Genomic DNA, 72089 nt, shown 5'->3' with positions numbered 1-72089 from the left:
CTCAACACTGTCCCATGCTCTAGGATTATCCCATCCAGGAGATGCAGGGATTTCCAATATTTTGTCCAGTCCTCTCAAAATCAGCATCAGCTCACACTTGTTCCCAACCCAGCTCTCATCTTGCAGTCCAGCTCTAGAAAATAACTTTCAGTCTTATTTCTGAAGCCAAGTTCCCACACTGTGTTCCTGCCCAGCCAGCTTCCAGAGCTGGGGCGTACCCAGTGGATGTACTTGCCCAGGAGACTTGGCTGAGTTTGGGTGCTTCACAGCCCACCATACACCAAGAAGGGAACGGAGATTTTCTCTGGTCAGCAAGATTTAGTATGGGTGAAGAGGGATGTGAATATTGGTAAGGAAGGGGACAGAGTATGGAGATGCAGGAACAAAGATCATGGGAACAGGTGTGCGGGCTGGCACAGTAGGGCTTGGGGCATGAGCCCAGAAGGGAGGCTGGGGACAGAGAAAGGATGCCACTTGTGGGTGGGGCCAGCCTTGCGGTGGACAGGTGCACTTGGAGGAGTAAAGGGAATCCAGTTCCAGTTACTGAAGCCTCACCTGGCCCTTGTGCCAACTCCCTGTCCTGGTGAGCTGCATGGCTGTGTTTCCTGCTAGAGCTTGGGTTTACTCCTTCCCATCAGTCACCTGTTTTGGTCCTTGGGTCCAGCTCAGGAACCCACCCTAACATCTGAAGCCTGTTTTCTGAAACACACTTCCTAGATAGCAAGTGGTACAGCAAGTGCAAAAGCCTAAGGGTAAGCATGCACTTGGCATATTCAAGGAAAAGCTGGACTAGAATGATCCAGGGCACTGGATGAGAAATGGCATAGAAGAGGTAGTCAAGGTAACCACTGCATGGAGTCTGCTGTGGTTTAGATATAGTTTGTGTCCACCAAAACTCACGTTGAAATTTGATTCCCAATGTCGTGTTGGGTGGTAAGGCCTAATAGGAAGTGTTTGGGCTACAGGGGATGGGTCCCACGTGAATGTCTTGGTGCTATTTTTTCTGTGGTGAGTTCTTGCTCTTATAAGGCTGTATTAATTTTCAGGGAAATAGATTTATTCCCATAATAGTGGATTGTTAGAAGGCCAGGATGACATTGTCTTCTCTTTGCACACATCCACTTCTCCTTTGACCGTCTCCTACCATGTCGTGATGCTGCACAAAAGCGGTCACCAGAACCAGGGGCATGCCCTTAAACTTCTTAGCCTGTGGAACCATGAGCTCAGTCAACCTCTTTTCTTTAAAAACATTCCGTCTTAGGTATACTTCTATAGCAACACAATATGGACGAAGATTAGGAATCTGGGTTTTACTTTGAGCAAAATGAAGAAGATAATCGCTATTTTTAAAAGCTCACAACACTTGCAATCTAAACAGCTAAGGTAATGAGGGGTGAGCACAAAGAAACTGGCCAGAAAAACTAGGATGTGGTCCTGGTTCTCTCCATATTTGTAACAAAGCATGATGCAAAGTTTTATTCCCCTACATCTGCCTCAGAGTCCTTCTACCTAGAAGCATCCAACCCCTGAAAGAATGCCCTGGTCCTTCCCCTCTGTCTGTTTTGCCCATGTGCAGTTAGGTTCTGCCTTAAGTCATCAAGCATAAAAAATATGTCCCTCTTCTCCTTAGCCTAGAGAAAGGGAAAAGAAAGAACCAACAATAGCCCTCGTTAGTAAAGCCTCTTAGGATATGCACTTTGTGTGGAGAAGGGGAGGGGAAGACAGGATACCAAGAAGGGGAAGGCACTGCTACCTTTAGATGAAGAGGAACCAAGAAACTAGCCTGGAATGACCATTTTCTCTCCATTCTCTCCATCTGTCATCTCTCCCTCTACCCACCACATGTTCTATGTGTTGACAGCTTGGTTCATGGCCTATTCAAGTGCAGTGGCTCTGACTTTGTTCATATGAATATGCACTGGCTGTGTCTGTACATCCTTCCCAGCTACCCATTCTCTGCCCTGTGTGATGACTTGACCTTAGACCTCATCTGGCCCAGAAGCAGGTGATGTAGGTATGGTCAAGATTCTAAAAGGTATTCTATGGTCTATGGTCAAGATTCTAAAAGGTATTCCAGTTATAACTAATGTAGTCCTAAGAGTAATCTTCTGTATAACAAACTTCTGTACAACATATCCAAAATCAGTACATTTAAAAGACACCTTGGAAAGTGTGTGTGTGCGTGTGTGTGTGTGTGAGTGTGTGTGTGTGTATTGACACATATATATCAAAGTCCTCAATTAAAAAAATGGGTAAAGGACACAAAAGACAGGTAACAAAAGAAATACAAATGATTGAAACCCTTAAAAACCTCAACATCTTCAGAATTTAAAGAAATGTAGGTTCAAATATCGTCGAGAGTAGCCAGTGAACACGGACAGCAGCCAGTGTTATTTAGAAAGTGGAAACAGACTATCTCAAACATTGTTAATGGGAATGTAAATTGCTAGGACCTTTCCGCAGGGGAATCTAGCAATAGGTAACAAAATTTTAAAAAGCCATTCCCGAGCACAACTTCACTTCCAGAAACTTATTCTTAAGAAATCATTGGACAACTCAGCAAGGACATATGTACAAGAATTTACAGGAAAAACAAGCCAAACCTCCACTACAGAAAATTGGCTAAATAATTATGCTACACGCATATTGTGGGAGATTCTTTAGCCACTCAAAATAACGTAAAGCAGTATTTGTTGACATGCAAATGAGTGTACAATACAACAAGTTATGAAAGCTAGATTACAAAAGCATGCAACGTATGATACAATTTTTTGGATACTCTGTGTTTCTGGAAAAAAGATGTATACCAAAACTAAGTCATTATTTGTTTCCTATGGATTATAGGATTTTGTACAGGATTTGTTTCCTATGGATTTAATTTTTACTTTTTAATATTTTTCTGTATTTCTTTGAATTTTAAATAATTAACATTAGTGACTTTTAAAATCAGATAAAACCAATAATGCTGAAATGCTCTGGAAAGCAAAATGACATACTCATCAGCAGATCTCAGTAGAAAGGAAATCTCCTTTCTCTTTCACTCCCACCCCGGAGCCAATCCATCATGCCACACTTCAGATAGGATTACACTTCAACTCTCTCAGGCAGATGAGCATCTATCCTATTTTTAAAAGCTTCCAGAGAAAGAAGCTTCAAAATTTCCCTGGGCAATCCATTCCAGGGCTTATCAAATCCATCTGAAAGAGAAATTTCTTCTTATGCCTAATCTGAAACACCTGTGCTGTAATTTAAGCCATTGCTTTTCTCCTATAACTTGCAGTGAAAGTAGGAAATGGTGACTGCCATTTGTCCTAATCAGGAGCAATTATTTTCCAGAATATCTGAAATGATATACATCCTGCAAGTTCAACATACATGCACGCATGCATACACACACTCTCAGGACACTCTAAACAGGCAAGATTATACAAGCAAACATTAAATTCTGGGCTAACAGAAGTCACCATGTAGAAAGCCCACCTATCCTAGGCCGTTCTGAAGCACAGAATTGCAGCCGGAGGTTGTTTGTCTCACTTGTTTTAGTGATGGAACGCAACATCAGGAATGCACCCTTGAGCAGGAATGAGAGCTAGAAGGAAAATATCTCAGACTGTTCTAGTTGATAAAGCGGTGTAACACTCCCAAGCCTTGAAAAGATGGACGAGAACAATGGTTTGCTGATGCTGTTGGCCATTGTGAAGGACGCATTGTGACAGAAGCCTTTTTATCTTAATGTTCTACAGCTGCTCCTCTGTCCCTCTCTCCCCTTCTCTTCCTGTTGTTCCCTCCCTCCACTCTTCAGACTTCTTCCCTTCATCCTTCCCTGCTCAATGTATTGTCCACAATGCCATCTCAGCTAATGTTTATTGTCTGTTTGCTACGTGCCAGACATTGTTCTAAGAATGCCACATGTCCTCATCTACTTTTCCAATCCACCCTGTGAGGCGGGCACCATCATCTCCATTTAAAGTGGTCTCATCCAAGACCTCACCTCTCCACTTACTGGGCACCAGATGGTCTCCAGATATACTCTCTGGAACCATAGGAAGGTTTCCCTGCCCCTAGTGGGGTGGGTGGGGAAATGTGCCCAGGAGCCTGCCATGACTAGGTACCGAGGGAGCTAAGCAGAGTGGAGTGGTAGAGAGATCACACAGGCTTCAGAGCTTGGAGCAAATGCTGTCATAACTCCGCCCACATCCCTTGGACATTCATGCATAAGAGGTGACCTCCAGTCACCCATGTCTACAGCTCTGAGTCTGAGGGCTTTTGATCCCCAAGCCAGGAAGCCACTGTGACCCTGGGGGAGCCCTCCATCAGTGACTCTCAGGTGTTGGCATATAAATACCCCAGCTACCTCACAACTTAAGTGGAATAATTCTGGGATGTGAGTTTTATACTGTTTCGCTTGGGACTCTAGCACAGTTGTACGTAGCTGATACAAGCAGCTGATATAACAATGCACCCTTTCCTGGCTGCCTTCCTTCCCTGAGTCGCTTTCCACTGCTCAGGAAACTGCCTCCACCTGAATTATTATCTCAGGTGTCCTCCTGGGAAAACCTAAGAGTCTATGACAGACTTAGTTTGAATTTTGGCTCCCATGCTTTGACACACTTTAACTCTCAGAACATTGGGGTGAAGTGTTACCAGGGTTAAATTTCTTTGCATTTGAAGTTCTGGTAAACAGGCAGTCAAGAAATGGCCATTCTTAGTGTTGCTGGGAAGGTGATGCTGTTGCTATATGGTAGCTGTTCCTATTCCTAAATAAGAATGAATTAGATCCCATTTGTCTATTTTGGCTTTTGTTGCCATTGCTTTTGGTGTTTTGGTCATGAAGTCCTTGCCTGTGCCTATGTCCTGAATGGTGTTGCCTATGTTTTCTTCTAGGGTTTTTATGGTGTTAGTTCTTATGTTTAAATCCTTAATATATCTGGAGTTAATTTTTGTATAAGGTGTAAGGAAGGGGTCTAGTTTCAGCTTCCTGAATATGGCTAGCCAGTTTTCCCAACATCATTTATTAAACAGGGAATCCTTTCCCCATTGCTTGTTTTTGTCAGGTGTGTCGAAGATCAGATTGTTGTAGATGTGTGGCATTGCTTCCGAGGCCTCTGTTCTGTTCCATTGGTCTATATCTCTGTTTTACTACCAGTACCATGCTGTTTTGGTTACTGTGGCCTTGTAGTATAGTTTGAAGTTAGGTAGCGTGATAGCTCCAGCATTGTTCTTTTTGCTTAGGAATGTTTTGGCTATGCCAGCTCTCTTTTGGTTCCACATGAAGTTTAAGGTGGTTTTTTCCAGTTCTGTGAAGAAGGTCAATGGTAGCTTGATGGGGATAGCATTGAATCTATAAATTACTTTGAGCAGTTTGGCCATTTTCACCATATTGATTCTTCCTAACCATGAGCATGGAATGTTTTTCCATTTGCTTGTGTCCTCTCTTATTTTCTTGATCAGTGGTTTGTAGTTCTCTTTGAAGAGATCTTCTACATCCTTTGTTAGTTGTATTCCTAGGTATTTTATTCTCTTTGTAGCAATTGTAAATGGGAGTTTGCTCATGATTTGGCTCTCTGTTTGTCTGTTATTGGTGTATGGGAATGCTTGTGATTTCTGCACATTGATTTTGTATCCTGAGACTTTGCGAAGTTGCTTATCAGCTTAAGGAGGTTTTGGGCTGAGATGATGGGGTCTTCTAAATATATGATCATGTCGTCTGCAAATAGGGACAATTTGACTTCTTCTTTTTCTAACTGAATGCCCTTTATTTCTTTTTCTTGCCTAATTGCTCTGGCTAGAACTTCCAATACTGTATCAAACAGGAGTGGTGAGAGAGGGCATTCTTGTCTAGGGCCAGTTTTTAAAAGGAATGCTTCCAGTTTCTGCCAACTCAATATGATATTGGCTGTGGGTTTCTTATAAATAGCTTTTATTGTTTTGAGATACGTTCCATTGATACCTAGTTTATTGAGAGTTTTAACATAAAGGGCTGTTGAATTTTGTCGAAGGCCTTCTCTGCATCTGTTGAGATAATCATGTGGTTTTTGTCTTTGGTTCTGTTTATGTGGTGAATTATGTTTATAGGTTTGTGTATGTTGAACCAGCCTTGCAACCCTGGGAGGAAGCCTACTTAATCGTGGTGGATAAGCTTTTTGATGTGCTATTGGATTTGGTTTGCCAGTATTTTATTGAAGATTTTTGCATCAATGTTCATCATGGATATTGGCCTGTAGTTTTTGGCGTTTTTTTTGTTGTGTCTCTGCCAGATTTTGGTATCAGGATGATGTTGGTCTCATAGAGTTAGGGAGGATTCCCTCTTTTTGTATTGTTTGGGATAGTTTCAATAGGAATGGTACCAACTCCTCTTTGTATGTCTGGTAGAATTCGGCTGTGAGCCCGTCTGGTCCTGGCCTTTTTATGGTTGGTAGGCTATTAATTGCTGCCTTGACTTCAGACCTTGTTATTGGTCTATTCAGGGTTTCAATTTCTCCTTGGCTTAGTCTTGGGAGTGTGCAAGTGCCCAGGAATTTATCCATTTTTTTCTAGATTTACTGGTTTATGTGCATAGAGCTGTTTGTAGCAATCTCTGATCGTTGTTTGCATTTCTGAAGAATCGGTGGTGATCTCCCCTTTATCTTTTTTTATTGAATCTATTCTTCTCTCTTTTCTTTTTTCTTAGTTTAGCTAGCAGTCTGTCTATTTTGTTGATCTTTTCAAAAAACCACCTCCTGGATTTACTGATTTTCTGAAGGGGTTTTTTATGTTTGTGTCTCCTTCAGTTCTGCTCTGATCTTAGTTATTCCTTGTCTTCTCCTTGCTTTTGAGTTTTTTTGATCTTGCTTCTCTAGCTCTTTCAATTTTGATGATAGGGTGTCAATTTTAGAGCTTTCCTTGTTTCTCATGCGGGCATTTATTCCTATAAATTTCCCTCTATACATTGCTTTAAATGTGTCCCATAGGGTCTGGTACATTGTGTCTTCACTCTCGTTGGTTTTGAAGAACACTTTTATTTCTGCCTTCACTTCATTGTTTATCCATTCATCATTCAGGAGCAAGTTGTTCAGTTTCCATGGGATTGTGTGGTTTTGAGTGCTTTTCTTAATCCTGAGTTCTAATATGTGCTGTGGTCTGAGAGATTCTTTGTTGTCATTTCCATTCTTTTGCATTTGCTGAGGAGTGATTTACTTCCAATTATGTGGTCAGTTTTGGAGTAAGTGCAATGTGGTGCTGAGAAGAATGTATTCTGTGGATTTGGGGTAGAATGTCCTGTAAATGTCTATTAGGTCCACTTGGTCCAAATCTGCGTTCAAGTCCTGGATATCCTTGTTGACTTTCTGTCTCGTTGATCTGTCCAATACAGTCAGTGGAGTGTTAAAGTCTCTCCACTTATTATTGTGTGGGAGTCTAAGTCTCTTTGTAGGTCTTTAAGAACTTGCTTTACAAATCTGGGTGCTCCTGCATTGGGTGCACATATATTTAGGACAGTTAGCTCTTCTTGTTGCATTGATCCTTTTACCATTATGTAATGCCCTTCGTCTCTTTTGATCTTTGTTGGTTTAAAGTCTGTTTTATCAGAGACTAGGATTGCTACCCCTGGATTTCAATGTTGGCATGCCTTGTTAGGTTGGGAAAGTTCTCTTGGATAATATCTTGAAGAGTGTTTTCCAACTTGGATTCATTCTCCCTGTCACATTCAGGTATGCCGATCAAACGTAGATTAGGTCTTTTCACATAATCCCATAGCTCTTGGAGGCTTTGCTCATTTTTTTTTTCACTTTTTTCTCTAATCTTGCCTTCTTATTTCATTGATCTGATCTTCTATCTCTGATATCCTTTCTTCTGCTTGATCAATTTGGCTGTTGAAACTTGTGTATGCTTCGTGAAGTTCTCGTGCTATGTTTTTCAGCTCCATCAAGTCATTTATGTTCTTCTCTAAGCTGGTTATTCTCATTAGCATTTTGTCTAACCTTTTTTCAAGGTTCTTAGTTTCTTTGCATTGCTTTAAAACATGGTCTTCTAACTCAGAGAAGTTTGTTATTATCCACTTTCTGAAGCCTGCTTCTGTCAATTCATCGGATTCATTCTCTGACTTTTTTCGTTCCCTGGATGGTGAGGAGTTGTGATCCCTGAGAGGAGAAGAGGTTTCTGTTCTTTGATGGTTTCATCCTTTTTGTGCTGTTTTTTTCCCATCTTCGTGGATTTATCTCCCTTTAATCTTTGAAGTTGGCGATTTCAGGAGGAGTCTCTGAGTGGACATTTTTTCTATTGAGGTTGGAGCTGTGTCTTTTTTGGCCTGTAGAGGGCGTTGCTGGGCTCTCTCGGATTCAGTCAGGTTGTTGGGTGGGTGGTCCTTCCTGGGGTTTGTTTGCAGGTGAGATTGGCCCCGCCTTCCCAATGGCCTCTCTCCCAGAGCTCAATCTTCCTGGTTGGGGTCAAACTGGTGTATTTGCTGCCAAGCTCTCTAACAAGGGCTTCAGTTTGAATTCTGTGGAGGTGGGGCCTGCCACCAGGCCTTATGGCATGTTTCCTTGCTTTCAACTCTGCCTCCCTTTGTGGGACGTCCCAGCCCGCTGGCGTTAGTACAAACTCCTGCCCAGGTCAGTTCGACAACTTGTTGCGACCAGTGGTAGCCGCAGCTCAGATTTGCATTGATACCCCACAGCGCCCCACAGTCTGGTAGGGCTCTCGTAGACCGTTGGTTGCAGGAGGGATGAGGTAAGCACAGGATCCGAATCGGCCCCGCCGATGGGATGAAGTCCCCCGACCCTCTGAGCCGGCTGCACGTTTCAGGTGGGGACGGCCCCCCCTCCCATCTTGATTTGCCCCCCTGGGTGGCTCTCGCCCTGCGGCTTCTTCCCTGGGCTATTTTCAGTGCCTTATCAGTCCCACAGAAACGAACCTGGCACTTTATTTAGAATTGTGGAGTCCTCTAGCCCTCTGCATCTCATTTGCTGGGAGCTGCATTCTGGCCTTGCCTTCTCATGGCCATCTTGGCGCCCTCTATTCATCCAGCTCTTTACAAACACATTTGATTATCGTGTCTGATCCACATGTTGGGATAGGCTAGGTTAGGCTCCATGCAACCCCTGCAATCTCAGTAGATTAGAACAACACATATGGACTTTTTGTTTGCTCTTTCACGAGTCTGCTGGGGGATCCACTCCATGTCATATCCCCTGCAGGATCCACATTGACAAAGCAGCCATCACCTGCAGTATGGCTGTTCATTGAGGCAGAGTGAAAGGGCACTGGGCAGTGTTCTGGGCAAGCAATCCAATGCTGTGCTCTAAAGCCTCATTCTCATTTCCTCTCACGTCACTGGAAGGATCTGCTCACAAGGTCACAAAGTTGATTCTACCACCTACCTACCATGTACCAAGGCAGACAGCAAGACAGAGTTGATGTATGGAAGTAGTGACTATCACTATGTTACTGCATCCATTTTATTAGTGAAAACATGAAAAATGGCAAGTATACGTGCTTTTCTAAAGTCACCAGGGAGTTAGGGAAAAGGCCTAGAATTCTAGGGTGGTTTTTCTCCCTGAGATGCCTAAAGAAGACTACACTGGGAGGCAATGAGGGTCCCACCCCATTCCTATCTCTCTCTCAAACACAAAAACATAAAATGGTCTTCATAATTGTTCTATTGACCAGCGAGCTCAAGGGCAAGGATTGACTGATCAATGATGGTGACTCACGGGCTGAACTTGCTAATTGGGTAATAAAAAGGTCTTTCAAGCAATAGGCACAGTAAAAGAAAGTACATAAAAGTGGCTTCTCCCTGTGGCCTACTATCTTGTCCCCAGGACCAGGTAGCATCCTCCTGAGAGTATAAAGCACTCAGCCCATATCCTCAACACATGGTCTTCTCCCTTGGATTGTTGACGTTTCTGCCCAGTGGTATCCCGCAGCCTACTCAGATCAGCCTATAAGAACCAATTGTGTGCATCTTTTCTCAGCTTCACATTCAGGGAAGCCACAGGGGTGGCTTGAAGCCAGCTGTGGCAGGAGTATTTACACCATAGCAACTGGTGAAGCTACAAATCCGGCTTTGTTCTCCCAAAGAGCTGGTTGTTAAACATGTCTCAGCATATCATGGCTTCTGCTCTTAGTTCTTCAAATACGATTGCTTTTTCCTTCATACTCTCACATGGCTCGTGGGCATACCTGAATCCCTGAGGACTTGAGAGCTTTTCTGAGAAGGAGGGCTCTGCCTCAACCTTTTTTAAAGTTCTCCTCTTCCCTGGCACATACTTACATGGCATTTGCTATTTGCCTGGTGTAGTCTAATCACATACATGTATAAACTCTCTAATCCTTCAAACAAGCTTGTGAAGAAGGCACTTTTATCTTACAGGTGAAGAAACTGAGGCACAGAGAGAACAGGGAAATTATCCCAGACCCCATAGCAAACAAGAAGCAGAGCCAGGCTTTGCACCTGTGTAGTCTGGCTCTGCCATCTGTACTTGTAACAACCACACTCTACTGCCTCTCTCTGAGGGCACATACTAGAAGAATAGGAAGGTTTTAATTAATTTAAAAAACAATGTGAAATGTCACTTTTCTGACTATCCAATATCAGTTACGTCTGGTGAGCACATTGTTAAAAGTGGATTCTTTCACTTGTTTCATATTCATCTATTGAACACTGGCTGCATGCCAGGCTCTGTGCTAAGTGATGAAAAGGATACAAGGATGACAGTAATATGACGGAACATTTATTGTGCTTTTATGAAACAGGCACTGCAGCAGGTGCTGAAAGGACTATAAAGACAATGGTAATGACAGATGATGACGATGATGGCAATGTCACCATTATTTGAAGGCTTAATATGTGCCACACATCGTGCTGAGCTCCATTGTGTTTCAACTTTGCCATACCTTGTGGGACAAATATTTGTCCTTCTGTGCCCATTTTGCAGTTAAGGAAACTGAGTCATGGGGCGGTATCAGAAGCCACACAGCATGTCAAAGAGTTCACAATGGAAGCTGCTTCATCTGTACTTTGTCTACAAGGCGGTAGAGTTAGGCTCTTTGGGGTTATTCCCTGTTGCCTGCAGGCACAGCTAAGCAGTTCCATGGATGTTCTAGCTCAGTTCTGAATATTTACTTTTTGGTCTCAAGGAGAGCTTTTATCAATCCAACAACCCTTTTGAATACAGATATAATGAGGGGAAACCCAGAAAATCAAAAGTAAAAAGATTTTTCTAAACATTTTTGTAAGAAACATGAATCATTAGCATTCAGAAGAAGGCTACAATCAGCATAGATATCCTTCGTATTAATTGAGTTTAGTACATGGTGCCAATGAGACCAGAAACTCATTAGGACTCAGTAAGGAGCTTAAAACCAAGGTGAGGACCTCTTCTTTCAAGGTATACCTGACTTTGTTACTAGAACCTCCCATGGGAAAATCTGCAGTATGGATAGAACTTTGAATTTAGAATTATCAAAATGAACTTTGAAATTAAATGTCACTTTCAAAAAGCTGGATACACTTTTAAACAAATATGGTAGAGCTTGTATATCTCATTTGAATGTTTTTATCTTTAAAGATGTTACTATAAAAGATTATTCTCTTATTCAACTGTGTTACCACTTAAAAATATTGATAGCTCTAATTTTAGAGTTGTTTTCTGGTTTAATCTAGAAAGTGCACAGAAAAAGCAGCCTAATGTGTGTGTGTGCACGTGCACACACATGCATGTGCCTGTGAATGTATGTGTGTGGCTGTTACTGTGGAGTCCGTATTTCTGGTTCAGTTCAATCAACCACCTTACTAAGTATGCTTAGTTGCCCATGACTTTGTGCTGTTTCTAAAAGTAAAATTTGCCTGCTACAAGCATTGTAACCACAAAGGAGAGCGAAAATAACATGCTATAGGCTCTGCAGGGCAATTCTAAAAGAATAGTTTCCCAAATGGCTTGTGGCTTGAGCTTCTCTAGAATATGCAAGGTGAATCCTTTCAGGATAAACATGCTTATTTATATGTGTAATTTTTTTTTTTTTTTAAGTTTCACTCTTGTTGCCCAGGCTGGAGTGCAATGCTGTGATCTTGGCTCATTGTAACCTCTGCCTTTGGGTTCAATTGATTCTCCTGCCTCAGCCTTCTAAGTAGCTGGGATTACAGGTGCCCACCAACATGCCTGGCTAATTTTTTGTATTTTTAGTAGAGACCGGGTTCACCATGTTGGCCAGGCTGGTCTCAATCTCTTGACCTCAGGTGATCCATCCACCTTGGCCTCCTAAATATTTGTGTAACTTTTTAAAGGGGATTTTTATCCCTTATTTCAAAAAGATTTGAATCAGTCACTGACAGTTTAAATCAGTCACATTAGTTTATCCTACCATTTCATATGACAAAATCTCTAGGAAATGCTTATTTTGGTTCAGATAAGAAGAAAAAAGCCTTACAGTGAAGGATGTGGAGATATTTGATCATAAAAAATTTCATTTAAATATGAATTTAATACAATAAAAAGACATCACAAACAAATGGGATAAGGGGAAATTAATTTAAATCCTTGCCTGACAATACAGAACAAAATAAAACAGACAAGTGAAGGAACTCAGTGTGAAAATTACAATGACAATGATAAGTACTGGCAAGGATATAGAGAAACTGGAACGTTGCTGATGAGAATGTAAAATGGAGCAGCCACTTTGGAAGATAATTGACTGTTTCTTAAAATGTTAAGCATAAATTTACCATATGTTTCAGCAATTCTACTCCTAGGTATCTACTTAAGAGAACTAAAAATGTATGTCCACACAAAATCTTGAACATGAATGTTCATAGTAGCCTTATTCATAATATCAAAAGGTGCAAACAAACCAAATGCCCGCCAATGAATGAATGAATACCCATGGTATATCTGTCAATGGACTATTATTTACAATAAAAAGAAATGGCATACTGATACCTGCTACAACATGTTTAAACCTTAAAAACATTGTACTATGTAAAAGGACTCAGTCACAAAAGACCCTATCTTGTGGGATTCCATTTATATGAAATGTCCAGGAATAGGGAAGTCCATGGAGACAGAAAGTTGATGCTTGCCTAAGACTGGGGTTAGGAATGCAGGGTAGTTACTCAATTGGGCATGAGGTTTTTTTGGAAAGGGGTGAAAAAATTTTCTAAAGTTAGATTGTGGTGGAGTTTACACAACTGTGTAAGTTTGTTAAAAAAATCACTGAATTGTATATTTAAAATAGGCTAGGTGCAGTGTTTCAAACCTATAATCCCAGCACTTTGGGAGGCCAAGGTGGGCAAGTTGCTTAAGTCCAGGAGTTCGGGACCAGCCTGGGGAACATAGGGAGACCCTGTCTGTACAAAAAATACAAAAATTAGCTGGGTGTGGTGGCACACACCTGTAGTCCCAGCTAAATAGGAGACTGAGGTGGGAAGATCACTTGAGCCCAGGAGGTCAATGCTGCAGTGAGCCATGATTATGTGACTGCACTGTAGCCTGGGAAACAGAGACCTTGTCTCTAAAAAATGAAAAAAATAAAATAAAATAAGCAGATTTATGGTATGTAAGTTATATCTAAATAACACTTTAAAAATAACTGCTAATAACTTGACTATCTTCTATCCCTTTCTGGTTCCCAAACTTACATTTAATGTGAAAAATAAAAAAGGGATGATATATAGAGATTTAATACATTGTAACACAAAATGAAATAAAATACAAAGAAGAAATTGATAATAACATTTACCATATGTAAGACAAAAAGTTAATTTACTTAGTTTATAAAGATTTCATACAAATCTATAATAAAAACATAGTGAGATCTCAACATGTAAATAACAAAGGGCATGAACAAAATAGTTCACCACCGCTTTGAAAAATTACTAATAAACCAATGAAAATAGATTCAACCCTAAGAATAATCAGAAAATGTAAATTTAAAGAGCTATAATTTTCACCAATTAAAATAGAAAATATATTTTAAGAACATTATTGTGCACTCATCTGGGCATGGTGGGGCAAATCTACTTGTATGCTTTTGGATGAAATATAAAGAAGGACAATATTTGAGAAATAGCATTTGGCAGTTTGTCCCAGATACCTGAAAAATATCTATTACCTGGCTAAATAATTTGACTAGCTTAAGAAAATAATTTAGGATGTGGAAAAAACAACGTACAGAGATGTTCAATTGAAGAGCGTTTATAATAATAATAGGAAACTACCTAACTGTCTCATTATCAGAGAATGTTTAAGTAAACTACATTTATACCAAAGAATACTATTAAAAATGTTTGTGAAGAGTTAATAATAATATGAGGAAATACTTGAGTTATCATATTCAGTAAAGAAAAAAATCAACAGAGTACAAATTGTTAAGTGAAAAACATTACATCAGGATACAGGATCATTTCAATTAGTAAAAAATATGCAGAAAAATGCTGGAAGGAAGTAGATTAAAGCAGGAAGGAAATAAAGTGTTAACTGTCACCACCTCTGGGTAGGTGAGATTTTTAAATATTCATTATAATAATATTTTTACAGTCATAAACATAATTTAACACTCTTTCAAAAAAGGAACTCTTCAAAGCAAAAGACCAAAGGTGGGTATTCCAGAATAGCTCATTGCATGTGTCTCCAAGGTCATCATAACCTTACCCATCAAAAATCTGTCCTGGGTAAAGGGTCACAATGATTTGTTATGAATACACTGAAAAGAATGTACAGAGCTGTACTCTATATTGTTCAGATGCTTTTTAAAACAACTAACTGCTAGATTGGCAGCAGTAAGTTATTTTGCAAGAAAAAGTTAGCAAGCCATCCACCAACTGGGGCAGTCCAGTATTACCCATGGCCTATATTTGTTGCATTTGATCACAGCCCAACAGAACAATTGCTGTCTACCATATATCAAAAGCAACTCTGCAATGATTCAGGCCCAAAGTCAGTCAATGCAATAAGACAAATAAAGTTCATAAAAAAAAAAAACCAGTCAGTTGGCATCATATGAAGCAAAACTGATTGATTGACCGAACTTGAGTTTCCAACTGATTTGCATAGTGTTCTGAACACTCTAACTGGCAGCCATTTTGCTTAAAGTACAGACTGTTTCCTGTTACACGATCTCACCAGAGCCAATAATAATTTTTTAAAACTTTGTATAATTATCAAGGTACCAATGTTTATATTCCAACTGACAACCACCCAAGGCTCAGCCTAAATGAGCTGCAGGAATTGGAGGGAAATGACCTCCCGCCTTAGACCCAGCAGAAATCTTTAAGAAAATAAGCCTTTCAGATCTGACTTCTAGAAAAATAGCAAAGGAGTAGATTCTGACAAAAGCTACCCTGCTGAAATCAGCTATGGTTCCTAGAGCTACTTCCCATTACATATTTACAAATGGCTGTTACAGCCCTCAGTGGCTACAAAAGCTTCCTTGGAACCCTGGAAACTGTTATGGTGTTACGGTTGTTTTTCTTCTTTTTTGTCCTTTCTGCCTAGAGATACTTATTAGACTAGGAACATCTGTTTCATTAGACTCTCTAACGGAAATGGGGCAGCCACCAACCAAATGTGGCTGTCAAATACTGCCCTGGAGATGAGAAATCCTAGGGTCTGGTCTTAGCAATTTTATTTACAGTGAGACTTTGGTTAAGTCAGTCCTTTTGGGCTCCTGGGCACTGCATAAGAAATGGAAAATTTGAAGAGTTTCATATTCAGAAATCTGGCAAACCAGATCATCTGAAATTCTTCCACAGAATACAAAACAAAATAAAGTAATAATTGATTGAAATGCATAATTAATATCACAAGAAAGTAAAGGAAATCCTCAAAGGATAAAAGAAAATGAAGTAAAAGCATGAATTCAGAATTTTTTTTAAATGTTAAAGGCAAAATAGCCCTGGGCACACTTGAGGATATTCACTCAGCAGGAAGACAGAAGATGAGGCCTTGGGCCCTTGAACGGTAGAAAATCAAAAGGCAGACACTCCCTTTCTCCACCCCAACTTCATAAGTTAGCTCTTCAAAAAAACTACCTACACCTTCAGGGAAAAGATAAGCAACAACAAAAATTAGAACAAAACTGTCACATGGAGGCAGTGGCACTGGGTAAAAGGGGAAGTAGTCCCCCAGAGGATTAGTAACTTCAAGCCAATACTCATGCATTTATTCGTCAAGTATTTGTTGAACACCTATTAGTGCCAGTCTGTGACATTGGACAAAGAGCAGTGAACACAGCAAGTAAGCCCTGCCTTGAAAGAGCTTATATTCCAACAGTGGAAGACAGACAAGAAGCAAACAAAAAAGATATGTCAGGCAATGATGAATGCTAAGAAACATGAATAAGGGTAAGCCTGTTAATAAGTGACTGGCTGGGCAGGGGTGAAATTTTATACAGTTTGGTGAAGGAAGGACTGTTGGATAATAACGTAACATCTGAGCAAGACTTGAAGGAAGTGAGGAAGTGATCCATGCAGGTGTTTAGAGAACGTCAAGTGTAAAAACCCCTACACAAGACCTGTCTGAGGAATAGAGAGGTGTCTGGAGCAGAGTGAACCAAAGAAAAGAGAAGACAGGGTGGCAGAGACAGCAGAGGCCCTGGCTACAGAGGACCCTGTGGGCCATGCAGTGACCTGGAATTTATTCTAAGGAGATGAATAGAAATTGAAGGATGAGTGAATACGTAGAAGGCTCCCTCTGAGTGCTGTGTGGAAAACCAGCCGAAGGGGAGCAGAAGAGGAAACAGAACAGCAGTTACGGACAAGTGGCCAAGCAAGAGGCAATGATTGATGGCTTAGACAAGTTGATGTCATGGAGATGACAACCATGGCCAAACTCTGGAAAGGCCAAAAGGACATCCTGACTGATTGGAAGTGGGTTTCAAGAGAAGAAGAGGATCAAAGGTGATTTTAGGATCATGGCCTGGCTAACTGGAATAGAGCTGGTTTCTCTGAGAAGGGGAAGGGTGGGAAAGAATAGGCAGCTGAATTGGTGGAGGTCGCTAGTTTAGGTGTGGACATATTCACTTGGACAACATCATGGAGCTATACTTGGAGATATAGTTGTTAAAAGAAAACCTGAAGCCTTAAAAGGCTCATATTAGCATAAGAGAAAGGCTGAGAAACAGATGAACTAAACATCCAACCTAAGAGATTAGAAGTAGATAAGCAAATTAATGTAAGCAAATAGAAGGCAGGAAAAGTTTACAAAAGGAATGAAGTGAGAAATAAACGTACCGTTGAGAGGTTCAATCCAACCAGTGTTGAATCTTTGAAAAGAAACTGGTAAAATTAACAAACCTCCAGCAAGACCACCAAGGTAATGAGAAAAAGGTGCAAGTAGACAAATAGTAGAAATCAAAGAACACAACAAATGATTTGAAAGAAAGCCATGGATGTTATTACAAATCTGGTTCTAAGGGAGACAAATTCTGACACTTTTAGGTTTCTGTGCTGGAGAGCCTGAACTGGGGAACAGCTGCAACACTGACCTCAGCCCATCCTATAAGGAGCTTCTGTAGGAATGGGGTGGGCTGACAGAATTGTCCAGAATTGAGGCAAGGACTGGGTCTTTATACCCATGCACTGGCCAGACATTGGATGTAGTCTGCCCTGAGAAGTGATCCTGAACTTAGCACAGCATCCAAGGGCAATTCTGAGAGGGGTTCACCAAGAGCTGTCAGCCACCAATACCCCGGAATCAGAAGGAATGGGTGCTTGTGTCCTGGAGGTGCTGGGATAGTGTCTGGGGAGGACAACCCATTATCAAGTACAAGTACATTATCAAGTACAAGGCTTATGCCAATAAGCTTTGATAAAATAGACAAGTAACCTAAAAGTATAACTTTCCGAAACTGATTTGAGAATAAAAAAACTTGGCCGTTCTTATTACCTTAAAATGAATTCAATAAATGGCTGTGAATTTTGTCTTCTCACAAAAGCATCAGTAAGTTCTAACAAACATTCTTAGATCATGCAAGCTCTTAAGAGAAGAAAAAGGACAGAAAGAGGGAGGGGAAAATGAGGGAGAGAAAGAGGAAGGAGGAAAGGTAGAATGGCCCAACTAACTTCGTAAGCCTAATGTACCAAATGAAGACAAGAAAAATTACATAACATTTTCATTCATGAACACAAATGCAATAATTCTAAATAAAATATTAGCAAAGCAAATCTACCAATATTTAAAAAATAAAATACATATGACTAAGGTGAGTTTAATACTAGAAAATCTTTTAATGTAATTTACCTCAAAAAAAGGTATGAATAGGCCTTTCACCACAAAGAAATCATAAATGGTGAACATATGTAAGATGTTCAAATTCATTAGTCAATCAGAGAAATATCATTTTGAACCTACTGGATTGACCCCAAAAACTTTTGCGATCTGACAGTATCAAGGGTAAGTAAGACTGTGGTGTAATAGAAAACCTTATACACTGCTTCTGGGAGTATAAGTGTTCACCATCACTTTGGTACACAACTCATCATTATCCAGGGCACTGTAGGTGCATATATCCTACAACCCTGGCCCTCCACTCATAGGTTTATACCCTGGAGAAACTCTTGCCTGTGGGCACTAAAGGACAAATGCAGGAGTATATATAGAAACAAAGTTTTTAAGAGCAAGACCTCTATCCAAATATCCAACAACAACAAAAATAGATAAAGTGTGGTGTACTCATCAAAGGAAATCACATTTCAGTGAAAAATGAGTAAACCAGAGCTACCTGTTAACATGAATGAACCTCCCATCATGGTGCATTTTTTTCTAGAAGAATACAAACAGAATGATACGATTTATAGTAGTCTCCCCTTATCCACAGGGACTAGGTTCCCCTCAGTAGATGCCTGAAAAGTCAATATTACCAAGCCCTATACTATGGCTTTTTGATCTGATCACCAAGAGGGCTACTAAATGACTCATGGGCAGGTGGTGTATACAGTGTGAATGTGATGGACAGGGGATGATTTATGTCCCGGGCCATATGGAGTAGAACCACACAAGATTTCATCACGCTGCTCAGAACAGTGCATTATTAAAAACCTATGAATTGCTTATTTTTTAAAATTTCTATTTAATATTTTTACAACACAGTTTACTACCAGTTGTTGAAACTGCTGAAAACAAACCATGGATAAGGGGAGAAAACTACGTATAAACTTCAAAAATTTGTAAATCTAAATGGTCATATTGTTGAAGATTACAAGTAGTGCGTCTGATGGGCTTAAAAGGCCGGACGCAGGTTGGGCATCTATACCTGTAGTAAAACCTTACAAAAAACAACAATAAATGATAAAAAATAAAATCCGGCCAAACATTTACCTTGAGGTAATTGAGGTAATTACCTTGAGGATTGACCCTTGAGGGCAGACGGCATAAGGGACTAGATTGGGAAACTGACCCATTAGCATCTTCAGCAGTGCCAGGTACGTAGCACTTCTTAAACTGGTTGTGAATACGTGGGCACCCATTCTGTATAATACAGACATACATATTTATATTATTTTATGTAACTATCATATTTAAAAGTTTTAAAAATAAAGTGGGTTGACCAAATAACTAAAACCCTTCCTATTGCTTAAAATTCAACCTGTATGACTTCTCACTTCCCTCACCTGCCTTTTGGAAAATAATAATGTTCTCACAGGATTTTGTAAAGATGAAATTAATTAGTACACATAAACTGCTTGGATTGTACAGACACATAAGAAGTGCTCAATGAATGTAATTAATAGAACTACCATTCTCCTCCTTGTTACCACCAGGACTACCACAAGTGCATTTTTAATCTTACAATTGAGGCAAGAAATTATTAAAACCCCTAACAAAGGAAGACGTTGTCAAAGATTATGTTGTATCAGAAAAAAACAACCCCATCAAAAAGTGGGTGAAGGATATGAATAGACACTTCTCAAAGGAAAACATTTATGCAGCCAACAAACATATGAAAAAAATCTCATCATCACTGGCCGTCAGAGAAACACAAACCTAAACCACATTAAGATACCAACTCACACCAGTTAGAATGGTGATCGTTAAAAAATAAGGAGACAACAGATGCTTGGAGAGGATGTGGAGAAATAGGAACGCTTTTACACTGTTAGTGGGAGGGTAAATTAGTTCAACCATTGTGGATCACAGTGTGACAATTCTGCAAGGATCTAGAAATAGAAATTCCATTTGACCCAGCAATCCCATTACTGGGTATATACCCAAAGGATTATAAATCATTCTATTATAAAGACACATGTATGTTTACTGCGGCACTGTTCACAATGGCAAAGACTTGGAACCAACCCAAATGCCCATCAGTGATAGACTGGATAAAGAAAATGTGGTGTATATGCACCATGAAGTACTATGCAGCCACATAAAAAGGATGAGTTCATGTCCTTTGCAGGGACATGGATGAAAATGGAAACCATCATTTTCAGTAAACTGACACAAGAACAGAAAACCAAACATCACATGTTCTCACTCATAAGCAGGTGTTGAACAATGAGAACACATGGACACAGGGAAGAGAACATCATATACTGAGGCCTGTAGCGGGGTTGGGGGCTAGGGGAGGGATAACAAGGGTGGGGGGTAGGGGAGGGATAGCATTAGGAGAAATACCTAATGTAGATGACTGTGTGATGGTTGCCAGCAAACCACCATGGCACGCATATACCCAAACCTGCACGCTCTGTACATGTACCCCAGAACTTAAAGTATAAAAAAGAGTATCTTGTATCATTGGACCTTGGACTGTTCGTTGAACTCGCAGATTTCAACATTATTCAGATGCTTGCAGCAAAGTGAGTACCTCATCTTTTTCGCTCCACCCTGCAGCTGGCTTGATTCTGACTGGAACCATGGGCTGAAACCAAAGGCTTGTTTTCATTAGTCATGATGGCTAATACTGAGAACACAGCCTGTGATTTTACCTCAACAGCCACATTTTCTCAAGGAACGTGAAGAAAGCTGTTTCCTGCTGCTTAAAGAATGTGATTACCTCATTAAAAACTGGCTGTCCAACCTGCCTCAGGCCTTCTAAGCCTGTCAGACAGACAGATTTCTCACCATGACTTGGGTCTTCCGCATTTGCTCTTGACCTGCATTTTCTCCAGTGTAGTCTACAGCAGACATGGAACCCTAGGCTCTATGATTCCAGCTTCTCCCTCTCATAAGGCATTTTGGACTTGACCCTGCTCTTAGACTCTCTATCACCGACATCACAATTATTTCTATCAAAGGATAGCTGGTCTTATCCTATGGTTCTCTGTCTTTGTGGGTGCAACGAATAGGAAAATGTTTCCTGGTTCCAGGCTAAATCCTAGTGGCTCTGTTAAGGTGTTTTTGGCTACAAGTAACAGAAACTCAAACTCAAATTGACATATATAATACAAAGACAGTATTGGCACAGTAATAAAAAACTTCAGTGATACAGGAAGCTTTGGTGACCCAATGACAACACCGAAGATAAAGCTTCTCATCTTCTCTTCTATGGCACCTGCTTCATCCTAGGGCTGACTCTCTTCATGTTTGTAAAACAGCTGGAAACAGCCTTAAGGACATCTTGTTTCCTCAATTATGTTCCACAGGAAGTGGGAAAAAAAAGTCTCTCCCCCAATAGCTCTCTCAGAAGTGAAATATCTTCTTTTCCAATAGTCTCCGGAAACAGTTTCTCTTGATTCATAGATCTGAATTGAGTTGTGTGTTCTAAACCAAGCTCTGTGGCCAGGGGATGGATATGTTGATTGAAGATCAGCTAATCAGAACCGAGGGCAGTGCTTATGGAGTGGGGTCTCCTCTCCTGGAGCACATAGGCTGGTAAAAGAGGCATGATACCTGTACTCTGCTTGACCTTCACCTTTGCTCCACTCACTGCCCTAAGAGGCTAACTCTTCAGGATGCAAAATTCCAGATTTTGCTTTCTGGCTTCTAGTTGGATTTGATCTTAGGAACACCAACAGAAGATCAGAGAGTGGAGAGAGAACCGGATCAGGACAACTATTTCCCCAGCTGGTTCCTTGCTTTACTGTGGTTCTGACAGTGACTGTGTTCCTCTAGAGGGACAACTCATTTGGGCCACCCTTCCAGCTCCAGCTCTTTGCAGGATCTGGTAACATCACTCCCTCCCTTACCTCATCTGGCCCAGAGGTGGTAACAGCTCCCTGCTCTTGCCAGTCCTGAGCTGCTCCACCGTTCCTTGCGGGTCCTTGCTATGGTCTGGATGTTTGTGCCTCTCCAAAATTTGTATATTGAAATCTTAACCTCCAAGGTGATGCTATTAGGAGAGGGAGCCTTTGGGAGGTGATTAGATCTTGGGATAGACCCTTCATCACTAGGATTGGTGTCCTTATAAAAGAGACTCTAGACAGACCCTTCACCCCTACTACCATGTAAGGTTAGAGTGAGAAGATGATTGTCTACAAGGAAGCAGATCCTCACCAGACACCAAATCTGCTGGTGCCTTGATCTTGAACTTCCAAGCCTCCAGAATTGTAAGAAATAAATTTCTGGGCTGGATATGATAGCTCGCGCCTCTAATCTCAGTGCTTTGGGAGGCTGAGGTGGGAAGATTGTTTGAGGCCATGAGTTTGAGACCAGCCTTGGCAACACAGAGAGACCCTATATCTACCAAAAAAAAAATTTTTTTTTTAATTAAAAAAGTTAGCCAGGTGTGGTGGCATACACTTGTAGTCCCAGCTACTTGGGAGGCTAAGGTAGGAGGAATGCTTGAGCCCTGGAGGCAGAGACTGCAGTGAGCTGAGATCATACCACCATACTCCAGCCTGGGCGACAGAGTGAGACTCTGTCTCTAAGGAAAAAAAAATTCTGTTGTTTACAGGCTACCCAGTTTGTGGTATTTTGTGATAGCAGCCTGAACAAATGGACAGTCTTCATTCTACCCATATTTCTGTAATGAGCCCCTTCATTAAACTATGTGATTGTGCCATCTGTTTCCTTCCTTGACCTTGACTAATACCTGAATGAGAATTGAGAAATTGCTACCCAGAAAAAAGGAGAGCAGACACTAGGAAGCCAAAAAACAGCAAATGTGTACCATGACCCACTATGGATTACATAGATGAGCAATATTAAAGCACACACAAACACTATAGCAGGCTTGTCTCCTCCTAGAGAAATGCTCTCATCACTCCCTGACAGCAAATAACTGCCAGTTGCTTCATGAGCTCAACCTCAGGTAGAAAAATGCTAAGCCCTACAGATCTGCCGTTCCTGCCAGCAAATGCCACCTGAATGCTCACAGGACATTTCAGTAATCAACTGGAAAATGAAAAGTAGAAAAACACCGGGAGGAAAAATGAGAAGACAGAGAATCCCAGAATCCAACAGAACCTGAATGAGTTATTTTACCAAAAAATAACAAACACCAAAATCAAAAAGCAAACTTCACAAGTCACCTGGCAATTTGAACAGACTTCTGCAACAGCCACAGGACCACCCCTCCGCTTACTATTTCAAGCTCTTCCACCCTCTCCGCATAATGACTCATTGTAACCCCAGGGAGAGATGATTTTCCTGCTCACAAAAGCACAAAAACAGGTTAGGCCAAACCAGTTTTAAGATGAGGAGATCTATGTAGGAAAGAGGCCCCAAATTGTGGATATCCTGCCACAGAAAACTTCTATTGGGAAGGAAACATTGCAAAGTACACATATACAATTAGGAAGAGTAAACTGAAAGATGTGAAAAGATAGACTTAGGACTGTGCTATTCCACAGAGTCACCCACCACTACTCATTCAGGAAAGAATGAGTACTTGAACTGGTATAACTGGTTGTCAGCTGAGATGAATTAAAGAACAAAACTGCTGGGCTTTGTCAAGATGAACATGTGTGTATACATATGGGTGTAAGATCACCCGCCATTGATCACGTTCTCCTTTGTCCTCTCATCTCCTCTGCAGGTTTACAACAGTGTTATGGCGGGAGCAGGGAGGCACCTACATCCATTGGACCCATCCTGACAGCTGGGAAGGACGTGTCCACCGACCCAGGGATGTGCATCTGGCACCCACCTCACAACAGCTGTCCAAACCACGTAAGAAGCACAAGGATCACTGGTCACTCTCCATGAGAACAAAAGGCCAAGGATGCAGAGATAATTGCATCAAAGGGATTCAACTTCCTGGCTGACCTCATTCCAAAGATCTGCAGAGCCCAGATAAGCATCCTAGGGTTCTGGCAGAGGGCCCCTCCAGGGACAGGAAAGGGACAGGAAGCCGGCTTTCCGTGTCCGTACGGCCTTCCTTAGGAGGGAAAGGACACCTGTGGCCATCAAGTCATGATGCCCCATGCTGTCTCCTGCCAATTCCACAAGGAAACCAAATGAGTGTCACATCTCCCCAGAGTCATGGCTCTGCTGATCCCACAAGGGCCTCCTAGGCGGCTTTTCCTTCTATGTCTTCACCATAGGTTTCTCATATTTTCATTTAAACAGATTGGTAGATAATTCTTGAATTCTTTTCTTTCATATTCTCAAAAATACATTAAGAATAGTAAGAATAGGTAAAAAAAAAATTGGTAGATCTCAAGATAATATGTGAGACTAATAGCTATAGTTTGCAATAAAGAAACTTAAATGAGGTTTTTAAGCACTTATGTATTTATTCTCTAAATATTTTTGAGCTCTTTCTATGCCAGACACAACTCCAAGTCAGAGACAGAAAGATAAAATGCTCCCTATGCTGGAAGAGCAGATAGATTTGTTAGAAGTCACAGATACTTAAACAAATGACGATATAAGTTCTACAGTGTAATTTCATCCTTGGGAATTCTGCTAATATTATGAGGAATAATAAATAAGCCAAATAAGAGTACTTCATCAAAATTTTATTTCATACTGCCAGTTTTGCCCTATAATTTGTTAATTTATTCAATATTCTCAGCTCGAGTCATTCTATAATGATGGAAAGATTCCAAACCTATGCTGGCCAGTGGAGTAGCTGCTACCCACATGTGGCTAGTAAGTACTTGAAATGTGACTAGTGTGACCAAGGAAGTGAATTTTAGATTTTAATTTTAACTCAGGTGAATGCAAATAGCCACATGTGGTTAACACAGTTCCAAGTTCTAGTCCAGGTAGATCTGGCCACGTTTACCAAAACCAGTGAAGGTTAATCAATTGTGATTAAAATCAAGCAATACACCAATGTAAATGACCAACAAACCATTAAAGAAATGGCCAATGAACCATCAACCCTTAGGTGGCTGAACTCAGGCAAATTCCTTAACCTGCCTGCCCACCTGCACCCACTTGAATGTCTGGAAGAAAACGAGCCTGTTAGATGCAGCAGGAAAGGAGCTGGGAAGTGTAACTGTAAGGCAAGGTCAAGCAGCTCACACGGAAGCGCCAGGAACAAACAAACCACAGAGCAAAGCTGGAAGGACAGCTCAAATCTGGTGAGCGTCAAAAGGAAAATAAAAGCAAGTTCAAGCTCAAGTTCTATTTTTTAAACACTTGACATTTTAGAAAAATAAACAGAATCTATTCCAAAAGACATTTATTGACAACCCTCCATCAATACATGTTTTTCTGAACATTTTCTGTAGGCTCAGCACCAAGGTGGGGGTGGTTATTAAGAAATCTATAGTAGCATCAGTCTCCACCTTAAAGAATCTTAAAATTTGCTTGAGAGACCAAATGCACACATGTAGAATAGTGTGAAACTGATACAAGACAGTATTCGGTAAAGCACTAAATTGTGTTTATTTAGCCACATCTAAAGCTCACCTGTACCTGGTATGCACAGTGGGTAGAGTGGTAGGTAGAGAAGTGAGTGTAGGTTGCTGTGACTTGGGAGGGCTTCCTGGAGACCAGCAGGAGTGATATAGGACTCAGTTCAAGTTAGCCTGGCCTCCACCTGCCTGCAGTAGCATCCTTTATCAGCTCCACCCCACCCCTGCTTCTGCCAGCATGACTTGCAGTTTCCTAATGCACCTGCCATCTCTAAGCTGAGCCACTGTGTAGGCAGAACATGGTCTGGTGGACCGCCTGGCATGCCTGGACTCTGAAGGCGCAGACCGTGTTGAATCCTAGTTTCAACAGTCCTTCAGTGGCTGAAGTCAGGCAAATTCCTTAACCTCTCTAAGCCTTGTTCCTACTATGTAAAATGAAAGTAATAATATTATCCAGTCACAGGGGTTTTTGGTGACACTTAAATTAGATAAATAAAAGGCTTATACAGAGAAATCTTTTTCTGCTTTTCATATTTTAAAAAATGAGCTTTATTAAGATATTGACATAAAAGAGCAGTACATATGTAATGTGTACAACTTGGTGAGTTAGGAGATGGGTATATATCCGTGAAACCATCACCACAATCTGTGCCATAAACATCGCATCAGAAAGGTTTCTCCCATCATCATGCCTTATTTTTTTGTGTCATGAGAACACTTAAAATCTACCCCTTAGCCATTTTTTTACATTTAACTTTTAAGTTCAGGGTCACATGTGCGGGTTTGTTATATTGGTAAATGTGTTATGCAGATTATTTCATCACCCAGGTATTAAGCCTAGTATGCATTATTTTTCCTGGTCCTCTTCCTCTTCCCACCCTCCACCCTCCAATAGGCTCCAGTGTCTGTTTTTCCCCTCCTTGTGTCCATGTGTTCTCATTTAGCTCCCCGTTACAAGTGAGAACATGTGGTGTTTGGTTTTCTGATCCTGTGTTGGTTTACTAAGGATAATGGCCTTCAGCTCCATTCATGCTCCTGTAAAGGACATGCTCTCATTCTTTTTTATGACTGCATAGTATTCCATGGTATATACATACCACATTTTCTTTATTCAGTCTATCATTGATGGGCATTTAGGTTGTTCCCATGTTTTTGCTATTGTGAACAGTGCTGCAATGAACATACAGCTGCATGTGTCTTCATAACAGAACAATTTGTATTCCTTTGGGACTCTACCCAGTAATGGGATTGCTGGGTCAAATGGTATTTCTGGGCAAGGATTTCATGATGAAGACACCAAAAGCAATGGCAACAAACGCAAAAATTGACAAATGGGATCTAATTAAACTAAATAGCTTCTGCACAGCAAAGGAAACTATCATCAGAGTGAACAGACAACCTACAGAATGGGAGAAAAATTTTTGCAAACTGTATCTGACAAAGGTCTAATATTCAGCATCTATAAGCATCTTTAATTCACAAGCAAATTTTAAAGTATACATTATAAACTAAAGGCACTGGGCTGTACAGACAGTTCCTAGGACCTATTCATCTGGCATAACTGAAACTTTATACCCTGTTAGCTCTCCATTTCCTCGTCTCCCCAGTTCCTAACCACCACCATTCTACTCTCTGTTTCTATGAGTTTGACTATTTCAGATTCCTCAAACAAGTGGTATCATACAGTAGTTGTCTTTCTGTGCCTGGCTTACTTCACTTAGCATAATGTCTTCCAGGCTCATCCATGTTGTCATATATGGCGGGATTTCCTTCTTTCTTAAGACTGAATAATATTCCATTGTGGGTATATACATTTTTGTTATCCATTCATCTGTCAATGGACATTTAGGCTGCTTATATGTCTTGGCTGTTGTATGTGGCAATGAACATGGAAGAAGTGAAGATATCTCTTGTATATACTGATTCATTTCCTTTGGATATATACCCAGAAGTGGAATTGCTGGATCAAATGACAGTCCTATTTTTAAATCCTGAGGAACTCTATGCAGTTTTCCATGATGACTGTGCTAATTTACATTTCCACCAACAGTGTAAAAGGTTTTTCTCTTCTCCACATCCTTGCCAACACTTCTTATTTGCTTTTTTGGTAATACCCATCCTAAATAGCATAAGGTAATATCTCACTGTGGTTTTAATTTGCATTACCTTGATAATTAGTGATGTGATTATTGAGCACATTTTCATCTATCTATTGGTCAAGTGTATACCTCTCTGGGAAAATATTCATTTTCTTTGCCCATTTTAAAATCATATTTTGTTATTTCATTGAGCTATAGGCACACTCTAATATACACTGTACATGAACCCTTTATCAGTATATATGGTTTGCAAATATTTTCTTCCATTCCATAGGTTGTTTTTTCATTTTGTCAACTGTTTCTTTTGCTGTGCAGAAGCTTTTTGCTTTACCTGACAATTTCCAACACATCTTTTAAGGTTTTGCTCAGGTATTTCCTGTCCTGAGAAACGCCCCTGCACTCTCTTCCCTTGTTTTTGGGTTCCCTTCCCATGGAAGAGCATCCTGACCTCTCCATACCCAACAAAATCATATGCACTGCCTCTCCTGAAATACTTCCAGTATACGCTTGGTGTCCTGTACAGTTTTTAGCACTTGCCCCACATGTTTTATTTTTCTATATAATACTGTTGGTGAAGGCTGCACTAAAGTAATTGGAGTAAGTTTGGTAGATGTCCACTTTGTACTTCCAGCTTCTACCATCGTCTGGTCTGCAAATATGTAAGATGCATGAGCAGGAAACAAGGTTCTCACTTTAACACATGCTTAACTCTGAAAGAGGATCAGCATTAACTGTCTCTTATTGAGCTTTTCTAGATGAAAACTGGACTATGTGAGAGCTAACATTTCCCTTTCAATGGCTTGCTGCTGATAAAATGAAGCATATATAATTCCTAAGCTTGGAAGGTGGTGAGAGATGGATTCCACACTGCTGCTCCTGCCAGACATTTGATGTGCCTACCAGTTGTGTCTTGGCCAGTTAAAAGTCACACAAACCTATCCAACTTCCAGCATTACAGTCTAGAAAATAAAAAGAAATTATACGTTTGGTGCCTGTGTAAATTGTGTGGGTATGACAAGCCCTGTGATAAGTGTATAACGAGAAAACTGAATACTCCTTCACTTACAAAATGGGATAAAATCTCGACTATTTTATTATTTGGTAACATTTTTAGTTGGTAATAAATGTTCTCAGCAGCAGCCAAATAAAACAAAAAAAGTGCATGTTAAATGAAAAACGAATTACCGAATTTGCAGGTAATAAGAAATCTGGTCAATATGTAACTTGTACAAAATGTTTGGTGACATTTACTATCCAGCATGCTGGGGTCCTGGTAACATCACTAACCACATGAAAATCAGACCCTAATCTACTAAAGAAGCACCAGCTTCCACCTCACACATCAGAGCTGTTTTAAGAAGGCTGTGCCCCTAAACTTGTTTCACTTGTGCAGCTGCAGAAGGCATGTTGACATATCATCCTGTGAAGCATGACTTTTCAGCTAGATCAAACAATAATTCTTTAAATTAATTTTGACTATTCTAAGTCCGTACATACAAAAAGTGAACTGATAGCTGCACGTGAGATTGCTACATTAGCAAAAGGGCTACCAAACAGTGGCATGAAGCCCTTTGATATTAGAATCCTCAGATACTTCAGATTATCAGCTAATTCCAATGAATATTTTCTTCATACAATTCATGAAATCAAAGTAAAACTTTTGGAAGGTTATTATCAGGTAAAACGCCTGACAATGTTGGGAATGCTGTTATAAATTCAGTTCAAAAGTTCAATATTGTTCAAAAGGTCAATACTGAAGATATGTTTTATGGTAATAATGGGAATACAAAATTTTCAGGGAGAACAGGTTCATGGAAAGATAATGTTTTTACTAAATTAATAAAGTAACAGAGAACTTGGAAATGATTGTGGGCACATAATTCATAATTGTACCCAATCCACTGCAACAGATATTCCACTAAAGGAAACAGAAACTATCATCATCAAAAATTAAAAATATTTCTACATATAAACTATAGTATTAGATTCTTGTGCCAGAGTTTATATGAAGTATCTAATCACCTCCTACACCCCAATAAAAACCCAGAATCAATGAAAGGGAAACGCATCAACAATAACAACAGAAACTTCAGCTTGGCAGGAACACATTTTCTCTGTTCCTCATCAGTAATCTGATTTTAGAAATATTTGTGCCTTTGAATAACGACTTTGCAAATCAGCCTATGTCTTTTGGAATAATTCTTTAAATGCTGGTTGCATTTTGATGAAAATTAGATGGAATACTTTAATAAATTATTCAATAAATGGAATACAAAAAATTTCAGATTGTGAGGCTTTTTGTGAATTACAATTATCTAAAACAAGCTTACTCTGGGACAATTTGAAATTGTCTCTACCAGAGCAAGAGGGGAAATGAACAAATTAAACTGTGGGAGCTCAGCGGTGTATGCTACCTTGACTTGTGGGAAAGATCTTTTGATGAAGTTTCTACTTTTAATTGGATTAATTTATATTCTGTACTGAAATGGAATATAATTAAAAGGCCTGCAATTTTACAACATTTAACTTTGGTGAAACATTCAAAAGAATCATCTTAGGTAGAAATTATTTCACAAGCCATACCTTGTAAAAATATTTGTTGAATAAAGATGAACAGGGGGCCAAAGACATACCTTGTAAAGTTACTCAGGCTGAAACATTAACACAATTCAATATAAAATGTTAAAATTGAGAATACTCCCATTTAGCTGCATTTGCTCTTATCTTACTAAATAATTCAGCATCTGTAGAGAGAGTATTTTCTCAACTGTAAATATTTTGGACCACAGAGAAAGGTCAATTTCAAATTTATTAATCATAAAACACAACTGCAAATAATATGGCAGACAGTTTTATTTAAAAAGTTAAAAGCTTGCTTTCAGAATGTGGCATCGAAAGAAAACACTTAAAACCAAAAAAGATACTGAAATAACATTCCTCAAATTTGCCAGTGACATACTGCATTACAGGTAGATACGATTAAAAAACTGATTATACTAGGTAACTGTATACCAACGATTATTCCACCTATATTTTCTTAATTTAAAATTGTTCACTTAAAAGTTGTGCTTTGTGTACAAGAATTTTTAAAAATAGGATATTAATATATATATTAAATTATATATCAACATGCATTTAAGTTTATATTTTAATATTCAGTATACTGACATTAAAATATTTTTAATAAAAAATTTTTTCTAAATAAAAAATGTTTTCCATTTTTAAAAAGGGTTGTATTTTTATATTTTTTTAATGTAACTATAGTTTTACCACTATGCTGGAATTGTTAGTCAATTCCTCATTTCAGAAACTCCATAATTTGTATTATTTTAGTATTCCCTTCCTATCTCAAGGGTCCCAGGTTGGATAAATTCTAGGTTTACCCTGGCCACAGCTCACAGCAGCCTGTGTCAGATTGCTTATGCATCATTCTTTCCCACCCTATTGGACTTCCTTGAGAGCATGGATTAAATTTCCTGAGTCTGTATCCCTTTAATTGCCCTTACCATGTGCCAGGCACTGTTGAACTGCTTCAATCCTCATTCACCTCTGTGTGGGACATTCTAATTACCCCCATTTACAGATGAGAAAATTGAGATGAGGAACAGGTAAAGTAATACAGTCTGTGAGACAAAGTTGCAGATGTAAGAAGCTATGTTTGCTCATTTCTGTTTACCAGCATAATTTCACAAGCCCCTGACTCTGTGCCGCTCTCCAAAACATGTTTTGAAGACAAAACAGGATAGAACACATGGTCCCCCACATCTCTTGCCTGAGTGAATATATTCCTTAAAATAAATGGCCCAATCCTTCCCTTTTCCTTACACATAAGATAACGTCTGATGGGGTTAGTGATTATGCTCCTACAATGTATAACCAAATGTGCTCTAGTAATCTATAACCAGCTGTACTCTTACGCCCCAACTTTGATGTGAACTTGCACATACTGCAGCTTCACCACTGGTATATAAACTGTGAACTGAAATACCGCTTTGGAGCAGTCTGACAGATGTGCTCCTGGCCGACAGGCCTCAGTAAGACTTTTGAATAAAACTAGCTGTAATTCTTTAAACACTTGACTTTTTTCTTTAGTCAGCAGGCCCCAAATCCTAGACTATGGCCACGCTGGGATTTGGCTGGAGAGTCCCCACTACTACCCACTCCCTGTATGACCCTTTCTGGGTAAATGTTCTCTATAAAACCCAAATGAATGAATGAGTGATAAAGACGGCGGTGATGCTCATTGCAACGATGACGGGTAAAAAGACTGCAGTGAATGAAGTGCCTACCACACACCTTCACATTCGCACCCCAGGACTGAAAATTCTGAGCTGGAACCAGCAGTTTTCAAGGGAAAGTGACTGACGTTAAGTAAACATGGTTCTTTACACAGCACACCAACTGCCAGATGCAAGGAGTCAAGACAACAAATGTGTTTCTCCCAGCTAATAATGGAGGCCTCCTCATCTGGGCCTTTACTCAGCCAGTAAAAACCGGATACTCCCTCTGGCTAAAACCGGGATGTTGTATACCTGTCCTATTAGGCCCTGATGGCAGTCCTGGCCTCAAAGTCAGGCCTGAAGGACAGGAGTCAAGTCTTGAGGAGCTTTTTCTCAAATACCTGGGGTTGGAGGTGTGGATGGCAGAGTGGCTGAGCTGTCTGCAGAGGAACTAGGGGGAGGGTGTAAAGGAATGCTGGCTGCTTATCTGCGGGACCTATCGATGCCTTTGACAGAGCCGGAATCATAGAACATTTTCAGGGGAAGGAACACATTGCAGTGACTTTGGGCTTGTTGAGTCTGAGACATTGAGAAAGGGGTTAAAAAGAGAAAATGAGGCAAGGCTGAGAGAGGCAGGCTGTCCTGGGTTGCTGCCATGACAATGAGGAGGACTTGGCAGAGTTCCAGGAAGAAATAAGGTGTAGGCGTGATGGAGATACACTTGCCCCCTGGATGGAAGGAACATGGGATGAGAAAACATTGCTTGGAGAAGAAATAACATTAACCATTGTCACACCGGGCTCACCCCTACTCGCCTCCTGAGTCGAAACAGCTGATGGCTCCAGCGGCTCCTGCATGCCCTGGGGACAGACAGTGTGCCTTAGACTGAGGCCCCCTCCTTCCATCCCACTCGCTCCTGCCTATCCTTCGCCAGTGTCAGATCTGCATAGTGATCTTCCTTTCCTAATCCTGCTTCCTCCTCATCTTTCGCAGGCATTTACCGCAGTAAATCTGGAAAAACTCTGTTCTAGCACCTGCTTCTTGCAGGATGCAAACTGGCATGCTTCCCAACAACTCCAAAAGTTACATTGCTTTTTAAAGAACAAGAGAAAATCCTAGTATCGTGTTCTTTGGTATGTTCTGGAATCAAGGACCCAAGATTAATTGGTAATTGATTCACTTATTCAATCAGACATTCATTTAATCAATTACTTCAATAGGTATTAAGCACCCACTGTATATCAGGAACTGTGCTGGACCTTAGAGCTATACCAGTAAACAAGGAAGACATACATGAAAATCCCACTGAAGCAACTTGGAAAATGAAAGACCATGAGGAGTCCAGGAAGGAAAAGCTGTCTCTGGGTGTGGCGGAACCTTAAAGCAATTTATCCTATCTGATGAGAAAACACACGAAATGATTATTCCAGACCACAAAGATCTTCAATTACAAGCAACGTAACTTGCCACTGCTATGCCCTTTAAACGCTGGATGTATTCAGTTCTTCCCACCAGGAGCCACTGGAGAAGGGCAACAGCACATAGATCATAGGACAACAGCACAGCGTCACTGGCTGTCCTGGCAGCTGGTACACGCCAGCTCCTTTTTCTGCATTCAGCTCCCTCCATTACCTAAGAGCCAGTCAGAAACACTTCCACTTGGCTGGAGCTGACTTTTATCTACATAATGTATCATAAAAGCCACCCAACTGAACAAGCTCTGGGCCAGAGAAGGAGCTGAGGTCCCGCTGAAGATGATGTCCAGCCCAACAGGTTGTCCCTGTAAACTGACTCCTGCTTTCCCCAGGGTGCTGAGTCCCACTCCCCTGGTTTCTCCACATTTGTGTGATACAAGAAAGCCAGGGACCAACACAGCCTGATGAGCTCCTGGAGAAGCCCAGAACCAGTAGGCCTGTCTCTCCAGAGAGTTGCACTCAGGGCAGTAAAGGATCCTTGGAGAGGGAGTGGGTTTGAATCTCAAATCTGCCATCCTCATCCTAGGACAAACAGTATGATCTTTAACTTCTCTAGGCCTCAGTTTCCTCTGCCCCAAAGAAGGGAGGGTGCCTGCACCTCCCTCATTGGGTTATTGTGAGGACTAAATGAGATAACATGTGGAAAGCACACAGCGCTGTGCAAGGCAGCTTGAGACAGCATGACCAGGACTGGTGAGGACTACTCTTGTTTGCCTGGCTCTAGCAATTACCCTGACTTCAACCGCCTCTAACCATGCATCTTTCTACCTTTGCCTATTTCTCCGTTAAAAAAAAAAAAAGGAAAATAAATTCCTTCTGCTTTCAGAAATGAATTTTCTGAAATTACACCCATCATGGGGATGGATTTCAGGGACCATGGACTCTTTGCACACACGCTACTCAAACCCATGGAGAAAAATGTCCCATCAGCTGCCGGGGAGCCTCTGCCTTGGCCACTTGCAGCAACCTCAGGAGAAATAAGGGCCTCAGACAGAACAATAGCATGGATTGTACCTCTTGCAGGAATTTCATCTGTCACTGAGTAACAGGTTTTGATCTCAGGCTCACTGCCAGTTAGGAAGTGAAACCCTTTCCGGAACACTTGCTGTTTTGTTGGCTTTCCCCTGGAGATTTAATGATTTCACCTTGGAGGTTTTAGTTGACGAGCTGTGCTCTGTATGGAGCCTACCCCTGTAAAAAACCAATAAGGTATTTCATGGGCTCCCTGGTATTATTTTTTGTGAGTTAGGGGACCAGGGGGCCCTCCCACTAAGCCAACAATTGGGCACCCCCACAAGGTATGCATTTGCTGTCACCATAACGAGCTCTGGGTCTATCTGCATGGCACAAGGAGAGCTGTTAGATCAGTCATCTTCTCTAACCCAGAGGCCTAAATGAGAGGATGAGAAAGAGAAAGGGCCATTGTTTCTACAGACAGGTTCACCTGAAGAATTTGGACAGTGATGCTGGTTTCAGTTTAAAGGGCCTCTGGGCAGGGTTGAGGTTGGGAGCAGGGGTTGAGGGAGCTTCTAGACATTTCCACTTTTATTACACAGTGACAGCACAGACTCCTCTGTGGTGGGTTCTCTTGGGCCAACAGCAGATTTGGAGCCATGGAAGAACAGTGAGCAATCTCTTCACATGACCTTCATGTCTTTCTCCTGTAAACCGCATTGTATTTCTAACTTCAGATCAAGGGGACTAACATCTGCAATTCTTCACAGAGGACAGCTGGGTCATGCCCCTTCAGGCCTCCCCTCCTCCTGTCAGCCAGTCGTGCTGGGATCTGCAGGCTGCCTTGTGAGAACAGGGCAGGAACCGGCCAGCAAATGCAGCTATAAATACTCTTCTTGGCAGTCGGCTTCACTTAGGAGCCCACAGCTGAGGGGCGGAGGCCAGCGGGAAGCACCTGCACCTCTTCAGGGCACATCCGAGCCCGGGCCTGGCTTCCGCCCTCCACCTCTGAACCGGGCTTTGGTCAACCTTTTCCAGTTGGGGGAAGTCCCGATGGTGAGCCAGCTTCCCAGATGCATGAGGAGGGAAGGCACTGCGCTCCAAGCCGCCCAACCCCTTTAAACTCAGAGTCAGAGCTGTATTCTCACAAGACCTGATGAAACTGAATAGCTGAGGGTAAATGAGGAGGCAGGACAGGAGAAGAGGAAGAGAAATAAGCTTTTATAGAATGCTTTTCTCCTCCTGATTTCACTTGTATGGGGAACCGTGAAACAACCACTAATCAGTCTTTCCCCCTGATGAGTCAGAAAATTGACAACTGGAGAGTTTAAAAAAAAAAGATTGATGAATACATATTTCTTTTTTGGGCTTTATTTATGAAGCATGGCCTAAGAGATCCCTTATGGGCACTTTAAGTAACCAGAAGCAAGTTACAACAGCAGCGAATGGTCAATTGTAAATGCAGTTCTGCTGTGCAGTTGTCATTCAAATGTGACAGTATTTAAAAGCTGGGCTGTATATGAGATGAAGGAGTTCAAAGACTCATTGGATGACACTTCTCATGCTTCAGCAAGTGGAAGAATCACCTGGAATACTTCTTTATGGGGCAGATCCCCAGTCCCTAACCCCTGAGATCTGATCCTCTAAGATCTGATCCTGGCCAGGGCCAGGAACCTGCATGTGAATTCCAACCTGGATATTCTGGGACAGGACTGCACTTTGCAAGACAATGCCCTATGACAGCAGTTCACAAGTGAGTTCCCCAAACTGGAGCCACAGGAAATTTGTTAGAAATACGGATTCTTAGGTGAAACCCAGAGAGACCGAATCAGAAACTTTGAGGACAGGGCCCAACAATCAGTTTTAATAAATCTCCAGGCAGTTCTGAATACTGATATAAGTTGCTAAAGACTCCCTTAAGATTTCTTACAACTAAGTACAAACCCTGGAACACTGGCAATTCCAATGTGCAGCCAAGATTGGGAACCACTCCGATGGACACTTCCACTGGAATATGAATGCTAATCTCACTTCCATAACCCTTATTTTTCTGAGCATTCACCTTTTTGAGGCAAGATTAGAGTTAATTAGGTGAAGGGGAAAGAACGTGGTTTTGGTTTCAGGTGAAGGACTTACGCTCTGGCACCAAGTTGAACCTCCTTGAACCTCAGTGTTTTCATCTGTGAATGGAAGGAATGCTGTCTACCCCACAATGGTGTTGTGAAGAGTAATGAGATCGTATCTGGGAAAACACTTAGCCACTGTCTGGCACATTGTAGAAACTAGATTTTTCTCTCTGTACAATATTTTTTTAGTTTAATTGGGGTCTGGAATGAGATTCTTAATTTTTATAGGAATATAGCTTGAGGGCTTACTCTCCAGAGAGCATCAAAAGACTCATTTTAAAATTCGTCTCTTGTTTGAGGGTAAATGTCTGAAGAGCTCTGCAAGCACTCTTGATGTTAAAGATGACTGGTAGTCTTAGTTTAGAAGCAGCTCTAATTTAGCATAGCCTGATTCCACTTGGTAACCAGAGTCGCTCTCTCTTCTGAAACATCATTGATGTCTCAGTAATGGGGGAAAACCTTATAATATTATTAGACACTTTGCATACACATTTCACTTCCTTAACTGATCACCATTGCTTATTAAATGCCAGGCCAACTTCCAATACAGTTTGGTGACAGGGGCCTCTCATCAACTGTTGGAAAGAAATCACTCTTGTGTATGTACTGGTCAGCTTGTAATTCAGCTTGTTGGAATATCAGTCAGTATTGTACATTTACAAAAGAGTACATTCAGTAACCACTTTGGCATGAAGCTATACTGCCTGTGTTTTATATTTTATGTAATACATACGTTCCAAATAAATACTTGACAATGACTGTGTAATAGATTCTAAAGATGAGATGTTCACAAACACATCATTGATAGTGTAAAGTCTACACAAACCACGTTCCAAAAGCTTGGCTATTGTGAACGGTGCTTCAAAAACCATGGGTGTAGACATTTCTTTGATATACTGATTTCCCTTCTTTTTGGTCTACACCCAGCAGTGAGATTGCTGGATTTTATGATAGCTCTATTTTTAGTTTTTTGAGGAATCTCCAAACTGTTCTTCATAGTGGTTGCACTAATTTACATTCCCACCAACAGTGTTCAAGGTTCGCTTTTCTCCTTATCTTTGCCAGCATTTGTTATTGCCTGTCTTTTGGATATAGCCACTTTAACTGGGGTGAGATGACATCTCATTGTAGTTTTGATTTGCATTTATCTGATGATCAGCGATGTTGGGCACTTTTTCATATGCCTGTCTGCCATTTGTTTGTCTTTTGAGAAATGTCTATTCAGATCTTTTGCCTATTTTAAAATTGGATTATTAGATTTTGTTCCTATAGAGTTCTTTAAGCTCATTTTATATTCTGGTTATAAATCCCTTGTCAAATGGGTAACTCACAAATATTTTCTCCATTCTGTGGGTTGTCTCTTTATTGTTTCCTTTGCAGTGCAGAAGCTTTTTAACTTAATGTGATCCCATTTGTCCATTTTTGCTGTGGTTGCCTGTGCTTGTGGAGTATTACTCAAGAAATTTTTGCCAAGACCAACGTCCTGGAGAGTTTCCTCAATTTTTTTTTTTGTAGTGGTTTCATAATTTGAGATCTTAGATTTAAGTGTCTAATCCATTTTGAGTTTTTCATATGGTGAGAGATAGGGGCCCTAGTTTCATTCTTCAGCATATGGATATCCAGTGTTCTTAGCACCATTTATTAAAGAGACTGACTTTTCCCCAGAATATGTTATTGGCACCTTTGTCGAAAATGAGTTCACTGTAGGTGTCTGAATTTGTTTCTGGGTTCTCTATTCTGTTTCGTTGGTCTATGTGTCTGTTTTCGTGCAAGCACTATTGCTGTTTTGGTTCCTTAGGTAATATGATTCCTTCTTGATTAGGATGGCTTTGGCTGTTCTGTGGTTCCATATAAATTTTAGTTTATTTCTATTTCTGTCAAGAATGTCATTGGTATTTTGATAGGGATTGCATTAAATCTGTAGATTGCTTTGGGTAGTATGGACATTTTAACAATATTGATTATTCCTATCCATGAATGCAGAATATTTTTCCATTTTGGTGCGTCCTCTTCAATTTCTTTCATCAGTGTTTTACAGTTTTCATTATAGAGATCTTTAATTCCTAGATATTTAATTTTGTGACTATTGAAAAAGGGGACCTGGTGCAGTGGCTCATGTTTGTAATGCCAGCACTTTGGGAGGCCGAGGTAGGCAGATCACCTCAGGTTAGGAGTCCAAGATCAGCCTGGCTAACACGGTGAAACCCCATCTCTACCAAAAATAAAAATTAGCCAGGAATGATGGCACATACCTGTAATCCCAGCTACTCAGGAGGCTGAGGCACAAGAATCGTTTAAACCCAGGAGGCAGAGGTTGCAGTGAGCCGAGATCCCGTTGTTGCCCTCCAGCATGGGTGACAGAGACTGTCTCAAAAAAAGAAAATAAATTACTTTTTCACATTGTTCACTGTTGGCATTTTGTATCCTGCAGCTTTACTCAATTTATCAGCTTTAATAGTTTTTTTGGTGGCATCTTTAGGTTTTTCCAAATACAAGATCACATCATCTGCAAACAAGGCTGATTTGACTTTTTCCTTTCCAATTTGGATGCCCTTTCTTTCTCCTATCTACTTGCTTTAGCTAGGACTTCCAGTATGACACTGAATAACAGTGATAAAAGTAGGCATCCTTGTCATGTTCCAGATCTTAGAGAAAAGGTTTTGTTTTTACCATTCAATATAGTATAGCTATGCGTCTGTCATATGGCTTTTATTATGTTGAAGTATGTTCTAGCTCCAGTTTTTTTGAGGATTTTTATCATGAAGGGATGTTGAATTTTATCAAATGATTTTTCTGCATCAATTGAAATGGTTTTCGTCCTTCATTCTGCTGATATACCACATTGATTGGTTTGTGTATGTCAAACTAGCCTTACATCCCAGAGATAAATCCCACTTTGTCAAGACAAATGATTTTTCTAATATATTATTGAATTTGTTTGCTATTATTTCGTTGGGGATTTTTGCAGCAATATTCATAGGTATTGGCCTATAGTGTTTTCTTTTATCTTTGTCTGGTTTTAGTGTCAGAGTAATACTGGCCTGTTAGAATGAGTTTAGAAGTACCTTCCTTCTCTATTTTTCACATTAGTTTGAGTAGGATTGGAATTAGTGGTTCTTTAAATGTTTGGTAGAATTCAGCAGTGAAGCCATTGGGTCCCAGGCTTTTCTTCACTGGGATTCATTAGTAATTTAAACAGGGAAAATCTACTATAAAGAATTGTTAACTAGGCAAAGGATGATTAATTCCTAAAAGATATAAAGGAGAAGTGTAAGATATAATTGAGATAGAAACTACAGAAGACTGCTACCACCCTTGACTGAGGGAAAGGAGAGTAAGCAAAGACTCTGGGAGAGAGGTGTAGCTACTGCAGGAAAGAAGAAACAGGCTGCCAGCGGGTGCTCATCACAGCACCCTGAGAGCTTCACCATGTAAATGAACACTGCTGAGACCCTCCACACTCCCATTTGTTCACACTTGTGTGGGAAACAAGGAAAGAAAGCATCCCTTTCCTCTCTTTCAGCTTTGCAGGCTCCCTGCAGCGCCCTCTATCGACAGACCAAGCCCGCCCGTAAAAGAAGAATCGGTAATGTGCAGATTCTAGCTTCAGGGTCACAAAGCAAGACAAAAAAGGGCGGGTTTGGAGCTGCAAGGCAATAAATTAAAAACTGGAACAAACGTCAAGAGAAAAGTACAGTTAAAGGATTACAGAGAAAGGATAAATGACTTTTACTCTCTCTTCTCCTCAAATCAATAGATAGGCTGAGTCCTGAGCGAACTCCTTCAGTCTCAGGGTAAAAACTGCAGAGTAAGCAGAAACTAAATGGCTCCCTTGCAGTGATGCCCAGGGCTGAGAATCTTCCCCCAAGCTTGCAAAATCTTGACTTCTGTATGCATGCATAGGGAGCCCTTTTTCTCACGTGTTCAGGAAGAACAACCAGGATTTCTGAGGTGAGAATTATTATCTGTCTTCATGCCAGTTGCTCATCCAATTCCAGTGCCTGGAGATTGCTTTGCTGCTGAGCTTTTTCTCCTTTGAATCCTGCCCAAGAAGAGTAGGAAGGCAGGGAACAAGGGATAAACTATTTTGATTTCTCTTATGTCTGCTCTCTTTTGAAGTGAAACGATTTCATACAGCCCCCAGATTGGCACAGGTTCCCCCTTTCACCAACTCCCCTGCAGTCTTTCTCACTGCAGTCAGGAAGACATTATTTAAAAAAATTCCTGTCAGTGCCAACCAACTGCGACAGGATTTTATTTCAAAAATCATTCTGTTGGCTTTCCTTGTAGGAAAGTCTCTGCCATATTCTATAAAACACTCCATTATCCATCTCACCCATCTTTTGAAAGAAGCCTTTTGAAAGGACACATGATGTGCAGAAAGTACACTGGCTTAGGGTAGAGGCTGAGGCATTTCCATTTCTCCAGCAACAACTGTGCTATGTGCATGAGAAAAATCACTCAGTTCCTCATTGCCTCCCTCAGCATCTCTCCCTGAACTCCAGATACCTGTTAACAGTCACTGACCTCAGAGAGGTGGTAAAGTACCATGTTCGTGCTGTTGAGATGGAAAGGCCAAGGAAATTTGTTAGGGCAGCTTTTCTCTACACAGCTTCACACCCATAGCTCTTTTCTGTGACTTTTATGTTACTTTTTAAAGTTTTACTTTTTAGTTAGGACATAAAGTACACAAATTGATGACCTTTTTGCATAAATATATGCCTCTGTAACAACCCTTGATCAAAACATAACATCAAATAACCTATAAAGACCCCTTGTGTCCCTTCTTAGTCAATGTATCCCTGACCCTAGATGTAATCACTATTCTGACTTCCATTGAGCTGTATCTCTTTCCAAACTGTATCTCTTCATATAAATGAAGTCTTATAGTATATGCCCTTTGGCATCTAGCTTCTTCACCTAATACTGTCTGTAAGATTCATATACAAGTAGTTAGTAATTCCCTCCTTTTTATTGCTGAGTAGTATTCCGTTGTATGAATATACAACAATTTATCCATTCTACTGTTGGTGGACATTTGGGTGGTTTCTAGTTTGGAGCTATTATGAGAATAAAGCTTCTATGAACTTTCTCGTACATGTCTTTTGGTGGACACATATGTTTTTCTTGGGTATTGTATCAGTCCAATCAGAAGAGCAAAACCATGTAATAATTTGAATAGGAAAAGTTTAATATAATATTTACAACAGAAACAACAAGGGATTGAGTACTAAGAACTAAAGAGAAATCTAAAGAATGCAGAAAGAAAAGATATAAGGAGCAATGACCAGCCCTGGGAATGAGAAAGAACTCACAAGACCGACCTACCTCCAACCCCTCCCTTGGGCCTGAGATACAGATCTTGTCAAAGAGGGTATGGCCATATTATTTACTGAATAATAGAGAAGTCACTATAGTGCTGTACCAGTGGAATCTTCTGGAAATATGCCCTCTGGAAGTTTACGGAAATTCATCATCTAGGGTGCCAGAGACAGCTCTTCAGAGGGCACTGTCATACCTGAGACACTCACTGCAAAACTGACTGAAAGAGTAACCCACAGAAGTTGTAAGCCACTGGATGCTGCTGGCTGCCATGCGCTGCAGGAGCTGAGAACTGGAGAAGCCCCAAGTGCTACAGGAGCTGGCTGCTGGAGAGGCTGCACATGCTGCAGGTGCTGGAGAAGCCACGTGTGTTTCAGGAGCTGTGCACTGCGAGGCTGCAGGTGCTGCAGGAGCTGGATGCTACAGGGCACCTTGCAGGAGCCTGGGGAGTGAGCATAGTGGAACCAGGAACAAAACACTTCTCCTGCAATGTCTCATCAGCAGCCTCTACTGACCAAGTTTCAGTACCAGTTGGCAAAGAAAATAAAATTATTTTTAAAATATTTTAAAGGCTCACAGAGCAGTCAGAAAGGGTCAATTCACTGTTGAGAGACAATAAATCAATAACTGGCACAAGCATACACATAGAAGAGGAACTGCTGGGTCATAGAGTTGTTACAAATTTAGAATTAATGGATTTTGCCAGTTTTCCAAAGAGTTGCACCAATTTACAATCTCATGAGTAATGTCGAATTCCAGTTGCTTCATATGCTTGCCAACACTTGATATTGTCAGTGTTTCTTCTGGTGAGTATGAACTGGCATTTCATTGTGATTTTATTTAGCTTTTTCCTTAATGAGTAAAGATGTTGAGCAGCTTTTCATATGCTCGTTAGATATTTGGATACCCTCTTTAGCAAACCTGTTGAAGTCCATTGCCCATTTTTATTAAGTTGTCTTTTTCTTATTGATTTATAGAGTTTTATATATTCTGACTTTGAGTCCTTTATCAGAAGCATATATTGCAAATAACTTTTCCCAACATGTGGTTTGCCTATACTGCCTTAAAATAATATATTCATAGGGGCAGAAGATCAAAATACTGTATCTTTCAATGTGCTGTCTCTCACATATCAATGGCCACAGAGTCATGGTGTCATGCTTATATAACTGGAATAAAATAATCTTTTGGATTTCATCTATGTACTTGCCTAAGAAGGCAAATGAATATTTTAAGAATCTTTCTAATCTATTTAAAACATTTGTTCTCCTTTTACTCCACCAGTTCAATTACTGCAAAGATTTCTGAAAATGGGGAAAAGATTCATAGTTTGGATTGATTATGGCAGTTCCTGTCAGAATCTGATTGTCTCCCTCAATTTCCAAGGGAGAAATCCTGCTTAAAAACCAACAGTGTGATAATGCTGCATCTAAGCATTCCAGTGGCAGCCCTCCTTCCCTATCATGGTGCTTTATAATTACTGTTTTCCTTTTTGCCATTATGCTCCTTGAAAGCAGGAGCCAACCATTCTTAGTCATCTTTGTAACCCCAGGGCTGGCCCAGGAACTGATGTGTCCTATGTATTCCATGAATGTTCCTTGAATATCTCAATTTAGTCACAGTAATCATCTATGCCAGATGTGAGTTGAGACACAAACTGAATTTTTACTTATGCCATTTTGAATGGATGTTGGTGCTGATGATAGATAAGGGGAAATATGAGAATTTGAAAGAAATGTCTGACTCCTTGAGTCATGAAAAAGGGGAAATTCGAATCCCCAGCACAACCCTTTTGAGATGAAAACTGATAAAGAGGAAGAAAACAGAGTCTGGTTTAGACCAAAAAGAGAACAGAAGGAATCAGACGTAGTGCCACAGGGATGGCTAGCTGGGAGAGGGAACAAAACAGAGGGTAGCAGCCAATCTGGGAACCCCATAGTGGAACTTGCCAAGCCCAGCTGCATGTGAGATTTACCCGAGGAGACCGAAATAACCCCAAAGCCCTGGTTCCACCACAGACCACCTGATTCAGAACGGGGGTGGGATAGGCATATTTTTTTTTTTAAGTATCCTGGGTGGTTCTGATGCATGATGAAGATTGAGAATGCCTGCTCTAGAGTACAGTGAAGCTGGAGGGCTTCCTCCAAACCTTGACCCTGATGTCTGTGTTAACAAAAGGCTGATTCTCTAAATGTCCTTGGAAGAATCCAGAGGATCCGCCAATTAGAGGTCTGGGTGCTGCAAAGTCAGCATTAGATCTCAGGGTAGGTTTAGGCTTCTGGTACTGAGGACTTTATTGTCTTTCACTGTAAACAGAAAAGCTGTAAAAGGAAGTTCTGATTTTGAATTGGGGGTAGAAAAAATAAATTAGAAATTAGGAAGCAGAAAAGTTTACTACCCTAAGTAAAATGCCACAATTAGGCAATTGTATTCCTTTTTTGCTATAATTGTTATAATTAGCCAATTATGTCCCATTTGCACCCTGAGAGTGCTGCACACTGTGGTGAAGTCATTTTAGTCATTAAAGGTTCAGGTTGAGAAATGGAGGGCTTTTAGTGCCAAGGCTAGGAGAGTAGCTGCCCACCAAGCGTAGCTGCACACTGGGAAATGTGTTCCTGAGGTGGGTGGCTTCACTAGTGAGTCAGTCTCACCTTTAAAATTCTACAGTTCTATCATATACTCTGTAAGGTGTGAAGCAATGGTGCTTTTTGAATCTGAGTTTTCTTGCTAATGCCAACGAGACTTCCTAAGTCACACTTTCCACGTGACTGTGACTGGAAGTTGTTGGAAGGGCTTGGGCCAAGCACAAAGAACTAGAAAACCTACGGGCAAGTTTTAAGCTTTGTAAACCTGAGGTTCAGATAGAAAAGTGCAAAGTCGGGCGCGGTGGCTCACACCTGTAATCCCAGCACTTTGGGAGGCCGAGGCGGGTGCATCACGAGGTCAAGAGATCTAGACCATCCTGGTCAACACGGTGAAACCCCGTCTCTACTAAAAATACAAAAAATTAGCTGGGCATGGTGGCGCGTGCCTGTAATCCCAGCTACTCAGGAGGCTGAGGCAGGACAATTGCCTGAACCCAGGAGGCGGAGGTTGCGGTGAGCCGAGATAGCGCCATTGCACTCCAGCCTGGGTAACAAGAGTGAAACTCCGTCTCAAAAAAAAAAAAAGAAAGAAAAGAAAAGTGCAAAGTCAACTGCTAGGTCCTCACCTGCCCACATCATGACATGGTATTAGAAAATGAAAAACAAGGAGGTTAAAATACATTGTAATTATTGGCATTACTCTGCATTGAAATCTGGGGATTCTTTGTTCCCCAAAAAACCAACAGGATAAACAAGCTCTCTCACCATTTCCCATCCCAGCCAAAGTCACCCAGCCAAACATACAACAGCTTAATTTATTGTAAGTCCAGATGAGCCATTCCACTAAGTTGTTAGGGTTAGGCTTACTTCTAAGAACACCAGACAATATAACCAGATGAAAGAGGGAAAGTTCTAGCATTTTGACTAGAGGAGCTCTACTTTTTCATTCAATAAACATATCAGGTGACAAATATGTGCTAGGCACAATGCTAGGTGCCAAAATCACAGGGTAAAAAAACGTGATCCCATGGAGGTAAATATGAGGAAGAACCAGAGAGAGAAACAAATGTATTAGTTAATGTTCTAAAGTGCAATGGCAGAGAAATGCCCAGGGTGCCATGGGAGCGCCTAGTAGAGGCTCGGAGCCAGAGAAAGTGATAAGCAGGGAGGAGGAGGAGTTGATGCCTCAGTGGAATCTTAAAGGAGAGGTGGAGTGGAAGGTGGCCTGAGGCCACTTACACTGGCTTGTGAAAGCCAATTACATGCATTTTTTCCCATTTCTGCATTCAGCGACCTGATTTGTAGCTTGATGTCAGCAGTGGTATGAATATTTATACCTCAGAAGTAAGCAAATCCTACATATCAAGCTTTTTTCTCCTCCAGAGCCAGTTGTTAAACACTAAACAGCACACCACTGGGTAGGCCATGACCAAGATGGAAGGAAAGCATTTTGGACAAGGGTACACCCTAAGCCAAGCCATCGAAGTCCCAAAACACTTGGAAGGGGACTACAGGACTTTAGCTTTTCTAGGTTATAAAGTCCACCACTGCAATGGCAGGAGATAAAATAGAAAGACAGCCACTGCCTTGTGGAAGGCACTGCATGTCATGCTAAGGAGCTTCTATTTTTATCCTGCAGGGGGTGCGTGGGCAAAGAAGTTTTAAGCTAGAGTGTCATATGCTAACTTTTTTTTTTTTTTTTTTTGGAGACATCCTAGTTTACAACCACGAAGGCCTCCCTTGATAATAAATATCTTATATAAACTAAATTGAGATTAAAGAGAATTCACCCATAAAGCCAATAACAGAACAAAAACAATAAAGAAAAAGAGAAAACCTCCAGCAATTGACTTTGGGTCACCTTGTCCGACAGCAGTGACTCTCAGAATGTTAGACCCATGGAGGTTGGGGCTCCTGTTTGACACACCCCACGCTAGTTCCTCTGAAGCTATTTGCACTTTAGTTAGTGCTGAAAATGTCACTCCTCTAGAGCATAGGCACAGGCTTTGATTCAATTTCATGATTCCATCAAAGGATAGGCCTCAGCTTTTAAGCTTGGGGCTGTTGCCCATTTACTTATAAACTTCTTATTTAATTTTATATCTGGCCAAAACAGATAAAGACAGGGTCATCTGAAAGAAGAGGAAGCTGTCACTGGCTTTCCTTGCAGTATTTTCAATGTAGCTCCATGTTTTCGGTGTCAACTTTAAAGGAAGTTCTTTGTACCTTGATTCTAAACCTTATGTTGGCAAAAGGCGCCAGATTATGATTGGGTGCCCTGGCCTATGACCTGAATAACGATGTCTAAATTTTCCACTTATTACAGAAATGCTCATTTTAACAAAAACAACAAAATATGGCAAAGGTTACACATTTAGTAAATGATTTCTGTATCTCCTCTGTTTATGACAGTTTCCATATACTCCCTCTTGGCACAAAGAAAGTGAGCCAGGCTGTGTCTCGCTTTCCAGTATTATGTTGGGCCATCATCCTGCCAGGATTCTCTACCAACATCCTTTTTTAAAACCCCTATCATAAACTTATGCCAGACCCTACCCCCGCCATGGGCCCTGTCCTCAGGACTCTCACGAACAACGCGCCCCCACACCCTCAGTGAACGCAGCATGAATTTTTCTTTTTAGCATTGTAGGCAATTCTCTTTCCATTTTGGTTCATTTCTAGTGACGTTTAGTTTAACTATCCAATTTCCCACCACAATAGCGTAATTTGGTTCAGGTTGGTGGCCTATGGAATGTAGCAGTTTAGGTCCAATCATTAAACGGAGTTTAGAAGATTGTACGGTATGAGGAAAGGCTGGGTGTGGTGGTTCACAGCTATAATCCTAGTGCTCTGGGAGGTCAAGGTGGGAGGGTTGCTTCAGCCAAGGAATTTGAACAGCCCAGGCAACATAGTGAAACCCTGTCTTTACAAAAAAATGTTTTAAAAAGATTAGCCGGGCATGGTGGTACCTGCCCATAGTCCTAGCTATGGTTTAGGGATGGGAGAGGGCTGGGATGGGAGGATCACTTGAGCCTGGGACGTCAAGGCTGCAGTAAACTATCATTGCACCATTGCACTCAGGCCTGGGTAACAGAGTGAGACCCTGTTTAAAAAAAAAAAAAAATAGAGGAAAGCCTTTATATGGTTCCCTGTCCATTCAAGGAAGGACAAATTTGAAAGGGTTCCCCTAGTTTAGGTGAGGTTCAGCCTACCAGACAGCAGAGATGGTTGACATGGAGGTTATCTGGAGTTGCCGGGTAAATCAGGGCATGCTCTAGTGGGCAAGCTGGGGAGTTGGCCATCAGGCCTAGTGGCCTAGACATACAGTAAGAGTCCAGGGCCAGCAGGGGCAGGAGGTCTTAAGAGCATAAAGGCAGCGGGGGTTCTGGTTTTCATTTGAGACCACTGCAGAAAGGCTATTGCTACGCCAAGGCTGCAAGGTTGCAGAAGAATGACACTCAGGGCCTGAGGCTGGGCCAGGTTCCACCAAAAGCCATCACACTCACACCAACTCCTGCACCACCCGGAGACAGCAGCAGACTTCCTCCTGCAGTGACCCTCCTGTGCCTTCTGCTGAAAAACCTTCACATTTTCAGCTCATTATGTACATTTTGCATGTGTATACATGTATATAATAAATAAGATATACCTTTTGATTGTATCGCTCACTTTAAAGGAGAAATACTTAAAGGAATCTTGTTTATCACAGAGCATGCATCAAAGGATGCATCTTGAGCTGAGAGGCAATACACTGATAAATGACACAGGAGGCCTGACATTTGAAAAACTGTCACTTTCCTGGGTGTGTCAGCTCCACAATACACAACAGCTAGCTGTGCTGGATTGCTCATACCATCCATGATTTTAAAGGAATTGCTTACCGCTTATTCTGCATGTCCACTGGGGGCACTAGCCTATGACTGCAGCTCTGGAGAAGGTTGTTTCAGTTTCCGATGAGGTTTCAAGGTGGCAGTGCTCTGTACTCTCATTCACTCCTTCCAGTTGCTGAGGGAACTCTTTTATTTTTTTCCTTTTTTAGGTGGAGTCTCACTTTGGTGCCGGGGCTGGGGTACAACGGTGCCATCTTGGCTCACTGCGACCTCTGCCTCCCGGCTTCAATTATTTCTTCCTCCCTCAACCTCCCAAGTAGCTGGCATTACAGGCACCCACCACCATGCCCGGCTAATTTTTGTGTTTTAGTAGAGATGGGGTTTCACCATCTTGGCCAGGCTGTTCTTGAACTCCTGACCTCAGGTGATTGCCTGCCTTGGCCTTCCAAAGTGCTGGGATTATAGGCATAAGCCACTGTGGCTGGCCCACTGAAGGAACTCTCTGGGCAATTCTGCTCCAGCATTTGACTGACCTTCCCCAAAGCAGTTACACGTCATTGTTCTGAGATGCTCAGACAGTTCCGGTTTTAGGACATTAGATTACACCCCGTACTCTACTTGCCACTGTCTCTTTGGGAACACAAGCAGGCTCTGCTGCAGTAGCTTGATTCTCTTGATGGTGCAAACAAGCTCCTACCATCAGAGGCTGTGGTGCAAGGCTCAGGTTCTAAACCAGATGTACCCTATTTACAACATTTACTTAAATTTTGTGTTAAGTTGTTGAAACTTCAGTTTTCTCATGTATAAAATAGGGATAAAAAGCTGCCCATGTGACTGTTAGGATTAGGTGAGATGATCTGTGCAAAGTACTTGAGCCGTACCAGCTACACAGCAAGCTCTTGGTAAAAGTTATCATTACTATGCTGTACTGATGGCCAAAACTCAGACTGCCAAAGACACAGCCAAGCTGCTGCCTTTCTCACAGTGCTAAAATTTTAGCCACCATTTAGAATTATCACTTTGAGTATCACTACCAACTAAAAAAGAAATGAATTTTGATGGAATGGTTTTTACTGTCCCCTAGATTCACTCCTGGATTAGAGAATTTGCAAAGATTTGCCTACGATTTTTCTGTTCTCTTTTTAATTCAGTTGATGGTGATGTTCATTATCCACTTGAGGTGGCATTAGAATAAATTAATATTAAAATATTTAAATTTAGAACAATGTGTTCGAAATGCCATTAGGAAGATTTATCACCTGCAATGAGAAATCAGTGCTCCATTAGCTGCAAACCCTCTCCAGTGAGCTTGGAGACCTCAGGCTCAGATCATTACCCATAAGCTCTACCCTACTCTGTCCCCTGACTGCTGTCTGGACAGCTGTTCTTGGGTTTACTGAGGGCATGTTCTACTGAATCACTTTTGAACTTAGACCTACATCTGGCTGGGGACTTCTAAATACCATCAGTGTAGACACTGAGCTCAGGCCAATAAACAATACAAGGTGTTAAGAGCTGAATTGTGCTTGCCCCACTCATTCTTACGTTGAAGCCCAAATTCCAGTACCTCGGAAAGTAACCATATTTGGAGACAGGGTCTTTAAGAAGTGACTAAGTTAAAATGAGGCCATTAGGGTGAGCCCTAATCCAATCTGATTGGTGTCCTTAAAAGAGGAGGAAATTGAGACACACAGGGACACATCAGAGATGCACATACACAGAAAAATACCCATGGAAGAACACAGAGAAGACAGCTATTTGCAAGCCTAGGAGAGAGGCCTCAGGAGAAACTAAACTTGCTGACACCTTGGTCTTGAACTTCCAGCCTCCAGAACTGGGAAAAACTAATTTCTGTTAAGACACCAGTCTGGCATTTTGCTATGGCAACCCTAGCAAACTAATACAGTAGCCCTCCCTTATCCTCAGAGAACATGCTCCAGGACCCGCAGTGGATGCCTGAAACCACAGACAGTACCAAACCCTTTATATATACTATGTTTTTTCCTATACATACCAATGATTACATTTAATTTCTAATTTAGGCACAATAAGAGATTAACAATAACTAGTAATTCAATGGAACAATTATAACAATATGTCAGCATCGCTACTCTTGCACCTTGGGGCCATTATTCAGTTATAAAAGGGGTACCTGAACACAAGCACTAAGACACTAAGACATTTGATCACCCAGACAGCTATGAGGTGACTAACGGGTAGGTGACTAATGGGTGGGTAGCACTGACAGCATGGCCACACCGGACAAAGGGATGAATTCATGTGCAGAGCAGGATGGTGTGAGATTTTATCATGCTACTCAGAGTGGTGCCCAATGTAAAAACTATGAATTGTTTATTTCTGAAATTTTCCATTTAATATTTTCAGACCATGGTTGACCTTAGGTAACTGAAACCGCAGAAAGCCAAACCTCAGATAAAGGGAGACTAATATACAGATTTTTTTGTTTTTTAAAAAGCTTATTTATAAATTTATGCAACCAATTTTGGAGTACACAGATTACCTGCAATGTGCTCTTCCAATCAACACTATCTCTGAGATTTGTTCATATTGATATGTATCTAGGTCTAGGTAATTTTTCTGCTGTGTAGATTTCCATCTTACTACTACCACAACTTGTTTTCAATTTCTCTTTTGTTATTGTCATGTACAATGCGACTATGACCTTCTTTGCACTTGCAATAAGGGTTCTCTAGGTGCTGTGCCCAACCCCTATTAACCTCAATAGGGAAAGCACCAGGTTCAAGATGCCAAAGAGGAGAGCCAGAGCCAGCAAAGGAGATTTGGGGCTTTATAAGGAGCTCACCTATAGGGAAGCAAGTCCAGTGGTGGCAGGCTGGACAGGAGAAGCGCCTTATGTATAGGAATGGTCCAGTGCTGACAGGCTGGATGAGAGATCCACATGGCCCGCCTAGTGGTGGTGGGCTGGGCAGGAAAACCACAACACTCTCCCGCTAATGAGCTCCACCTGGCAATCTTCATTTACTAAAACTCAGTCTCGAGCTCTTGCATGGCTCGTGTTCCACGGGACAAACCTGGGGCTCAGACACTTATCACTGATAAGGAACGAATCTCCAAGTTGGCCACACCTGGATTCGCTAGTGCCGAACACACATTCAGGTGTGTCTGCCAAACAGGCTCATTTTCAGCGAATGCTGAAGTTATCACTCTCAGCTGCATTTACCCTTCACTAGGTTATACCTATCATTGAACATTTTGGCTCACAGTACAAAATATCATTTTTTTCTAGATTTTTTAATTGACAAAAGTTGTATATGTTTCTTGTGTACAACAGTTTTTTTTTTTTTTTCATCCAACTTTTATTTTAGGTTCAGGAGTTACATGTTCAGGTTTGTTACAAAGATAAATTGTGTGGTATAGGGGTTTGGTGTACAGATTACTTTGTCACCCAGGTAATGAGCATAGTACTTGATAGTTTTTTGATCCTCACCCGCCTCCTACTCTCCACCCTCAAGTAGGCCCAGGCATCTATTGTTTTCTTTGTATCCATGACAACATGGCATTTTGAAGAATGTACATGTACAACCATATGAAGAGACAGCAAGAGAGGGGCCATGTATAAGCCTGACAGATTCTTCCATTACGGCCCCCAGAGGAAACCAATCCTGCCAGCACCTTGATCTTGGACTTCCAGTCTCCAGGACTGTGAGAAAGTAAATTCCTTTAAGCCACTCAGTCTGGCATTTTGCACTGGAAGTCCTAGTAAACAATTGCACAAGGACAGGCAAAACTCACTCGTCCAAACAATTGTTAAAATTAATACAAGAGGTATTCCAGGGAAGCAAAAAGTGATTGAGAGCTACATTCCTATCTTAGAGCAAGGAGCTGTTGACAGGGCATCCCACCAGATCTGTGTGTGGTTGTTAAAAGCAGACTCAAGGCCGGGCGTGGTGGCTCATGCCTATAATCTCAGCACTTTGGGAGGCCAAGGCAGGCAGATCACGAGGTCAGGAGTTTGAGACCAGCCTGATCAACATGGTGAAACTCCATGTCTACTAAAAATACAAAAAAATAGCTGGGCGTGGTGGCACGCACGTGTAAGCCCAGCTACTCAGGAGGCTGAGGCAGGAGAAACACTTGAACTCAGAAGGCGGAAGTTGTAGTGAGTCAAGATCATGCCACTGCACTCCAGCCTGGGCGACAGAGTGAGACTCTGTCTCAAAAAAAAAGCAGACTGCAGAGCCAAACTGCCTGAGCTCAGGTCCCAGCCCTGCACTTGCTGGCCGTGAGATCTTGACCAAGTTACTTGCTTTTCTGTGCCTCGATTTTCTCATCTGAAAAATGGGGACAATAGCAACACCTGCCTCCCAGGGCTGCTGTTAAGTATTATAGAAGTTAACAAATGGAACACTGGCATATGGAAAAATGCTATGGACAAATTTGCTGTTTTTATCTGGTCTTTGAAAAAGACTTAAGAGGAAATATAATTAAAGGTTGTTCTAATCAATTAGCACCTGCCAGCATGCCAGAAGACCCTTATTTATAAGATCCTTTTCCTTGGTGTAGACTTGTCTCCCTTTGCCAATTTTATTTAAAAGGATAATGACCCACGTTTAGTAGAAAGCCCCAAGGATGCTATTTTGAGAGGAAACTTCTCAGGAAATTCCCAAGTAATCTGCAGGAGAAAAAGATATCAGTTTCTTAAATCTCTTTAAAAGCCTGCCAGCTCCAAATTAGCATGCTGTGTTACCAGTCAGGACAGTGGGTTGGTAAGGGCTGGATCTCTGGGTGTGCTGACTGCGAACACTGATCCTGCTGTGCTCTTGTGATCTGTGCACGTGTGTGCATGCATGTTCAACTTCAGTGCAAACTTCAACACTGGTATGATTGGGCTGTGTTCCCACCCAAATCTCATGTCAAATTGTAGCTCCCATAATTCCATTGTGTTGTGGGAGGGACACAGTGGGAGATAACTGAATCATGGGGTAGTTTCTCCCATACTGTTTTTGTGGTAGTGAGCAAATCTCATGAGATCTGATGGTTTGTTTTATAAGGGGAAACCCCTTTCACTTGGCTCTCACTCTTCTTGTATGCCACCATGTGAGACATGCCTTTCACCTTCTGCCTGATTGTGAGGTCTCCCCAGCCACATGGAATGTGAGTATGTTAAACTTCTTTCTTTGCAAATTGCCCAGTCTTGGGTGTATCTTTATCAGCAGTATGAAAATGGACTAATACAAATACCCTACCAAGAGATATGGTCCAAGCTCACCCAAGAACCTCTGAATTCCTTCTACATCTTCTGGATGGATATTTGGAAATTCCTTTGGCAAAGAGTTCCAATCCTCTTGGCACTAAGCTGAGGTCTAAGGAGAAGAGGGAGCCCCAGAATGGGGCCCCTAAAATATCAGATAAATAATATCTTTTAGCATGAAGATATCCCATGTAATATTTAGGACATATTTCTGCTAAAAAATATTTGTTGCTTATTTGAAATTCATATTTAACTTGGGAATTCTGTATTTTTATTTGCTAAATTCAAATTTCAGATAAACAAATCTTTTAGAATACAGTATAAGTATGTTCAAAATATTATATATTTGGGATGTATTTATACTAAAAAAAATTATCTGAAATTCAAATTTAACTGGCTGTTCTCTATTTTATCTAACAAACTTATTCTGAGTGCTTTACACATATTGATTCATTTAATCCTTATATAAATGAATAAGGGAGGTACTATTATTACCTCCATTTTATAGATTAGGAAACTGCAGAAAGGAAGCTGAGTGGTTTGCCCAAAAAATCTGACAATACCGAGTGCTGACAAAAATGCAGAGCAACTGGAATTCTCATATATGGCTGGTGGAAATGCAAAATGGTATAGCCACTTTGGAAAATCATTTGGCAGCTTTTAAAAATGTTAAATACACATCTACTATAAGATACTGCCTACCATTTATCACCCACCAAAACACTTTTGGAAGTGTTTTGATTTGATACTATGAGGCTAAAGACAAGACCTGCACATAAACACTATATCCTAGCTGATAAATATGTATCCTCACAGGGGCTTAGGTTAGAAATTTGGAAAATATTTGTATACCAGAGAAGAATAAATACAGTTATGCATTGCATAGTGTTGTTCAAACAACAATGGACTGCATATATGATGGTGGTACCATGAGATTATAATGAAGCTGAAAAATTCTCATCATCTTGTGATGTCATAGCCACTGTAATGTCATAGTGCAATACATTATTCACTTGATTGTTGTTGTCATGCTGGTATAAACAACCCATTGCACTGCCAGTCATATAAAAGCATTCCACATGCAATTATGTACAGTACATAATACTTGCTAATGATAACTGTTACTGATTTATTATATTATACTTATTATTTTACAGTGTACTCTTCCTCTTTTTTTTAAAGGTTAACTGTAAAACAATCTCAGGTAGGTGCTTCAGGAGGTATTCCAGAAGGAATCGTTTTCATGGGAGATACAGCTCCGTGTGTGTTATTATCCCTGAAGACCTTTCAGAGGGACAAAACATAGAGGCAGAAGGCAGTGATATTGAGGATCCTGACCCTGTGCAGGCCTAGGCCTATGTATATATTTGTATCTTCATTTTTAACAAAAACATTTAAGTAGTAAAAAGATATTTTAAAAAGCTTGTAAAATAAGGATATAAAGATATACAGCTGTACGGTGTGTTTTAAGCCAAGTGCTATTACTAAAGAATCATGAAAAAGTTTATATGTAAGTTACAGAAAACTAAGGCTAATTATTAAAAAATGGTTTCTTTATAAATTTAGTGTAACCTAAGTCTACAGTGTTTTATTTAGTCTGTATTAGTGTACAGAATGTCCTAACCTTTCGCTTTCACTCACCACTTGCTCACTAACTCACCCAGAGCAGCTTCCACTCCTGCCAGCTCTATTCATGGAAAGTTTCTTGTATAGGTTTACCATTTTTACTTTTTTACTGTATTTTTACTGTTTCATTTCTGTTTAGACAGACAAACACTTACCACTATGTTACAGTTGCCAACAGCATTCAATACAGCTGCATGCTCCACAGGGTTGTAGCTAGGAGCACTAGGCTTGCAGACAGGTAAACTAGGTGTACCCTTCAGAGGAAACTTGGTTTGCTCCTGTAATTATATTAAACAGCAAGAAGAGATACTTCCTATAAATACCCTGTTTCTGATTAAACTTCTGCCCCCTAATTTTAACATCCATTGTTGGGGTCTGGCTTGTGACAATGACTACTATGGTGTAACAGGCTCTACCATCCAGGTTAGTGTAAGTACACTCTACACTGTTTACACAATGAAAATCATCTAACAACACATTTCTCAGAACATATTCCCATCATTAAGTGATGCATGAGTACACCATGCAGGGCCAGTTTCTCACTGTTAGATAAAGAAGTTACAAAAAAGGAAAGGAGGAAGGCTAGAATAAACTCCAGTGCCAGACTGGAGTTAGATATCAATGCTGACTCATGTTTAAAAAAAGATATGCACACTCACACTCAGATAAATACAGAAATAAAAGAGATGTGCATAGACATAAGTTATTACATGTACATATATTACCTAACTCTCCACTGAGAGAGCCTCGATGCAATTGCACTCCAGGAGCAATGAGTACATCTATTGCCCATATCTTGTTTTCTAAATACCATTCTCCAGTTAAAGACTCCTTGGAGAACTAAAGGAAAAGTTGATTCTAGGGCTGTGGCAGAGGAAATACAAAATGAGCCTGGAATAGCTTTTGGTGCAGGAAGAAATGCCATAATATATATAATAAAGCATTTAGGCATATCGAGAGAGCACAGGAGTCACCTGAAAGCATCTCCAAAGGTCAAAGTTGACTTTAGGGGACAAAATAAATGACTGGATTAGATTGTAACAAAAAGTAAGATAAATATCTATGAGTCCATATTGATATAAATTTACAACTGAATAAATGTGGGAGAATTGACAAGTCTCCCCTTCAGAAGAATTCCAATTGACAAATGTAGAAGGAATGAGGAAATGAAAAACCACCATTAGAACACCACAGCAGTCGGCCGGGTGCGGTGGCTCACACCTGTAATCCCAACATTTTGGGAAGCTGAGGCGGGCAGATCACATGAGGTCAGGAGTTCGAGACCAGCCAACATGGTGAAACCCTATCTTTACTAAAAGTACAAAAACTAGCCAGGTGTGGTGGCGCATGCCTGTAGTCCAGCTGCTTGGGTGGCTGAGGCAGGAGAATTTCTTGAAACCAGAAGGCAGAGGTTGCAGTGAGCCAAGATCACCTGGCTGCATTCCAGCCTAGATGACAGAGCAAAACTCTGTCATAAAAAAAAAAAAAAAAAGCCACCATAGTAGTCATCGTCACAAGCCAGACCCCAACAATGGATGTTAAAATTAGGGGGCAGAAGTTTAATCAGAAACAGGGTATTTATATGAAGTATCTCTTCTCACTGTTTAATATAATTACAGGGGCAAACCAAGTTTACTCTGAAGAATCCTGGAAAACACATCCTCACCAAGGGATGAAGGTTAACATCATCTGTAATTCATATAAAAACCACATAACCCTGATACAATGCACTGAGAAAGGAAACCTGTGTGTCTCTCCCTAGACAACATAACTTCAACCTACACATAACAAATTAACCCAAATCAAGGGACATTCCACAAAAATCATTGACCAGTACTCTTCAAAAGTATCAAGGTCATCAGAGACAAGGAAAAACCAAGGAACTGTCATAGATGAGAGAAGTTAAGGAGACCCGACAGCTAAATGCAATGTGGGATTCTGGATAGAATCCTGGAATTGTGTTCCACTAGTTTGTCTCACCAGTTTTTCTAAACTGGTGAAGAACAAATAGGGTCTGCAGTTTAATTAGTACTATTGTAGCAAGGTTAATTTCTTAGTTTTCACAAACATTCTGTGGGTATTGAAGATGTTAACATAAGCAGAAACTGGGTGAAGCAGAGATGAGAACTCTGTACTATTTCTGCAACTGGCTCTAAAGTTATCTAAAAATAAACTATCACCCAAAAAATGTAAAACCCTCATTTCACCCTCACAATCCCTTACTCTAGCAAAAGGAAAAAGGGTATTAAAGAGCCAATCTGGGGCTACAAGAATAGGGTCAGGCTTCCACAATTTGTGCTAATAAATGATTTCCCTGGCCCGCTTTCATCTTTCAAGTCTGGAAACCTAAAGAGCTTATTTTTTCCCTCTTTCCTTCTTCAGACTTCTAAGTCAGCATTTCCTACAGAGTGCAGCCCCTGTTCTTCCTTTCCCACATAGCTCAGGGCCAGACACGTGGGTGGGCGGCACTCCTTCTCAGCCCTGTACTGCCCCTTTCTAAGTGTGGTAGAGGAAAAACGAGCTCCTGAGAGGTGCCATGTGCTGTTAAAATGTCTAAAACACTTCTAGAATTCTGAGGAATGTGACGCAGGAAGCTCACTGACTCCAGTTGCAAGGCCTGGTGTTAAGATCCCCCATTTCCTCATTTTTTGAGGAAAATGACTCCAATCACTGAATGTGTAAACTGTTGGTGGGTAAATAAGTAAAAACATCCAAAGATGCTGCCAATTTATGACATTTCATAGTGCTGCCTACCTTTTCAAACCTTCCACAAAGCAGAACTGTTTTTCACCTAACACCAGGTATTTAACATGATTTTAAGGTGTTTAGATACTGTATGAGAAATAGACTGCTCCTGACTTTTCAATTAGCTCACAAGGTAAAGGGTAACTGATTAATAGAATTTTTTTTCAAGGCTCACACCTGTAATCCCAGTTCTTTGGGAGGCTGAGGTAGGATTACTTCAGTTTAAGAGTTTGCGAGCAGGCTGGGCAATATAGTGAGACACTGTCTCTAAAAAATTTTTTAAGTTAGCCAGACGTGGTGTTACATACTTGTAATTCCAGCTACTCAGGAGGCATAAGCAGGATGGCTATAGGCTCAACGGCTTCAGCCTAGGAATTTGAGGCTGCAGCGAGCTATGATTGCACCAATACAGTCCTGCCTGGGCAACCCTGTCTCAAAAAAAAAAAAAAAAAAAAAAAAGAAGTTTTCATATTGCTAACATAAATCATTTGAGGTAACTACTTTAAAAGGCTATATTTCTGGCTATTGGAAGAAAAGATTAACCACCAAAAAAGGAAAAAGAAAATCCCCACTAACAAAAACCAGGTGCTTAGGGAGTTATCACCGAGGTAGAAACACCTTTAACAGACTCAAGACATATTAGAACTATTTATTTTTGGAGGCTGAAGGGATTGTTGGGACTTCTAGAATGAGAAAACTGTATTATTGTCCCTCTTTCCAGACATAGGCCAGCTTAAGACCTGAGAAGAACACACCTAAGTTTGTGCAGATGTGAGAAGCTGAAACCCCAGATCTGGAAGGCATATGAAAGTCTTGCATTCCCGCGTGCAGCATCAGCCTCCTGAGTCTGAACTGGCGCCTTAATCCCAGAGCCCCACGGGAGGGTGAAGGCAGGCTGGACACTCCATGTCATTCCTAAGCCAACAGCAAATGTCCAAAGTATCAGCCTGGAGTCTTTGATGTCCTGCAGGTCAGTGCTACTCAAAAATGTGATTGGCAAGTGATGTGTTATCTGTCCATGATGACATAAGAACAGAGATTGAAAGTCTTTACAAGTTTCACAGCAAGTTGACAGAGTAATTCCACATTGAATCTAACCATAAAAAATAAACTGTCCTTTTACATTACTCTAAACCAGCATTTCCTGACTTTTCTTGTGGCATGCCTGTGAATTTGCCAGAGTTCTGGGGAGGTGAAAGGAGTCTCCTCTTTTTACAGCAGTCTTTCTCCCCTGTCCAGATATCTTTGCACCCACCCCTCTCCCAGCAGAAACATGTCCCACGTGGACATCCCATCCTCCCCCTCCTTCCCTGGCATGGCTGTTGGGAGGCTAAGCAGGGGCATGGAAAGAGGCATGGGCTGTGGAGGCGGGAGACTTGGGACTGACTAGCTGTGTGGCAACAGTGACTTCACGTGGCATCTAACCTTAGTTTCTTCATTCATAAAATGGAGAGGATGATGATGGTGAGGCCTACCTCTCTGTCTAGAACACCTGCTGCCAGCAAGGGCAGCTACAGGGGTTCAGAATGGTCTGTTGACAGCTCTTTTAGGGAAATATTTATGCAGCTGATGTTGTACTGCTCTGGTACTTACCAAAGACAAGCTAAAACCGTAGTGCCTGTGCCTGGCGCTGCTGTCTTTGCTCAGGCCCTTCAGAAAGCCGATCCTGAAGCAAGCCCAGGGCACTGAGAGTGAAAGCAAAGGTGAAATTGAAAAAAGGAAAGCTGAAAGCTATAATGTGATGCATTACTGCACTGACCAGGACACAGTAAGTCATTAAGCTAGCATGCTCACACTGGGATTTTCTTTAGAAGTTTTGCAAGGAGAAGAAACTGCAACAAACCAGTCCTTGGAAGGGAAAGAAGAAGGACACCATTTCTAGTTGATGAACAACTGCATCCTCTAGCTCCTGTCTGTCTCTCAGAAAACCAGAGGCCATATCTCAAACTGTTACATTTCATCTTAGCTTAGATATAGAAAGTGACTCAGGTGGGTTATGCCAAATGAGGGAGAACAAGATAGAAAAGGGAATCTGAGAAAGCACACAGGATTGCAATTTAATGTGTCAGTTTCCAATGCCACTTCTACTGCCATCCAACCTTCTATACAAACCAGAGAGTGGAATGAGACAATGTGGAATCTGTGTCTTGAGTCCAGTGACAGTGCCGAAATGATGAGCCTAGGACATTTGTTTAGGAGACAAGTTGAGTTTTTCAATAACAGCCAGATTTTCTGGAGTTTTTCAAAAATTCTGCTACCTAGTTGCCAACCCCAGAGAGGATGAATCTGTAGGTCTGTAAGACTGGATTCTGTTGTTTTAAGATGGTATGTTATTTGCTCTGTAGATGATTGTGAAGTTAGGGCTGGGACCCATGGTGATAGTTCCTGCATCACTCCAGGCTAGAGGTTCCTCAGACTCCCAAGTGCCTCTGTAGACTAGACCACGCCAGGAGTTCCAGTCTGGAGCTGTGATGGTGGTGATGGCAGACAGGGACCAATGGGAAAGTACAGTTCTATTCTGCTGCCAAAAACCTGCCTGGCACCAACTAGTGCCCATCCCTGAGGCTGTATGCTGAGAATCAGCTCCGAAGATAGACGGTATAACCCGATGGTCACCAAAGATTACTTTGTTTTATTATTTAAAGTCAAAGGGGTAATATGACCAGTTATGGGATGCTGAAATTCATCACATTCTGTTGCTGCAGTTCTACCTATGTGCCTGGCAGTGGCTGTTGCTTTGAAGGGAAAGAAATAAATATATCATATACCTATGTATATCATTCATTGTATATGCATATATGAATACCTTTATATTTACATTCAAACACGTACAGATGTCCCATGATCAGTGAACTCCAGGCCTACATGCTAGAGATAATAAAGCAGTAAAGACCCTGATTTCAGTGGTTCTCATCCTCGGCTGCCCCTCCTGGGAATCACCTGAGGAGTTTGCTAAAAAATACTGATGCCTGGTACCCACCTGCAGAGATTCTGATATTACGTATATGAGATATGGCCACGACACTCTAATGTGCAGCCAAGTTTAAGAACCAGAGCCTTATTTGGAGTGTAAAACCCCTAGCTGTACAGTCCTGTGTAATTTCTGTGGGAAACCAGGAAGAGCCAGTTTCCTGTGTGGCCAGCAAGGGCAGCTACAGGGGTTCAAAGTGGTCTGTTGACAGCTCTTTTAGGGAAATATTTATGCAGCTGATGTTGCACTGCCCTGGTACTTACCAAACATAAGCGAAAGTTGTCATTATATATGGGGTGCAGCTGTGGATGGGCTTCTGTCTGGGTGAGAGGCTGGAGCAGGGCTCAAATTCCTGTAGCCATGAGCACAAACAAGATAGACTTGCTGCAGATGGCTGTGAGCTTTGTGTGACTGTAGCATCTGAGCATACCTCAAGTTGGCTAGAGCTCCAGTTCCTTCTTTGCAACAGCTCACCCATCCCAGTGGTGAGCCTAAGACCCAGGCAGATAGTTGTATGAACTTTTGCCCACAGAAAGCTCATCATTATAGATCTGAATTCCTGAATCCAAATGAGAAATATCTCCTGATCATTCAAGAGCTACTCACATGTTCTTTGAATGAGCTGACATATTTGGGAGTAAGATCAGCTCCCTGGTGTCTGTGTGATTAACCAACATACCTCATAGTATCCTCATCTTCCAGAGAGGAAAGTAATGCATCCCTGAGTCCCTCCAAGCTTGAAGTCAGGGGTTCATCTGCGTCTCATTTTATCCCCACTTAAAAATGTCACTACCCTGAGAAGAAGCTTCCTATCCTGGCCTATGTGTAGCTGCTCCTAATGGGCACCTGGCATCTCCCTGCCGGCCAGTACATTAGCAGCTCCTGCCTTTCATACAGCATGTATACGGTCACACCTGCCTGGAGTCAGGACTAGAGGCACTGCACACTCTCACACCAGGCAACGCTGTGTCCCTGCTGCAAACACCTGTCCCTGTGGGGCCTTGAGATGGATTTTGTTCTGAGTTAGGGTCTCATTCTGTTGCCTAGGCTGGAGTGCAGTGAGGATCATAGCTCACCATAACCTTGAACTCCTGGACTCAAGTGATCCTCATGCCTCAGTCACTGAAGTAGCTGGGACTCCAAGTACATGCCACCATATCTGGCTAGTTTAAATTTTTTATAGAGACGGTGTCTTGCTATGTTGCCCAGGCTGGTCTCAAATTCCTGGCTTCAAGCCATCCTGCAAACTGCATGGTAAACACACCTGAGAGCAATAACGAGCATTCCCTGAGAATGACCTTGGGTGGAGATGCACCTGAAGGTGTGTTCTGTGCTAGGCAATCTGGGAGGGACCAACACAGAGATTTGTTCCTTGTCTGGGGAACATCTGAGTCCCTGGCCAGTCCTGTCGAACACGGGCTATACAGGGGCTTGAGGCCGCAAATTTTGGGTTGAATGAATGTTGCCAGGTGGACGTCATTAGGGAAAGGGTGCTGAGTGAAAATGACCCAGAAACTGCCTTTTGTGCGCAGTTGCAGTTCTCCTGTCCAGCCCACCGCCACTGCAGTCTGCTCCCTGTATGTAAGCCCTCAGTAAAACCCCATGTCTCATTTGCTGGCTCTTGGTCTATTTGGCCGCCTGAAGCTGGCGCCCTCCCCGCTGGGATGAATAGGGGTTTGGAACAACAGCAACTCAGCCTCCCAAAGCACTGGGATTACAGGTGTGAGCCACTGCACTGGTCTGAGCTGGGCTTTATGTCCCCTTTCAGGCAGTTGGTGGGACACAGTCTCCCCTAACCCCAGTGTATTACTTCTCTTTTGCCATGTCACAAATTACCACAGACTTAGTGGCTTAAGCAACACCCATGTTGTACTGGACCCCTATTAACTTCAATAGGGTTGGTGCCATGTTTGAGAGGCCAAAGAAGAGACCCAAAGCCAGCAAACAAGACACAGGGTCTATTAGCAGGAGACTTACACACAGGCATGGCCCAGTGGCAGCAGTGGGACAAGAACCACGTATCCCAGCGGTGGTCGGCTGGTCAGAAGAACTACAACTGCTTCCAAGAGGCATGCAGTTTATGGAGCATTTTCACCCAACACCTTCCCCATAACAGACTCCACCTGGGACCTTCACTTAACCCAAAACAAAGGGCCAAAATCCCCTGTATGGTCCACATTCCATGGGACTATTCGGGACAGGGTTCAGATGTTCCTTCAAGATAAGGAATGTATCTCCAGGTTGGCCACTCCAGAATCCTTAACTCGGAACTCCGAACACAAATTCAGGTACATCTGCCATGCAGGATCACTCTCAGGGTATGCCGTGCTGCCCAGGAGTGGTTATCAGGCACATCTACCATGTAACCCATTTATTATCTGGGCCAAGACTGCGAACCTGGCTTACTTAATTGGGCCCTCTTCTCAGGTTCTCAGAGGCTGCAATGAACATCATGGCTGCACTGGGTTCTCATATGAAGACCTGACTGAGAAATCAGTTTCTGGGATCACTCATGTTGTTGGCAGAATTCATCTGCGGCTCAGTGCCTGAGGGTGCTGACCTTTTGCTGGTGGTTGTCTACTCTCAGCCCCTAGAGGTCACTAACTGTTCCCTGCTATGTGGCCCTCTCCCCTTAACGGCCCCTTCTTCAAAGCTACATAGAGAGAGACTGCAGCTTTCTAAGTGACCTAATCAAGAAAGTGACATCACTCACCTTCCCCATACAAGGGAACCTAGGAGGGCAAGGCATCCATCGCCTTTGCCATCTTCCACTGGTGAGAAACAAGTCATGGGTTCCACCTGTACTCAAGGGAAGGAGATTCACCAGGGGTGACCCATTGGGTCACATTACCGTGTGTCTGCCACACTCAGCCACTTGTTTTGACATTAACTACAGGAATTCCTCTTTGATCACTCTTGCCAGGCCTGAACTTGACCTAAACATTACTGGATCCTTGATGGCTTCTTACTAATCCTCCCACCCAAACCTTTCCCCCTCCAGCTGGTCTTGAATGACGCAGTTTAATCTGTTGGTGACATCCAGCCTGACAAAAACATACCATCTAACCACTGAGGAAACAGATTCTGAGAAAGGCTAAGTATCTTGTCCAAGGTCAAACAGATCATAAATCTGCTTGGCCTGTGTAGCAGTGATAGTCTTACCCACCTATTAGGACTGATACTAAAATAATGCATGAAAGTACTTTGCAAATTGGAGTACTATGCAAATATTAAGAATTTCATTCATTAAAATAATGGATTTTTGGCTTTTAAATAGATCCTCACTTGCATTTGCCCTTTGAAAACCTCATATGTGGGCAAAATTTTGTTTATACAGTTTTGTGGGACATCAACAAGTTTTTTGTTGTTTTTTGTTTTTATTTTTTCAGTGCTTCTTGTGTAATCCAATGTGTCACATGCAAATACGGAAAAGTTAGCTTAAAAAGGCTTTATCTCCTCTCAATCTTCCTTTGTTCTTTTCTGCTTTGTCTTAGCACATTTCCTATATAGTCCTGTGATTCCCACGAAGGACCTACTGATCTTAGGAGAAGCAAGCTGTCTTTTCAGACTCCCTTCTTACTTAAAAAACATAGGGAAAAGCACACAGAACTCTACCCACTCTGCTCCAGGGTGCCATGCTGCCCAGCTGAACCCAGAGCCCTCTCCACTGTCAAGCAGCAAGGCTCTGGAGCTGGGTGCTGCTGGGTGGCCTAAGCATGGGGTGGGGGCTCAGGGGAAGCTGCTAAGACTCAGGCCCAGACAGGTCCCTGCTGAGGCATCAAACTGGTGAGACTTGAGCCTGGTCATAATTAGGCTTCCATTTGCTAGATAACTAAGGTGGTTCTCAAAAGCAGAGGCAAACAATCCCACCATTGTTTGAGAAGTCTGGGGTTTATCTTTGGTTATTTAAGGCAACGAGGACAGACTGCAGAGATTCCCACATCTTTCCGGCGCTGAGACTCGTTGCTAAGAAAACAAAGATTCCGGCTCTCCCCCTCAGCCTACCACTCCAAGATAGGCTGTTCCTCCAGTTATTAAATAGTATCTGTCTGCTCTAATCAGTGTTCTCACAGGATTGTCTGTACCTTTCTTTAACACAGTCCTACCATAGCCACACACACTGTCACAGAAATTAAATAGTCTCTCAAGTTCTCTCAAGTTCTGAGGTAATATGTGATCAGAAATCAGAGAAAACCTCAACTTGGCCATTGGGCATTTGGTTAACCTTGAGCCTCTTAGGGTCTGTATTCTTCTCTAAAATGAGAATACTTAACTCATTGGTGTGTTATAAGAACTAAACAAATTTATACTTATAAAAATCTTAGGCCAGGCACGGTGGCTCATGCCTGTAATCCCAGCACTTTGGGAGGCGGAGGCAGGTAGATGACCTGATGTCAGGAGTTCAAGACCAGCCTGACAAACACAGAGAAACCCCGTTTCTACTAAAAACACAAAATTAGCCGGGTGTGGTGGCGCATGTCTGTAATCCCAGCTACTCGTGAGGCTGAGACAGGAGAATAGCTTGAACCCAGGAGGCAGAGGTTGTGGTAAGCCAAGACCGTACCATTGCACTCCAGCCTGGGCAACAAGGGTGAAACTTTGTCTCAAAAAAAAAAAAAAAAAAATCTTACTAGTGGGCTAGGACAGGATCATCACTGCAGTGATGGGGATGTTCTCTACACTGTCTAGTCCAGTAGCAGTTGCCACATATATCTATTAAGCACTTAAAATGTGACTACTTTGGGTCTTGTTTTCTGAAACGCTTCTCTTTGCAGGGGGGGTTCAGGCCACTGTGTTCCCTTACCTCAGGGACAGAAAGACCACCTCACTTTATCTAGTTTCAGGAAACAGCTCACTGAGGGGGAACCATGGGAGGCAGGGGTGCACTGTGCAACTAGAGGTGCTCCTGCAGCCTGGGATCCTCACCTAGCTCCCACTGCACTCTTAGAGAGGCAGGCCTGGGAGGAGAAGGGCCATGCAAGGCACCCAGGAGGCTGCCTGCCAAAGCACCCGAGATGAAACTGCAGCTCCATGTGGCAATTTCATTTCAAAAAAATACATTTCTTCATACCCAAGGAGAAATGAAGTCATCCATGCTACATTATTACTATTATTTCTACCCAGAAATAAGTAAGTCTTGGGGCTTCCTGGGTGGGACTGAATCATAAACCAGGGTGGGGAATGGGGAAGAGGGAGATGGAAGAATCAAAAGAAGGAGATGGGGGTGGGGAAGCAGAACATGATGCTGGCGCCACAAGGAGGCAGTCCATTCACCCACTTGAGAATCCTCTCTGCTTCCCCTTAGCAGAATCCCATTATGCTGCATAGTATTTTACAATTTGCAGCCTTGCTCATTAATAGCCTGTGAACTATAATAACTAATTCTTTCTGCTAGGTAAGTAGAAAAGAAGACAGATTTTATTCATGACATTATTATCCTTGTAGAGTAACCTCCCATGGAGCGGGCAAGTAGGGGAAGCAACTTGCTGGCTGGCCATATTTTACGTTACACTTGCTGACTTCAGACTCCCCTAACAGTCCACATGCTAACTGTAAGCCCCCCCGAGGCTCTGAGGCATCAACTTCTCACTCCCTAGAGTGGCGTTGTGTAAGACAGTAGCCACTAGTCATGTGTGACTTTTTTTTTTTTTTTGAGATGGACTCTCACTGTTACCCAAGCTGAAGCGCAGTGGTGCGATCTCGGCCCAACTCAGCCTCTGCCTCCCTGTTTTAAGTGATTCTCCTGCCTCAGCCTTCTGAGTAGCTGGGATTACAGGCACATGCCACCATGCCCAGCTAATTTTGATATTTTTAGTAGAGATGGGATTTTCGTTATGTTGGGCAGGCTAGTCTCGAACTCCAGGCCTCGGCTATTTACATTATAAAATGATTAGAATTAAAATTTTAAAATTATCTCCTCACTCACACAAGCCACTTTTCAAGTGCTCAAGAGGCACCCCAGGCTGGGGTCAGCCCAGCTGGATGGAGCAGACAGAGAACATTTCCATACCCGCAGCAAGTTCTGTCATAGAGTGTGACTCTAGCAAGGAATGCACATCTAGAAAAGCATTTTAAATGATCCCTTTTTTGATTGTTATAAGCAATAACTTATTGTATACTTACAAAGAAGAACAAACCTTACTCTGTTCCAAATCCTCAAGAATCATGATCAGAGTCATAACTGTACATATTAATCCCAGCTAAAGGTAAAAAGTGAAGTCTTCCCACGTACACAGCATTTTTCTTTCTTTTGGAAGCTTTAGGTGATTTGCCTCCTGAGGACTGGCACTATTCCGAGACCGCAGTCACAGTCTGTGAGTGGCAGCACCTCGCATGTACCAGGATGTGCTTATTCCACAAAGGCAACAAGACCGTGAGGATTCGTGCCCAAGGTGGGTACTGGCAATGTCCTGCTACCAAGATGGATTACATTTATGGCAATTTACAGCTCACCCCAGGAGACTCAATCTGCAAAAGCTCAATGACAGGGAAAGTTGCCATAAGGATGCAGGTAATGGAAGCATTAGGCTATCCATTCTATTGAAAAAATGGCTCCAAGCTGAATTTTCTGGGCACACTGTCGATACCAAATGATTATCCCAATCGTGTTGTGGTGTTTCCTTCATTTTTCCAGTGCTGACGTGCCTTTAAGTGCACTGGGTTGGTTGCTGCTATATTTGAGCTTCAAGGTATGATGCCACCTCCTGTTAGAAAACGTCTCTAACAGGTGCCAGCTACAGCTACCTACACAGTCTTCTAGAAGCAGCAGGGCCGGAACAGAATCACTTAAGCCCCACACTCCAGAAACAGAAGCCTGGCCCAGGTCCAGCTGCTTGTCCATGGGACCACAATGAGTCTTTCACAGTGGATGCCTTGCTTGTACAAGGGCAATTGTCTCTGAGGTTTTGTTAATAATGGTTACCACTTAGGTGTTCACTAACAGGCTCAGTGTTAAGCACTCAATGTGCAGAATGCCACAGCTCAGTCCAATGGCTCTATGAGGGTGTCACTGAATGTCCCCGTTTCGCAGCCACGTAAACAACTTAGGTGTCATCTCAAGCTGGTGGAGGTAGTGGCTAACCTTGAATCCAGGTGATGTGACCATTGCTGTGGTTTCTGTGGGTCACTTGGCCCAAGGTCCTGTCAATTCACATATACACCTGTCCAGCCCACCCAGCCCTAACTTCCCCATTCACATTTAGTGGTGAAGAGCACAGCCTATGGGGGCAAACCACCAGTGTTCAAATCCTAGCTCTGCCATACCACCTGTGTGCCTTTAGCTAACCCCTGGGTGCCTGAGGACCCTGGCCTTTGGCTGGCCCTCTTCTTACAGAAGAGAAACCAGACACCACAGCCAATTTCTCTTCTGTACGGGAAACCTGGAGGCTGATTTTTCTTCTACAGGAAGAGGATGATATTGATGCCTGGCATCACCTGAGAGCTGTCAGAAATTTAGAATATCAGGCCCCACCATAGTCCAACAGAGTCAGAACCTATATTTTAACAAGATCCCTAGGTTGGCTTGCACATTAGAGTTTGAAAAGCCCCATCCGATAGCAGACAATGGTGCGATGTGATGAATTATTTAGTAAGACACATGAGACTCACATATTGGTCTGCTTTATAAAGCCAGACATATCACAGGTCTATGCTTCAGTGTACTTAGAGGGCTATGCCATTGCAGGTGCTCCTCAGATGAACAGTCACATAAAGCCAGAGGATTGTGTTCAAAGACAAGGAAATGAAGCGACATCATTGCTCTTAGGACTAAAGTCAATGAGGCAACATTAGCAGCAGTTTCCTGTAATCCTTAAGGATGTGGAGGAAGCATCATGTAAGTAAAACAAAGTCTGTTGGCATGTGTTCCCTTCAAGATTCATGCCTAATTCAGTAAAACCCACAAAAGCTGGAATCCTGCTCTGGGGAGACTGGGTGGACGCTGTGTTCTCTCTGGAAACTGACTGCTCCTCTCAGGGGCCAGGCAGAGCCATGGTCCTCAGATTCCCAGGGTCCCGCTTACAAGGGCAGCCAAGTATAGGCATCTCACCAAGTAGCTTTGAACAAAGGGGCTCAAAAAGTCTTCCTTTCCCGCCCACCACCTCCCACTTTCTAAAAGGGTTCCCAGAAGTACAGCTTGAGACTGGACTTTGTGTTCCAATGATTTACTGGAGGTATGCTCTCAGGAGAAGGGGCACACACAGATTTGCCAGATAAAATACAGGATGCTCCATTAAATTTAAGCTTTAGACGACCAATGAATAATCCTTAGCGCAAGTATGGCCTAAGTATTTTATGGGCCATATTTATACTAAAAAGTTTTGTTGGCTATCTGAAGTTTAACTGGATTTAATAATGTTTGTTTGCTAAGTCTGGTAGCCCTGGGAAGAAGGACAGGCAGAGAGGAGAGCTAAGGAGAGCTCCTAGCCAGAGCCCAGGATCCCAGCATTGCACAGTCTACCATGGTAGTCCCACACTGCGTGAGTAGCCTGGCATTCTGTATTCCTGTGCCATTCAGCCACTAGCCAGTCTGCCCCCCAGGCACATAGCGGGAAGCAACGCTATTTATGGAAAAAGGGAGTGAGTGGATCTCATTTGGCCAAGGGAAGTTCTCTAGAGAAAGAAAGCTGGGAGCTGCAGACAGCCAATATTCAATCAGAAGAGCATGGCCTCTCTGGGGTCAATGCTGACAGCTGTGGATGTTGTCATCCACAAGACCCTCTCCACCCGACACACACTCCTGCTAGCAATCCTTGGGCCTTTCAGAAGTCAACAGCAGTTTACAAGTGGTTTTGAACTGGGGAAGCATTCCTGGATCTTGTCTTGTGCCCCTGGGAACACATTTGTAAATAGGGCTTTCAAAAATGAAGTGAAGTGCACCCTGTCCATTGATGGCCAGATCTGCGCCTTCAGCACATCATCCCACTGACTTAGGTTTGCTCTGGGTGTTTGAGAGTTAGACGGGGCATTTTCTTTTCATTCTTCTAGGACACTCCGTTTCACGAGGACAAAAAAGGGGTAGGGAGAAGAGCTTTTGGCCATGTCACCTTCTTCCAAGCAGAACAAACTGTCTAGGAAAAAATGTCAACCAACGCTATACCTCACACTGGGGATAAAGGACAAAATTAACCCTACTTATTCTGTCATCTGGAAGAAAAAGCCATCTTAGAAAAAAAAAATCACCAGTGTTTTGTTTTGCCACGTTTAACAAATTGTTATTCCGTATATGGTTGAGGGGTATAGGCACATGGTCATTTTTACTCGGATTACAAAAGTAGGAAACGTGAACGTTGCCTATGGGTATGATTCAAGGGGCACCAAGTGGGCCTTCCTGTCCCCAATACAAGCATTCCTTATTTTCTGCTACAAATATTGTATTTTGGTTTTGGTTTTTAACAAGTTGGATGTTGTGGCAAGCCTCTGTCAAGCAAGTCTATTAGTGCCATGTTTCCAACAACATGTGCTCACTTCATGTTTTGTCACATTTTGGTGATTCAATATTTCAAACTTTTTCATTATCACTATTGTATCTGTGATGATTATCCATCATCAGTGATCTTTGGTGTTACTACTGTAATTGTTTTGGGACACCACAACTCTGCCTTTCACTTAAAGGCTGACAGGCCATTGTAGGGTTACTAACTGGCCTGATTTCAGTGTTGGATCTCGGAATAGGAAGGCCCAAGGAAAGGCAGTGAGACGGGCAATGGAAGGTCGGTGGAGCAGTCAGAACACACATATTTATTAAGTTCACTGTCTTGTACAGGTGTGATTCATGGTGTCCCAAACCAGTTACAATAGTAACGAATATCACTCCAAGTTTGTTAGAAGATCAAACTAGCCACCACATTCTCTTAAGCCAAAGCCTAACCCAAAGCAAGGCCCAAAGGCTCTTCAGTTCTGTGAAAGCTGAGAGAGATGAGGAAGCTGCAGAAAAGTTGGCAGCTACCGGGTTAGTTCATGAGGTTTAACGAAAGACGCCATCTCCATAACATAAAAGTGCAAAGTGATGCAGCACATACTGATAGAGAAGCTACAGCAAATTATTCAGAATATCTAGCTGGGATCATTGAAGCAGGTGGCTACATTAAGCAGAATTTCAATGTAGACAAAAATAGCCCTCTTGGAAGATACTATCTAGGACTTTCATAGCTAGGGAGAAGTTCACACCTGCCTCCAAAGATTCCAAGGACAGGCTGACTCTTTTGTTAGGGGTTAATGCAGCTGGTGACTGTAAGTGGAAGCCAATGCTCATTTATCATTCTGAAAATCCTAAGGTCCTTCAGAATTATGTTAAATCTACTCAGCCTGTGCTCTAGAAATGAAACAAAACCTGGATGACAGCACATCTGTTTACAGTATGATTTACTGAATATTTTAAGCCCACTATTGAGACCTACTACTCAGAATAAAGACGTCTTTCTTTTTTTTATTTTTTTTTTTTGAGACGGAGTTTCGCTCTTGTTACCCAGGCTGGAGTGCAATGGCGCGATCTCGGCTCCCCGCAACCTCCGCCTCCTGGGTTCAGGCAATTCTCCTGCCTCAGCCTCCTGAGTAGCTGGGATTACAGGCACGCACCACCATGTCCAGCTAATTTTTTGTATTTTTAGTAGAGACGGGGTTTCACCATGTTGACCAGGATGGTCTCGATCTCTTGACCTCGTGATCCACCGGCCTCGGCCTCCCAAAGTGCTGGGATTACAGGCTTGAGCCACCGCGCCCGGCCAAGATGTCTTTCAAAATAATTACTCTCATTGAAAATGCACCTGGTTACCCAAGAGCTCAGATGGAGGGCACTGGAGAGGAATGTTGTTTTGGTTTGTTTTTCATGCCTGCTAATAACATATTCGTTCTGCAGCCCATGGATCAAGGAGTCATTTCAACTTTCAGGTCTTAATTTTTAAGAAGTACATTTTTTAAGGCCAGAGATGCCATAGATAATGATTCCTCTTAATACATCTAAGCAAAGTAAATGAAAATCTGGAAAGATTTACCATTTTAGATGCAATTAAAAACATTTGTAATTTATGGAAATAAATCAATATTATCAACATTTATCGGAGTTTGGAAGAAGTTGATTCCAGTCCCTATGGATGAATTTGAGGAGTTCAAGACTTCAGTGGAAGAAATCAATGCAGATGTTGCAGAAATAGCAGCAAGAGAACTAGAATTCAGAGTACAATCTGAAGCGGTGACTGAATTGCTGCAATTTCATGATAAAACTTTAACAAGTGAGGAATTGCTTTTCA

The sequence above is a fragment of the Sapajus apella genome, unplaced genomic scaffold, assembly GCF_009761245.1.
Source record: "Sapajus apella isolate SASKATOON/1434 unplaced genomic scaffold, GSC_monkey_1.0 scaffold19, whole genome shotgun sequence".
Taxonomy (NCBI): Eukaryota; Metazoa; Chordata; class Mammalia; order Primates; family Cebidae; genus Sapajus; species Sapajus apella.
Note: the sequence above shows the minus strand (reverse complement) of the source record.